Genomic DNA, 72,089 nt, shown 5'->3' on the forward strand with positions numbered 1-72,089 from the left:
ATAATTATGAAGGTCTAGGTACATTCTCTCCAGCATATAAATGTATTACCGCCACTGGAGAACTTCACCGCAGGCAGTGTTTTATACTGTTTGTAAAACGCTGTTCCTGAGGAAAAAAATGAAATGCGTAAATCACGTGCGGAGTCCCATAATCGACCGGATTTCTGAGGTGAGCGGTAGACTGAGACATTAAAGTCGAACTGAACGGGGAGACGGGGAAAGTAATTGAAATTGACGAGATAATCGCTTACAGATAACAGCAACTTTTCATTACCTGTGAGAACGTCGAGGGGTTTGAGCAATGATGAATGAACGTGATCATCCAGGCTTAGAAAAGGCGCAATATTATCAGGTAAATGCGTGATTGGTCAGTTTCCCTGTCAGTCAAACTGCTTCTTTTCTAAATGGTCAGTTCTACTAGTGGTTTGTGTTGTTGACCAAAAATGATATCTCGATGTTTTCTTGGATTTTATCCACAACCATAATTCTCCTTCAACTTCAAAATCGTTTTACGTTTTTTTAATAAAGGGTATTTGATCTTCTTGGCACGTTCACTTTGTAAACACTGGGTTGCTACTTCTGCAGTGATGTAGGAAGATTTTGAAGTTGGACGAGAAAATGAGATAGACATACCCTAACTCCCTGCTAAAAACCAGGCTAGTTTTAGCTGGTCATAGCTGGTCAGCAGGCTGGTTTTAGGGGTTTTAGCCACTTTCCCAGGCTGGGAGACCAGCTAAAACGAGCCAACCAGCCCAGGAATTTTCTCTATATAGTGGACTTCTATGGGGCCCGCTAGTTTGAACTTCCACAATGCTGAAATGCTGAGACCAAGGCTGGTCTTAGCTGGTTTAAGCTGGAAGTAGCTGGCCAAAACCCCTCTAAAACCATGACCAGTTAAAACCAGGCTGGTTGACCAGTTAAAACTAGCCAACCAGCCTAGGCTGGTTTTAGATGTTTTTTTCAGTAGGGCTGTCTTGAACCGGAGTGCACAGAGTATGCATGTGCATCACAGAGCTAGAGAAGACAATCATTTGTGGTTAAAAAGTGTACAAATATTAATTTAAGAAAATTACAGATTGTTTTGCGAGATAAGACCCTTCTTCCTCAGCTGGGATCATTTAGAGTCCTTTGAAGCTGCATTTAAACTGCATTTTGGAAGTTCAAACTCGCGGGCACCATAGAAGTCCACTATATGGAGAAAATTCCTGAAATATTTTTCTCAAAAAACATAATTTCTGTACAACTACACTGCTGAAAAAAAAAACAGCTAAAACCATCCTAAGCTGGTTGGCTGGTCTTAGCTGGTTTAAGCTGGAAGTAGCTGGTTTTAGCTGGTCTCCCAGCCTGGTCTTAGCTAGTCAGGCTGGGAGACCACCAGCTACACCAGAAAGTGGCCAAAACCCCTCTAAAACCAGCCTGCTGACCAGCTAATACCAGGCTGGTTGACCTGTTTTGAACAGTTTTTTTCAGCAGGGTAAAGAAAGAAAGACATGAACATCTTGGATGACAACGGGGTGAGTAAATTATCTGTAATTTTTTGTTCTGGAAGAGATCTTCTAAGGACTACAGTGGACAGCTGACTCTGTGTGGTTCACAGAGGTGAAAGAAAATTATCTTTTCTTTAATAGGTTTTAATTGATTTTTACCTTTTATGGGCATTTTTACCTTTATTAAGCCAAGTGTGCCTCATCCTTTGGGTCAAATTCTTACATTTAGCCAGTCAATTAAAATAGTAAGACATTTGGGCTGTTACCAAGTAATGACATCAGTATCAACAAAATTCATATTTGCTTAAAACGTGGAATACTGATATTAGAAATCATTTTAAAATCAAAAGATACTTTAATTGTGAAATAAAAACGCCAGTAGGTGGCAGGAAGTTACTGTTACGTGAGTCATTGCGAATGAACCAAATCATTTAAACGGTTGATTTATTCAAGAGTGAAACACCATCATGTTGCTCAGAGATGCACATTTTTTTTGTTGGCAAAACAGAGCAGAAACAGGAAATATGTGACCCTGGACCACAAAACCAGTCTTGTAGCATGGGTGTATTTGTAGCAATAGACAAAAATACATTGCATGGGTCAAAATTATAGATTTTTCCATGCCAAAAATCATTAGGATATTATAAGATCATGTTCCATGAACATATTTTGTAAATTTCCTATGGTAAACATATCAAAACCAAACTTTTGATTAGTAATATGCATTGCTAAGAACTTCATTTGGACAACTTTAAAGGCGATTTTCTCAATGTTTTGATTTTTTTGCACTAGTCGGCACTAACAGACACTAGTCTGTAGGTGTTTTTTTTTTTTTTTTGCTTTTCAGGATATGTTTGATAATGTCAAATTGCACTTCATTAAAACAACAATTACAATATTATCGCAGACGATATACACTATATTGCCAAAAGTATTGGTACACCCCCTTCTAATAAACAGGTTTGACTATACTTTAGATATTCCTATGAGTACAAATCTTAATGTTTAAGCATATAATGATATTCCAGGAAATTGTGTGCTTCTAATTTTATAGCAACAGTTTGGACAGGACCCTTTTCTATTCTAACATAACAGTGCCTCTGTATATAAGGCAAGGTTCAAAAAGAAATGATTGATTCAGTCAGAATTCAAACCTTGAGCCAAAAACTCATCACCAAACACCAATGACTTGTACATATGGGAATAGTATTTTTAGACACTTCCAAAATTGTTGCAACAGAGATTTTAAGTACATGAATTATGTTTCCATCTTTATTGCCACAGTTTTGGAAGTGACTTTTCCTGTTCTAAAGAAGGGGGTGTCCCAGTACTTTTGTCCGTATAGTGTATGTACAAGTTATTGGTGTTTGGTGATGGGTTTTTGGCTCAAGGTCTGCATTTAAAGTCACACCAGAGGTGTTCAGTTGGGATTAGGACTTTGCTTTCTGCAGACCAGTCAAGTTCTTCAACACTGACTGAATCAATTTTTTTTTTAACCTTGCCTTATACACAAAGGCATTGTTATGTATATCATTATATGATTAAACATTAAAATTTGTACTCATGGACATTTCTAAAGTAGTTAAACCTGTTTATTTGAAGGGGGTGTCCCAATACTTTTGGCAATATAGTGTATATCGCACAACCCTAGAGTCTAGAGTCAGGGAACTGTCTACATTAAATTGCTTAGTTTTGAGGTTATACTTTCAAAAACTTAGTCAGAACATTGTTTCCATTGCTGTAAACACATTTTCTTTTGCTTCTGTGAAGACATTTTCAACTCTTTCAGAGTCTGATCCCATAAGTGAAGCTTTGCTTTTCATAAGAAAAATTCTCCAGCTGCCTTTCCACAATGATAACAGACAAAAAAGGCTCTGCACTTTTTATTTTTCGAATGTTTTCTCTCTTTGTGTGTGCAAACACAATTTTTTTTCAGACCTCGATGGTTAAACACGTTGAGAGCACAACCAGAAAACAGCCAATATATCGAAATGAGTCATACATCATGATTAGGTTTTTCAGATATGGCAATAACGCACAGTGACGGGTAGTTTGTAGACGTCATTCAAGACCTTTGTTTTCAGCCATTTTAACAATTGGACTGGACACTCACTCCATCTCTTTACAACTGGATACCTCGGGGGGAAAAGACTGCACGGCTAGAGGCCTGACCTCACCTTGACCTGGAGAAACTCTGTTGTCAGTCATTCGATATCTTGCTGAATATTCAGCTCTCTTTTGTTGTGCATTTCTACAAATTCGCCAGCAAAACCAGCTGTTTGACACACGGTTTGTAAGTATCCCTCATGTTGTGGTACTACAGATCCATCCATGATATCTATAATGACAGATATGAACTACATCAGAAGCGGGAGAAATTTGTTGTGACACTGGCCTGTCAGGTTCCAGTCGGACAAGCTCAACATCTTGTTGCTTAATGGTCCACAGGGATAAAAAGACAATTAGTCCACCGAACAATATCAACACCTTCACAATTAATTACACAATATGTCAGGGAAATAAGAACACGTCGACATGCAGCGTAGTTTGACGTTTGAAGGCCAAGCTTGTAGTCCTTTGGCACATTGCAAATTGTTTTTCACATTTTGAACAACATCCAGCGTGGTTTGTGATGCATTGTCTTCGAATATGTCCCTCCACGTTGGCAGATGATAAAACACCAGAGTTACGAAACGACACCACTCACTCTATATCAAGAACGACACAACAATACACTTCAGAAGTGGACGAATCTGCATTGTGCTGTAATTGCATAACCATGCATTGTTGCATTTGTACAAAGCATGTAAGAGTCTTTTTTTCCCACTCTGGACTTGTTGTATAATGACACACGACGTGTTGGCTTACTGTACACAAGTACAGTACTTCCCATAAACGCCAGGTGATATATTACACTGGATGGAGGAGAGGAAAAAAACAGCAGCTCATTCACACCACTCTCCTGTTATCTCTCCGGCAGAGGATCTTTTTGAAGGACCTTCGGAAGTCATTATTGAAGATGGTGTATATAATGGGATTGAGGGAGCTGTTGCAGTAGCCGAACCAGAAGAAGAATTTGAAGAGAGTTTCGTTCACACAGCATTCGCAAAACGCTGTGAACGTGTAGGTGAAGAAAAACGGGAACCAGCAGATGACGAACACACCTATGACCACCGCCAGGACGAATGTGAATCGCTTCTCCCGGTTTTGGCGGCCTTTCCACCTGCTGGTCTTGGTGGTCTGGAGGACCTCGTGCTTTTCGCCATCCCCCGGTTTGATTTGGCTCAGCTTGGTCTTTCCCTTTGAGCTCTTCTTCTTTAGGGAACAAGGGTTGGAGACCTTGTGGTCTGAGGAGGATGATTCCTCCATGTCCATGCCATTGATCTCGCCTTTGTCCTCCGGCTCAGGGTTTGGATTTCCGTTGAGCTTCTCGTGGGGATCTTTCTCCAAGTCATTCTCCTTCTTGCTTGAATCCTTTATCCTCCGGTCCCCAGGTGGCGCTCTGGTTCTCTTCTTGGCGATCTGGTAGATTCGGATGTAGACGAGGACCATGATAATGCAAGGCAGGAAAAACGAGCCGATGGACGAGGAAACAATGTACCATTTTTCTTCATTGATTTTGCAGAACTTCCCCTCACCCTTCTCCATTGTAATTAGAGGTGGGAAGGAGATTACAGCGGCGATTATCCAAACTATAAAAATTATGCGCTTGATTCTCTGTGGCGTGCGCTTGAGGTTGTACTCAATGGCTTGCGTGATTGACCAGTATCTGTCCAAGCTGATGGCGCACAGGTGGGTGATCGAGGCTGTGCAGAAGAGAACGTCCAAGGCCAGGTAGATTTCGCACCAAACCTGACCGAAGGTCCAGTAGCCCATCAGCTCATTTGCCAACGAGAACGGCATCACCAGAGTGGCCACCAATATGTCAGCGGAGGCCAGCGACACCAGAAAGAGGTTCTGGGGAGCCCGGAGAGCTCGGCTTGTGAACACAGAGATTATCACTAGCACATTGCCGGAGATGATGAGGAGGATGAGGAGCCCCACCAGGACGCTCAAAGGAAGGGCCAACAACAGGGTGTACGGCTGAGGATCCGTCCCATTGATTGAATCATTACACCCCATTATTGAGAATCACAGTTTTTTCCTCTCACAACTGAAATTATGTTTTGGGTTGATGACACTTCATTTTTTCCATGTTATTGAAGGCAAAAGTGACATTTCTGGACATTTTGGCATCTAAACAAAAAAACAGAGGGAAAATTATTATTTAAAGAAGCAAGTAAAAAATAGGGATGTCCCGAACCGATCTCAAGAGTCGGGAATAGACATATCTGTTGAGTGAATAAACAATGGCCAGTCAGCTGTGTTTAAGAATCCGCTCAACAGCGCTCAAATGTTAGCAAAAAATAAGTCTTAGCCTCAGATGTCACACCCATGGAACGTTGGGTAAACATCTGATGCATATTGTACACTTAACTGGAAACACTTCAGGAATTTCAAAGTCGGTTGAATTTGATCGGATGGGGAGACGCGAGTGTCGCGTTTATTTTTCGGTCCGCCAGGAAACAAAGCGTAGACGACTGATTTACTCAGTGTTTTGCTAAGAGATGCTAATGTAGACGCCATTGTTGTTATACTCTTTTGCAATGTTTGCGAACAAATTTCAGACTTACTGCTTGTTCTCTGTCTTCTTCTTTGACTTTAAACGCTTGTTATATCTCATCTGACTTGTTGCATGCTGGCCTGTTGTTGTGGGGACATTTCCATGTCCCGAAACGTGATGCTGAACAAAACGAACTGTGATTGGTTGTTTGACACTTCGGCCAAACAGCCTTATGTGCGTGCCTTGGCCAATGAAAGCTGCCATGGATTTCAGACCTTCACCCGTTAGTCTGAAGGTCTGGCTACGCAAGACTAGCGGAAAATAGATGTTTTTAAACTTTCAGTACCGACTGGTACCGAAGTCTATACTTTTGACATCTAATTTGATGCGCATTTGTATCAAGCATTTTTTCTCCTTCGCCTGATATTTATTTTACGTCAGCTTTCATGCCAGTGTCAGTAGGTGGCGGTATGCGCCTTTAAGTGGGTTTGCCAGCCAGCATTAAACCCAAAATAAGTTGAAATGTGCATGCATGGCACACATGAACCAGTGAGGTTTGTTCTAGCATGTCAAACACGTTTGAGCTTCCATGTTCAGTGCATTTGATGTAGTGTTATCAAAAGTACTGATCAGTACCAGTCATTATTTTAAAAATGTCCAATTCCCCTTAACATTCAAGCACTAATATATCTGCACATAGACAGATCTGCTGACAGACACCTGCTTTCAGATGCTCCTATTTACTTATGTATAAAACCATGAAGCATTGATCATTGCAGCCAATCACAGTCATATCTGTGAATCTGCTCAACAGTGCTCAAATGTTAGCTGGAAATGGACATTTTTAAAATCTCAGTACGAACTGGTACCAAAATCTGTATTTTTAATAACGCTAATTTGATGCACACTTTTTTAACAATCTTTCATTTAATTATTGCTTACTTTTATCTGCCGTCAGATTATCCGAGATGTCGTTGCTATAACACCCTGATAGCACACATACATCACGGAGACGTCTATTTGACGTCTGCATTTAAATTGGCAAGATACTGTATTATTTAGTGTTTGCTCTTCTGCCATACGTCTATAGGACGTTTCCTATCATATGTCAAATAGACGTCTATTAAATGTCTTAGAGGTGTTTATGATTTAGAATGTATGAAAAACAGACATCTTAAAGACATATGTCAGATGTTTGTACACAGCAGATGCTTTCCAGATCAAGTTATCATTGACAGACATCTTGCAGACATGCATGTGCTATCTGGGTGCGTTTAAACTTCATGCTTTCTAACCACATGTTGTAATTATTCTGCTTATTGTACATATAAAATACAAGGAGTTTACATCAGCAGTGTCATATTCATAATTAGGATGACAGTCTGTTCACATTGGTTAATGTTGTAACATTTTTACATGTACCAAAGTACTTAGTACTTAGTATAGTGTGTGCATTGAGAGAGTGTATCTTATAATTTTATATTATATTATATTATATTATATTATATATACACATACATACATATGTGACCCTGGACCACAATACCAGTCTTAAGTAGCATGGGTATATTTGTAGAAATAGCCAACAATACATTGCAAGGGTCAAAATTATAGATTTTTCTATTATGCCAAAAATCATTAGGATATTAAGTAAAGATCATGTTTCATGAAGGTAGTTTGTAAATTTCCAACCGTAAATATATCAAAACTTAATTCTTGATTAGTAATATGTATTGCTAAGAACTCCATTTTGGACCTGATTTTCTCAATATTTAGATTTTTTTGCACCCTCAGATTCCAGATTTTCAAATAGTTGTATCTCCGTATGTATGGGAACAGGATTCAATGAAACGGCCTACAAATATTGTCCTATCCTAACAAACCATACATCAATGGATTTAATCAGCTTTCAGATGTTGTGTAAATCTCAATTTTAAAAAAGGATCCTTATGACTGGTTTTGTGGTCCAGGGTCACATATATTAGGCCTACTTATACAACTCTGTATACATTGGATTGATTTGAAAATTTTTAAATGTGCTTAAATTGTGCACCAAAAACTAGGAATACATAAGTATCGGATTAGGACTCGGTATCGGCAGATAGTCAATATTCAATAAATCGAATTGGGGCCACAAAAAACTGATCGGGACATCCCTAATACAAAATGTATTACAAAAAAACAAAAATACAATAATATTTTTTAAAAGCCAAACTAAGTTATAATATCAAAAAACAGAATCAATTTCTTTCTCGTACATATTGTTCAAAAACACCACAACACTACACTAACAGCAAAAAAGTAAGGCAGGAATGGAGCTTACCTCAGTGAAAGAAAAGCCTGATACGAGCCACAAACTTATTTAACCAGTCAATAAATCTTCCTCAGAGTGTTACTTCTGTTTTTAAAGTCGCTCAGCGTGAGAAAAACGGCATGATTAATTCCTCGCATGTCCTCGGTGGAGCATCTGAAGACAGCGCTCCATCGCCAGCGCTCAAGTCAGCTGTGCGCGCGCGGGATCTGGCTCGTCGCACAAAGCTAATAGAGGCGTAATCATATTAGCCCGCCGTGTGCGCGCTGAGGAGAGTGAGAGTGCGCGCACCCACTCGCCCGCGTTCTAAATGACTTCCCTCATCTGCCTTACGCGAGCCACGCCCTCTTTCTCGAAACACCAACCTACGAATTGACGTTGCTTAGCAGTGAGGGTGAGGGAAACGCCAAAAGCAAGTTTAGAAACCACTTTTATACGTGCCTGAATGGTTTGAATCAATTAAACTACTTGTTTTAGTTCAACTAAATGATTGTTTATCGGTTATAATAAATGATCAACTTGAGGAACAACATACTAGCCTAAATACTGAACAATCCTGAGGTGATTAATTCACTGAGGTGAATTTCAAACACATTCGAGGAACTTTAATGTATTTTAGAGCTGTCTAAAAATATTTGCACTCACTGACTGAGCTCTCGTTTCCATGACGTCTCCAAGGCTGAAAATCAACCATTTTGAAACACCCTCACACTTCCTGGCTTTCCGTGACCGTGGGGAGCCTAATAATATCTGAAAACATTACTTCAAAATAGTACCAGGCAAAGTGATTGATGAATAAGAAAGAGGTAAACAATACAGTAAGAGCAGCACAAGAGCGAGGAGCGATGAAACAGCGACACCTACCGGAAATGTAAGTCAACGGTGTTTACACCGACACCAAGGCAGGGAAAATGAAGATCTCCAGCAGATTTGAGCTCCAAACTCGGCTGTGTGTAGCTTTATTGTAATCTTGAAGACCTTGGGTAGCTTGTTCAGGTGTGTTGGAGCTAAACTCTGGAGGAAAATGTATATCCAGGGTCAGAGTTGCCAACCCCTGACTTTTACTTTATGCAGATAATATATGGGAATTATGTATTGAACAAAAATGTGAAACAAACTCCTATCTACCTCATTTTTTTCCAGTCAGAACGGGCGCGAACATTTGTAAATTTTATGGGTGTGGCTTCCCGTGTACAGCCATTCTTTTAAAACAGTTTTTTTTCAAAAAAAGTTCTTTTCAAAACAGTTATTGCAAATTGGTGTGTCTTACCATATTATTTTAATGTATTATCTTAATTATAAACACAGTGGTTTGTAGTGCATTTAACTTTCACATGGTTATTATCCCTGTCCACCTTATTTCCAGTCAGAATGGGGGCGAACATTTGTAAATTTTATGGGTGTGGCTTCAGGTCTTGTCTGCCTCCAGCTATTTTTTAGCTGCACAAAACAGCTTGTTTTGCCGCTTGATATTGCAAATTGATGTTTTACCATGTTATTTTAATGTATTATCTTAATTATGAACACACTGGTTTGTAGTGCAAACAGTTTTACCTTTCACATGGTTATCCCTGTCCACCTTATTTTTTTCCGTCAGAATGGGCGCGAACATTTGTAAATTTTATGGGTGTGGCTTCCCGCCTACAGCCATTCTTTTAGCTGCACAAAACAGTTTATATTACAAATTGGTGTGTCTTATCATGTTATTTTACTGTATTATCTTAATTATGAACACACTGGTTTTTAGTGCAAACAGTTTTACCTTTCACATGGTTATCCTTAGCCACCTTATTTTTCTCGTAAAAGTGGGCACGGCCATTGGTAAACATTATGGTTCAGGCTTCCGGTCGCATCTGTGTCCAGCTATTTTTAGTTGTAATAAAACAGCTCGTTTTGCTGTTTGAGACTGCAAATTGGTGTCTTACCATATTATTTTAATGTATTATCTTATGAGCAGACTGTTTAACAGTTTAACTGTTTACTGCACGTTGTTATTCTTCTTATTTCTACTTATTTCTTATTTTTTAATACTATGTTTCAGAATACAATTAATTAATTAAATATCCTTAAGAAACTGAACTGGCAAGCAATTCCAGCTGCAGCACTGAACCAATTCCCCACTGAGAGTCCCCGCATTATCCTGTCTTTTCACGCATTTGTCTCAGCCTTTTTGGGGAATTGAATGAATTAGTGTCATTGTAAACCTGCAATATTTAGGAAATCAGATTTGTAACGACCAACTTCTAGCTGAACGGGTCATTCCTTTGGCCTTTATCTGGGCAATCTCCTGTCCCAGGGTTTCAGTCACCCTAGAACAACCTGCCATTTTACAATCCCAATGAAAAGTTGAGGAATGCTGCCAATTAAATAGTTTGTCATGTAATTAAGGAAATTAGCACCAGGTGCCAGATTAACACAATTAACTTGGTATCTATAAGTGTTCTCCAATTTTGATCATTGTTCTGTCAAATATCTAATTTCAGTTTTTTTGTACTGTTTCTCAGAATACAGTTAATGAATGAAATATGCTTAAACTGCCCTTCAACCCGTTAGGATAACTTTAAACTTGAGTAAGCAGTGTTGAATTTTTTTTTTTCTGACATTTTTAATCTTTATTACTAAAAATGTGCCACTGTTCTAACATGTTTGACAAAATAACCAAGGCATTTCAACAAAAAACCTTTATTTTGTGGAAAACACACTGATTAAAATGAGAGAACCGTAACCACTGTAGCATCAAAGAAGATTACAACTAAATTTTAAAGGGTTACAGCTATCAGAAATTAGTATGAAGTGTAGAAACCCTTGCTCTTGAATGACTTGAATGATCTGCAGCCACAGGACATCACTAGTTTCTCAGAGCGCACAGGTGTGATCTTGGTCCACTCTGCTTCCAGTTTGGTAACTGTAGTAGATTTCTTAGCCATAATTTTGTCACCAAAATTTTTTAATCGGGTTTGAATCTGGAATATGGGTTGGTTATTTCATTATTTCAGTGTTCTTAGACCCTGTTCAGCACTGAACTGGCTAGCAATTCCAGCTGCAGTGCTGAACCCATTCCCCACTGAGAGTCTCTGCATTATCCGGTCTACTTGTGCATTTGTCTTAAGGGGCCAATCAGGCTTTTGGGTGAACTTGAATGAATTAGTGTCCATAGCTGCGTTTCCATTAAAGGATAACTATTGCCAAAATGCAACCTGGGCTGTTTTTTTTTTTTTACTGTAAACGAGACAAACTTATATCTAAAAGCATAATTACGACAAACGAGCCGTTTTTGAGATTGACCGTGATTTAGTTTTGTGGTCAATGGCCGGTGAATGGGAGTACTAGGGGCATACATTTGAGCCCATCAAAATCGATATTTTTACAACACTAAGAAGGCTCGACACACCATGAAACTTTGCTCGAAGTATCGCCTGGGTCTCTACACATGAACTCCAGAACATTGTTTGTGTACAAAGAGTTTACTAAAAAGAAAGGTTTTGAACTCTTTGGGTTTCCGCTCGCGGCCGTCTTGCCAGTCATGAGGTGTCAATCTCCGAATGCGAATGAATGGACTCCATAAGCCCAAATATTAGGCTTATATGAGGCTCTTTTACAACTAGAAGGTTAATATTGTTTTTCACTTGCGACAAAACAACAAATTAGCCGTGCATTTATATGGAAATATGCTTTAGGAGCTATCCATCTTTACTCTCCTCACATTCGGAGATCGACACTTCTTGACTGGCAAGACGGCTGCGAGCGGAAACCCAAACAGTGTAAGTGAGTTGTTCAAAAACTTTCTTTTTAGTAAACTCTGTGTACACAATGTTCTCAATGCTGGAGTTCATGTGTAGAGACCCAGGTGATACTTCGAGCAATGTTTCATGGTGTGTCGAGCCTTCTTAGTGTTGTAAAAATATAGATTTTGATGCGCTCAAAGTTATGCCCCTAGTACTCCCATTCACCGGCCATTGACCACAAAACTAAATCACGGTCAATCTCAAAAACGGCTCGTTTGTCGTAATTATGCTTTTAGATATAAGTTTGTCTCGTTTAAAGTAAAAAAAAAAAAAAAAAAAAAAAAAACAGCCCAGGTTGCATTTTGGCAACTGAAACAATTTTTTCCTCATGGCAACGGATTTTTGTTGGATTTTGGCTTTATGTAATCAAATATGAACTGTAAATGTGAAAAAAACAAAACAAAAAAAAAAACATTTCAATCGCTGTTTTGTGAAATATTCCTTTTTCGAATTGCCTGAAAAACCACCACATGCGAGCGTAAAAAATGTTCAGATATGTGGGAGTTTGACATGTTTCCATTAGGCGTATTTTCAATTCGCAATTTTAGTTTGCACAATTTAATGGGTAATGGAAACGCAGCTACTGTAAACCTGAAATATTTGAGAAATCAGATTCTTTTTAAGGGTTTCAGTCACCATAGAGCGGCCCACCATCTTGCAATCTCAGTGAAAATTGGAGGAATCCTGCCTGGTAAATAGGATTTGTCATATAATATAACACCAATAACTTGGTATCTGTAAGGCTAAGTGTTCTCTAATTTTGATCTTTGATTCTTTTTCAAATATCTAATTTAAGTTTTTTATACTGTGCTTCAGAATACAATTTATGAAATATGGATTAAAAAAACTGCCCTTCTACTCATGTTGGGATACCTCCAAATAGGACTAAGCAGTCACACTGAAATGTAGGAAATTGTAGGTGGGTTGTTCTGATCTCCAAGTTTACATACACTTGATTCTTAATACTGTATTGTTATCCGAATTATCCACAGCTTTTTTTTTTTTTAAGTAATAGTTGTTCATAAGTCTCTTGTTTGTCCTGAACAGTTAAACTGCCTGCTATTCTACAGAAAAACCCTTTAGATAGAAACAAAGAAACAAATTCTTTGTTTTTTCAGCATTTTGGTGTATTTGAACCCTTTCCAACAATGACTGTATGATTTTGAGATCCATCTTTTCACACTGAGGACAACTAAAGGGACTCATATGCAACTATTACACAAAGTTCAAACACTCAATGATGCTCCAGAAGGAAACACAATGCATTAAGAGCAGGGGGTGAAAACTTTTGGAATTTAACAATAATACTAAATTTAACTTACTTTGTCTTCTAGGAAACAAGTATTGTCTGTAGCTTCTGAAGGGCAGTACTAAATGAAAAAAAAATGTACACATCTCCATTCTGTTCAAAAGTTTTCACCCCCAGCTCTTAATGCATCGTTTTTCCTTCTAAAGCAGGGGTGCCCAACCCTGTTCCTGGAGATCTACTATCCTGCAAAGTTCAGCTCCAACCCTGAAGAGAAACACTTAAACCAGCAAATTAATCTCTTAAGTAGCACTTGATAATTACAGACAGCTGTGTTGGAGCAGGGCTGGAACAAAAATCTGCAGGTAGGTAGATCTCCAGGAGCAGGGTTGAGCAGCCCTGTTCTAAAGCATCAGAGAGTGTTTGAACCTTCTGTAATAGTTGCATTTAAGTCCCTCAGTTGCCCTCCTGTGAATAAAATTATCTCAAATTCATGCAGACATTGTTGGAAAGGGTTCAAATACACACAAATTCTGTCAGTGAGCGTTTGAACCTTCTGTAATAGTTGCATATGAGTCCCTCAGTTGTCCTCAGTGTGAAAAGATGGATCTCAAAATCATACAGTCACTGTTGGAAAGGGTTCAAATACACAAATTATGAAAATCCAAAGAATTTGTGGGACCTGAAGAATTTTTCTGAAGAACAGCGGGCAGTTTAACTGTTCAGGACAAACAAGGGACTCATGAACAACTGTCACTAAACAAAAAACAGCTGTGAAGCACCTGAATATCCTATTCAGGTCAGTACTAAATAAAAAATAACATGCATTTTGTATGATCAATCTCATTTTGCAAATTCTGCAAGGTGTATGTAAACTTTCGCCTTCAACCGTAGATAAATCTAGACTGATCATTTGTAAAGAGGAGCACATTTGACATTCGTAAGGCAGTCAAATGAACATTTATTTGAAGAATGCTTATCAAAGCAAAGACTTGATCTGATGGTAGAGGGTCCTGTTACTCGTTCGGGCTGAGTCAGAAAGAAAGAAAGAAAGAAACCAAGAAGTCACCATTAAGGCTGTTTCTCTAGAGAAAAGCACGTTAGACATGTCCGCACAACACTTGATACCCTATGAAGTGTCCAAAAACAAAAAAACAAAACATTTTGCAGTTACGAAAGAGCAACATTTTTTTATCGTGTGTACTTTTTATACATCCCTGTCCACCCAACCAGACAAATATGAATCTTTAAAAAAAACAAAAGAAAGAAAGAAACAGAAAGAAAATTAACATGCTTGTTTCCTATACATAGCAAGGCAAGAAAAGAAAAAGAGAAAACGCAGGAAACAACATTCCTATGTTCAAAAACACAAAAATAAAGAAAGCATGGAAAATGAATTTCATTTATACAATTTCCGACCTAAATGCACAGACGATATAAAAAATAAACCATACCCTTAAGCTCCAATCATAAGGATTCACCAGAACACCACAAGATTTCAAATTAAAATTTCCACCCCAGCTGATTATAACTGCGCTGTCAGTATTCACCATTGAAAAAAAAAAAAAAAGTACAATTATTGTTATTATTGTCTCTTTTGACTACATTCCTGATTTGCGACGCATTCTCATCCAAAACATACTGATCCGTTAACCTATGTAACTGTACGTAAAAACCAGCCCCACTCCCCTGCATAAATGGCACATAAATGCTGAAAAACAAAAATATTAAACTTAAATGGGACGCGTCCCAAGGTCGCGTCCCTAATGCACGTCTCACTTGAAGTACTCAAAGGCATTTATTGTCACATAATAATTCCATTTTGTTAACATCTAACTATTCCCTCACACACACACTCACGCGCACACACACACACACACACACACACACACACACACACACACGAAAGAAAACTCAAATGTACAGTTCTAAGCTTTTATACAAAACCAGGAATGCAATGCCTCTGGTGTATAGTTAAGCATGAACAGAGAAAGCCCTTTTTACAATGTTTGTATTTTTGTCGATTTTTTGTTTTTGTTTTTATTCAGCGATTCAGGTCCAGAGGGATTTCATCTGTAGCAGAACGTCTGTGCTGGTCGAACCGGCCCGGGGAAGCCAGTCCGCAACGTCTCGCTCGTGGCCGGTTCGTTTACAGCATTACGTTTCTAGAGGTCCATAAGCAGCAACAGGTTCTGCTGGTTGATAAAAAAGCAGCGATTTGTGTCCTTTTCATGGCCCCACGAATGCGAAGTGCCTCTCCGAAGCCTTTACACTTAGCCTTTGATCTTGCTGCCAACCGACGTACAATGTCCGAAAGAATCAAAGCGAGAGAAGAAACGTAAAAAGAAGAAACAGTGTGGACGCAACACAAACGAAATACATTTGGCTTGATGAACTAAAGTGGACGTGGAAATTTACAGTCACTTGATATAATACTAAACCAAAACAAAATTCAGTTTTTAAAAAAAGTATGTATGTATGTAATTGAAACATTTGGGTTTTTAAAGTAGTTCACTTTCAGAACAAACATTTAGAGATCATGTACTCACCTCCTTGTCATCCAAGATGTTCATGTCTTTCTTTCTTCAGTCGTAAGGAAATTATGTTTTTTGAGGATTTCTCTCCATATAATGGACTTCTATGGTGCCCCCGAGTTTGAACTTCCAAAATGCAGCTTCAAAGGGCTCCAAATGATCACAGCCGAGAAAAGAAAGTTCACTAGATAAGGTTCACTAGATAAGACCCTTCTTCCTCAGCTGAGATCGCTTAGAGCCCTTTGAAACTGCATTTTGGAAGTTCAAACTCGGGGGCACCATAGAACTCCATTATAATGGAGAGAAATCCTGAAATGTTGTCCTCAAAAAAAACATCATTTCTTTATGACTGAAGAAAGAAAGACATGGAGGTGAGTACGTTATCTCTAAGTTTTTGTTCTGAAAGTGAACTACTCATTTAATTGCAATACTTTGATGAGCCGCACCATTCGAAACTGATATGAAGTTTTAAATATATAGAAACACAAACTAGTCAGAAGTTTAAAATCAAAACATTTAATAGCGTAGAATGTTATCGTTCGAATTTGCTGAGGCAAATTTGATAAAATATACATGATAGAGAATTAAAATAAAGATAAAATACTTCAGAAATAATAATAATAATAGTAATAAATGCCCCCTTCCATATGTTTAACCGGTAACATGAATTATCGCGACCCTTTTACTTGAGGATGCCAAATATCAATACAAAGTGCATTAAAAGCAGCAGCATAAGAGGGGCGGGATGTGGTGCAAAAATAATTGTAACCAGAGGATAAATAAATCCGGTTTGATGGCACCGATTCAGGATATCCTTCAAAATGCAGAATGAAACAAAAAAGGATGGAAGTGATGTTGAATGGGCGTTTGGCATTCCTCACAGTAAACTTGGGCCTTTAACTGCTAGCACTGTTCAGCACCTGATATGTAGATGCGACTCTCACCAATAGACACAAGCAGAGCGCAACACTGTGGATATGGCAAACAAGTAAACAATCACAAACCCCAGAGACTAGACTCGACGCGCCAAACCCGTGCTATCGGAGAAAAACAAAACAAAAAAGATTGCGGATTCATCGAGCGTCCTGATAGCGAAGAGGAATGAGTGTTTAAAAAAAGAGGGAGCAACAAAATAAAGAATTACGGAATAAATTATACTTTTGTACGTCATTTTTTGTATTAAAAACGTCTTGGATAATTATGTTCAGACACAAACCACCCAACTGCACTGGATAGGCACAATTCTAGAATAATAACAATTAATAATAATAATAGTAATAATAATAAAAAAAAGAACTCAAATTTGTTCACTGCTTCCAAAACAGGTCCTCTGTACAATAAAATCTTTTGGTTGTGGGATACGAAAAAAAAATCTGGATAAATGTAAATTAAAACAAGAAGAAAAAAAAAAAAACTCACATACAGTATGGCGGCAGCAGCAGCAAAAATGAACGTTTTGTAAAAATGTTTTGTTTTTGCATACAACTGTTTTCCTGGCGTCGAACACCCCTATAATGACTGTCAATAAATTGGCAAAAAACGATTGAAAGATTTGAAAGAGTGCCTCTTTGAGAATCACTAATGTACATTAATTTTGGCAACTGAAGTCTAGACGTTTTTCTACGGGAGGGTAAAGGGGGACCCTAACTGGCTATGATTCCTCCAACCCAGTTACGCAGTTCCTAGATATAATGACGATTCGCTTTCCTCTTTGTACAGTGTGTGTGAGCCGCCTCAGACCATGGCGCGGTAGGGACCCTGCATCTTGAGGAACTGGATGATGAAGGAAGGGCCTCCGGCGACGATCTGCGGCGGGAGGTGGCTGAGGGGGCAGTTCTCTATGCTCATGATGGACAGCTTGCTGCAGAGCGCCAGCTCGAACGGCAGACTGTGCAGGTTGGGGTTGTCGTTCAGGTACAGGTCCTCTAGGTTCTCCAGTGTACCTGTGGGATGGAGAGAGAAAGGTTGTTAAAGTAGGTGCGTATGGATTTGTGTGGGGCCGTGTGCGTTTGAGGGCGGCTGGGAGGGCGTACCGATTTCCTCGGGTAGGTGCTGCAGCAGGTTCTCTCCCAAGCCTAGGTACGTCAGGTTGGTCAGGTGACCGATTCCTCTCGGCAAAGTGGTCAGCTGATTATTGGTCAACACGAGTTTCTGCGAATAGAAGTGAGTTTTTACACTAAACAGCATCTACACAGTTTGTGTTAGCTCTTAAAGACTTTACATTCCCCTAAGAAAGTTTACATTCACTCTTAAAACTTTTCCATTTTTTAGTTTAAGCTTTTGCGTTCACCCAAGAAATTTAGCATTCACTCTGAAAACATTTCCATTCTCAACATAAAACTTTTGCATTCCCCTAAAAAAGTTTGATCAAAACTTAACATTCTGACATGAAACATTTGCGTTTCCCCAAGAAACCCTGCCATCACTCTGATAATCCCAAAAACATTAATGCCCGTGTTCACCCTCAAAACTTGTTTCCCCTCAAAACTTTTGCGTTTCCCCAAGAAACTTTGCATCTCTTGCAAAACTTTTACATTCTCTAAAGCAAATTTGCTTTCACACTTAAAACTTTTCAGTTCTCACTTTAAACCTTTGCGTTCCCCAAGAAATGTTGTGTTCTCTCTTAAAACGTGTGTTCTTACATAAAACGTTTGTTCTCCCAAAAAACTTCTAAGTTCGCTCATGAGTTCGCTCATGAAACGTGTGTTCGCTCTTAAAACCTGTTTCCACAAGAAACTGAGTCCACTCTTAAAACTTTAGCTTTTTCTCAAGAAACTTTGCATTTGCTCTTAATACCTCTGCGTTCCCCCAAGAAACTTTGCGTTCGCCCCTAAAACTTCTGTTCTTACATTTAACTTTTGCGCACCCCCAAGAAACTTTGCGTTCGCCCCTAAAACTTCTGTTCTTACATTTAACTTTTAATGTGAACTTTAATGTGAACCCCCCAAGAAACTTTGTGCTTGCCCTTAAAACCTCTGTTCCCCCAAGAAACTTTGCGTTCGCTCCTAAAACTTCTGTTATTACATTTAACTTTTGCGCACCCCCAAGAAACTTTGCGTTCGCCCTTAAAACTTCTGTTCTTACATTTAACTTTTGCGCACCCCCAAGAAACTTTGCGTTCGCCCCTAAAACTTCTGTTCTTACCTTTAACTTTTGCGCACCCCCAAGAAACTTTGCGTTCGCCCCTAAAACTTCTGTTCTTACATTTAACTTTTGCGCACCCCCAAGAAACTTTGCGTTCGCCCCTAAAACTTCTGTTCTTACATTTAACTTTTGCGTTCCCCCAAGAAACTTTGCGTTCGCTCCTAAAACTTCTGTTCTTACATTTAACTTTTGCGTTACCCCAAGAAACTTTGTGTTCGCTTCTAAAACTTCTGTTCTTACATTTAACTTTTAATGTGAACTTTAATGTGAACCCCCCAAGAAACTTTGTGCTTGCCCTTAAAACCTCTGTTCCCCCAAGAAACTTTGCGTTCGCTCCTAAAACTTCTGTTATTACATTTAACTTTTGCGTTCCCCCAAGAAACTTTGCGTTCGCCCCTAAAACTTCTGTTATTACATTTAACTTTTGCGTTCCCCCAAGAAACTTTGCGTTCGCCCCTAAAACTTCTGTTATTACATTTAACTTTTGCGTTCCCCCAAGAAACTTTGCGTTCGCCCCTAAAACTTCTGTTATTACATTTAACTTTTGCGTTCCCCCAAGAAACTTTGCGTTCGCCCCTAAAACTTCTGTTATTACATTTAACTTTTGCGTTCCCCCAAGAAACTTTGCGTTCGCCCCTAAAACTTCTGTTATTACATTTAACTTTTGCGTTCCCCCAAGAAACTTTGCGTTCGCCCCTAAAACTTCTGTTATTACATTTAACTTTTGCGTTCCCCCAAGAAACTTTGCGTTCGCCCCTAAAACTTCTGTTATTACATTTAACTTTTGCGTTCCCCCAAGAAACTTTGCGTTCGCCCCTAAAACTTCTGTTATTACATTTAACTTTTGCGTTCCCCCAAGAAACTTTGCGTTCGCCCCTAAAACTTCTGTTATTACATTTAACTTTTGCGTTCCCCCAAGAAACTTTGCGTTCGCCCCTAAAACTTCTGTTATTACATTTAACTTTTGCGTTCCCCCAAGAAACTTTGCGTTCGCCCCTAAAACTTGTGTTATTACATTTAACTTTTGCGCACCCCCAAGAAACTTTGCGTTCGCCCTTAAAACTTCTGTTCTTACATTTAACTTTTGCGCACCCCCAAGAAACTTTGCGTTCGCCCCTAAAACTTCTGTTCTTACATTTAACTTTTGCGCACCCCCAAGAAACTTTGCGTTCGCCCCTAAAACTTCTGTTCTTACATTTAACTTTTGCGCACCCCCAAGAAACTTTGCGTTCGCCCCTAAAACTTCTGTTCTTACATTTAACTTTTGCGTTCCCCCAAGAAACTTTGCGTTCGCTCCTAAAACTTCTGTTCTTACATTTAACTTTTGCGTTCCCCCAAGAAACTTTGCGTTCGCCCCTAAAACTTGTGTTATTACATTTAACTTTTGCGCACCCCCAAGAAACTTTGCGTTCGCCCTTAAAACTTCTGTTCTTACATTTAACTTTTGCGCACCCCCAAGAAACTTTGCGTTCGCCCCTAAAACTTCTGTTCTTACATTTAACTTTTGCGCACCCCCAAGAAACTTTGCGTTCGCCCCTAAAACTTCTGTTCTTACATTTAACTTTTGCGTTCCCCCAAGAAACTTTGCGTTCGCTCCTAAAACTTCTGTTCTTACATTTAACTTTTAATGTGAACTTTAATGTGAACCCCCCAAGAAACTTTGTGCTTGCCCTTAAAACCTCTGTTCCCCCAAGAAACTTTGCGTTCGCCCCTAAAACTTGTGTTATTACATTTAACTTTTGCGTTCCCCCAAGAAACTTTGCGTTCGCCCCTAAAACTTCTGTTCTTACATTTAACTTTTGCGTTCCCCCAAGAAACTTTGCGTTCGCCCCTAAAACTTGTGTTATTACATTTAACTTTTGCGTTACCCCAAGAAACTTTGCGTTCGCCCTTAAAACTTCTGTTCTTACATTTAACTTTTGCGCACCCCCAAGAAACTTTGCGTTCGCCCCTAAAACTTCTGTTCTTACATTTAACTTTTGCGCACCCCCAAGAAACTTTGCGTTCGCCCCTAAAACTTCTGTTCTTACATTTAACTTTTGCGTTCCCCCAAGAAACTTTGCGTTCGCTCCTAAAACTTCTGTTCTTACATTTAACTTTTAATGTGAACTTTAATGTGAACCCCCCAAGAAACTTTGTGCTTGCCCTTAAAACCTCTGTTCCCCCAAGAAACTTTGCGTTCGCTCCTAAAACTTCTGTTATTACATTTAACTTTTGCGTTCCCCCAAGAAACTTTGCGTTCGCCCCTAAAACTTGTGTTATTACATTTAACTTTTGCGTTCCCCCAAGAAACTTTGCGTTCGCCCCTAAAACTTGTGTTATTACATTTAACTTTTGCGTTCCCCCAAGAAACTTTGCGTTCGCCCCTAAAACTTGTGTTATTACATTTAACTTTTGCGTTCCCCCAAGAAACTTTGCGTTCGCCCCTAAAACTTGTGTTATTACATTTAACTTTTGCGCACCCCCAAGAAACTTTGCGTTCGCCCTTAAAACTTCTGTTCTTACATTTAACTTTTGCGCACCCCCAAGAAACTTTGCGTTCGCCCCTAAAACTTCTGTTCTTACATTTAACTTTTGCGCACCCCCAAGAAACTTTGCGTTCGCCCCTAAAACTTCTGTTCTTACATTTAACTTTTGCGTTCCCCCAAGAAACTTTGCGTTCGCTCCTAAAACTTCTGTTCTTACATTTAACTTTTGCGTTACCCCAAGAAACTTTGTGTTCGCTTCTAAAACTTCTGTTCTTACATTTAACTTTTAATGTGAACTTTAATGTGAACCCCCCAAGAAACTTTGTGCTTGCCCTTAAAACCTCTGTTCCCCCAAGAAACTTTGCGTTCGCTCCTAAAACTTCTGTTATTACATTTAACTTTTGCGTTCCCCCAAGAAACTTTGCGTTCGCCCCTAAAACTTCTATTACATTTAACTTTTGCGTTCCCCCAAGAAACTTTGCGTTCGCTCCTAAAACTTCTGTTATCACATTTAACTTTTGCGTTCCCCCAAGAAACTTTGCGTTCGCTCCTAAAACTTCTGTTATCACATTTAACTTTTGCGTTCCCCCAAGAAACTTTGCGTTCGCTCCTAAAACTTCTGTTATCACATTTAACTTTTGCGTTCCCCCAAGAAACTTTGCGTTCGCTCCTAAAACTTCTGTTATCACATTTAACTTTTGCGTTCCCCCAAGAAACTTTGCGTTCGCTCCTAAAACTTCTGTTCTTACATTTAACTTTTGCGTTACCCCAAGAAACTTTGCGTTCGCCCCTAAAACTTCTGTTCTTACATTTAACTTTTGCGTTCCCCCAAGAAACTATGAAGTAAAACTGCGTTCTCTTGCAAAACTTTTGCACCCCCCTAAGAAACATTGCGTTCTCTCTTAAAACTTTTCCATTCTCACCTAAAACTTTTGCGTTCTCTTGCAAAACGGTTGCATTCCCCCCAAGAAATTTTGCATTCGCTCTTAAAACTTTCTTATTCTCTCACAAAACGTTTGCATTCCCAAGAAACTTTGAGTTCGCTCATGAAACGTTTGTGTTCGCTCTTAAGACCTGTGTTTCCACAATACATTTTGAGTCCACTCTTAAAACTTTTGCTTTCTCTCAAGAAACTTTGCGTTCGCTCCTAAAACTTCTGTTATCACATTTAACTTTTGCGTTCCCCCAAGAAACTTTGCGTTCGCCCCTAAAACTTCTGTTATCACATTTAACTTTTGCGTTCCCCCAAGAAACTTTGCGTTCGCCCCTAAAACTTCTGTTATTACATTTAACTTTTGCGTTCCCCCAAGAAACTTTGCGTTCGCTCCTAAAACTTCTGTTCTTACATTTAACTTTTGCGTTACCCCAAGAAACTTTGCGTTCGCTTTTAAAACTTCTGTTATTACATTTAACTTTAGCGTTCCCCCAAGAAACTATGAAGTAAAACTGCGTTCTCTTGCAAAACTTTTGAACCCCCCCCCAAGAAACATTGCGTTCTCTCTTAAAACTTTTCCATTCTCACCTAAAACTTTTGCGTTCTCCTTCAAAACGGTTGCATTCCCCCCAAGAAATTTTGCATTCGCTCTTAAAACTTTCTTATTCTCTCACAAAACGTTTGCATTCCCAAGAAACTTTGAGTTCGCTCATGAAACGTTTGTGTTCGCTCTTAAAACCTGTGTTTCCACAATACATTTTGAGTCCACTCTTAAAACTTTTGCTTTCTCTCAAGAAACTTTGCATTTGCTCTCAATACCTCTGCGTTCCCCCAAGAAACTTTGCATTCGCTTCTAAAACTTCTGTTCTTACATTTAACTTTTAATTTGAACTTTAATGTGAACCCCCCAAGAAACTTTGTGCTTGCCCTTAAAACCTGTGTTCCCCCAAGAAACTTTCCGTCCACTCTTAAAACTTTTGTTCCCCCCAAAAAATGTTCACTTTTAAAACTCTAGCATTTTCTCAAGAAACTTTGCATTTGCTCTTAATGCCTCTGCGTTCACTTCAAGAAACTTAGCTTTCGTTCCTAAAACTATTGCGTTCTCCCAAGAAACTTTGCGTTCACCCTTATCACTTCTCACGCCCTTCTCATTTTGTTCACTTTTACCCCCAAGAAAGTTTGCGTTCGCTGTTAAAACTTTTCCATTCTCTCAATAATCTTTTTCTTAATTTTAGCTCTCAAATGTTTTGTGTTCCCCCAAGAAACTTTCTATTCACTCTTTAAATTTTTCCATTCTCACTTTAAACTTTTGCATTACCTCAACAAACTTTGCATTCCCCCTTTAAAACTTTTGCATTCTCTTGCAAAACATTTGCGTTCCTCCAAGAAACTTTGCGTTCGCTCATAAAACTTTGCCGTTCTCACATAAAACGTAAGCGTTCCCCCAAGAAACATTGCATTCACTCTTAAAACCTCTACGTTCCCCCAAGAAAGTTTGCGTTATCCCAAGAATCATTGCATTCGGTCTTAAAACTTTTGCATTTTCTCAAGAAGCTTTGCATTTGCTTTTAATAAACATTCCCCATTCCCCAAAAAACACCCGTTCTCTTGCAAATCTTTTGCGGTTTCCCAAGAAATATTGCATTTGCTCTTAAAATTTTTCCATTCTCACAAAAAACATATGCGTTTCCAAGAAACTTTGCATTCACTTATAAAACTTGCATTCTCAAAAAAAAAACTGTTCACTTTTGCATTTTCTCAAGAAACTTTTCTGTTCCCCTAAGAAACCTTGGGTTCATTCTTGAAACCTTTGCATTCCTCAAGAAATTTCACATTCACACTTAAAACTTTTATGTTCTCACAAACTCATGCGTTCCTCCAAGAAACTTTGCATTCAGTCTTAAAACTTTTACATTGTCTTGCAAAACTTTTCTTTCCCTAATAAACTTGGAATTCACTTTCAAACTTTTGCATGTGCTCAAGAAACTCTGTGTTTGCCTGTAAAACCTTAGTGTTCACTTACAAAATGTGATGAAAATAATACAAGGTTGGAAGCAGCACTATATTTCCAATCTTTTGTGAGAAGTTGTTTCTCAAGGGAATGCAATACTTTTGTGAGAGCAATATAATTTCTTCTTCCATCTCATTCCCCCTCATCACTATGTCCCCTTTAGGGGCTTCATACAGTACTGCAAAGTATCAATTCACTTTTACATGCAGAACATTTTTTATGACTCTATCACTTTATCTAAACAACATGTTCACTGCCTATGCAGACTAATGTCCTACCTGCAGATCCTTAAGGTAGGCAATCTCATTTGGAAGGGACTCCAGTTTGTTCTCCTCCAGGTCAAGCTCTCGAATTTTCCGTAAGTTCCCAATCCCATGAGGCAACTTCTTCAAGAGATTGTTGGACAATATGAGGACCTAAAGGAACCAAAAAAAAAAAAACAATGAGCCAAAACACAGACTCAACATGACAGAAATGAGTTTGCCATCTTAAAACTGAGTGATGGTAAAATACAGAAGAGTATGTCACCTCTAAAGACACAAGTCCACAGATATCCTCTGGAATCTTGGTAAGCTGGTTTGTTGCCAAGTTCAGCTCCACCATACTGGTCCACGTCCCAAAATCCAGCGGAAGAGACGTTAACTGGTTGTCCTGGAAACAGTTTCAAAAAGGATAGATTGGTATTAAAATTTTGTGCTTAGTCATGCAAAACTAGCAGCAAATATTGCTTATCGGTCAGGTCAAAAAAGTCCACCAGCAACCAGTGCAAGATCTACAGTCAAGCCCTAAATTGTTCATACCCCTGGTATATTCTGACTTAAAGGTACTTTTATTCAACCAGCAAGTTTTTTTTGACCAGAAATGACACAGGCTTCTCCCAAAAGATAATAAGACTATGTACAATTGGCATCATTGTGGAAAAAATATTTCTCAGCTTTTATTTACATTTGAACAAAAAGTGGCATGTCCAAAATTATTCATACCCTTTGCAAACTGTCACAGTCTATGGGAAAATCTAAAGTTCTGTACCATTCCAAATAGTCCAAGCTGTTCTAAAGCATCCTAATTACCCTGATTCATTGGGAACAGCTGTTTTAATCAACTCAACAGGTGAAAAACAGAAGCTCTCTGCTGTTGGTTTGTGGACAGCCATGGCTAAGACAAAGGGGCTCACTGAGGACCTGCGGTTGTGCTTTGTGGCTGCTCACAAGTCAGGAAAGGGCTATAAGACCATATCTGAATGTCACAATGATGCCTCTTGTACATCGTCTTATTATCTTTTGGGAGAATCCTGTGCCATTTCCAGTCAAAAAAAAAAAACTTGCTGGTTAAATAAAAGTTACTTAAAGTCAGAATTTGCCAGAGGTATGAATAATTTCAGGCTTACCTGTATATATCTTTAACAGTGAATAAGCAGATGTGCTCACCTTCATATTGAGCTTGCTGAGCACTTTGGCTCGGGAGAAGATGCCAAAAGGGATCTTGTTGATACGGTTGTGCTCCATGTTGAGTGAGTAAATAGTGGAGAACTGGGACGGGCCGCCCACTGGGTAAGACTGGAAACAGTTTCGTGCCAGCGTCAGACTCGTCAGGTTCACCAGACTGGAGAGAAGACCCTGAGGAGAAATAGACGGGGACCGATATAATATTTATAAAAGGCGACAATGATATAATGATATATGATGTAAAACTGCCAATTGTTAACAAGCTAAACTAAGGCTCACCTCTGGTAACACTGAGATGTTGTTGTTTTCAAGGTTGAGCTCTTCCAGATCTCGGCACTTCGATAAAGATCGAGGGATCGCTGATAATCGGTTGTACCTCAGACCCAGACGGTTTATACATGACAAGTTACCTACAGCAGTAAATGTACATAGTACAATTGAACTCTCACCAAATTAACAACTGACCAAAAGCAGAGCTGTATAGGAAATGTTTTGTAAAGACTGCACCTTGAGTAGATTCTTACCTATAGTCTCAGGTAGGTCAAGAAGTTCATTGTGCTGCAGGTCAAGGTTGGTGATCTGAGTGCAATTGCCGATCTCTTTAGGAAGGTGCTCCAGCTGGTTGTGGGCTACATCCAGAGTAATCAAGTTACAGAGCTCACCTATAACACAAGCCGACAGAATCATTGCAAATGAACACTGAACTTTCATATGTAAAATGATGATTTAAAGGGATTTTGTGTAATGATACAAATTTATACATGAGACATGATCCAGGGTACCCCCAGCATCCTCCAAATGAAATTCAAGGCTTTTTAAGACCTTTTTAATACCATTTCAAATGAAATTCAATGCCAACTTCATACCCATTCCGACAGAAGTATGAGGGGAAAATGTCAAATCTGTATAAATTTTGAACCCTAGAAAATAATTATGTACAAGTGGGCTACTTGAATTAAATTAAACATTTTATTTAAATTATCAGTTATATTTAATACATACGCAACAGCGTAACACACATTTGATTTGTAATAAACAAATAAATTTGAACTTCGCAGCTCTGCTGCCTTGGCTGCAATTTTTTCAATACACAAATATCAAGCAAGTAATTTTATTTCACTATTTGGTGTATCTGCAGAATTTTTAAATATCAATTTAAGGCAATTTATGACCCTTTTTGAGAGCTGCACAAGTAAAATGAACAGTATGAGTAGGATTGGACAGTGTAATGTAGAATATTCAGCAATAAAATGGCATGATTTATAATTCAGATACAGGTACACACAAAAACAAAATAGCTTATACAATGCCATTTCAGCCTTTATACCATTAAAAGGGATAAATTGAGTATATAGTTTATTTCTATATTTAAAACATAAATATTACTGTCTTAATTGTTTAGATATTGAGAAGGCACATTAACTTCTTTCACATTTACAACTCTTTGTGGTTGCTGCATAAAAACAGGTCGATAATTGCAATCATTTGACAAACAGCTGAAAAAATGTGGAAATAAAATGTCATTCTCCGTCACGGGGGGGCGCTTTAGGAGCGCCAGAGCCATATAAAAAGAGAGTTGCGACACTCCCATAGGCTTCCATAGGAACTGAGGAATGCGGAAGTAAAGCGTGTCATGGAGCTGTCAATAGTTCCAAACAACCAATAGCTCCTCCATTGAAGCCCATTCATTTCAGCGCTTCTCAAGCACAGTCGCAAGTATATTGAAGAAATTACTGCATTTCTTTACATTTTAACGCATCAGTTGACCTCTCGAAAAACTGGCCAATAGTGGTGTTTTATGAAGCGTGTTATAGTTAATGTTTATCGTTAAAAAATAAACAGTTAAACTGTAAATGCAGCTGGATAACGTGAGAAACACCGTAATAGCGACCATAACCAGATACTAGTTGTCATATTTTTATGTTTTTAGTCTTTCTGCAATCTTTCTCTCACTGTAGGAGGTTGAATGAGTTTCAGTAAAGACTGCATTCAAGAAACACGATAAAAATGTATGCTGAATGCAATTCGTTGCCTTGTGTTTTTTAAACATTATTTTCATCTTTTCTATTATGTTAAATGCCATTTTTGCTTGCCTTTTATAATATTCACTTATGTTGTATATTTGAATATCATAAAACAAGAGTAAATTACTTTTTTTTTTATTTAACATTAAATCGTTAAATCGAAACATACTGTATAAAAAAAAGTGTTTGATCATGTCCAAATACACATGCAGATGTATTTAACCTTAAATATTACACTAACTGTAATCTAAATACTATATTAGAAAATGTTATCTTTTAAATGGTCAGGATCATTATTGCACATATTAAGTACAAAAAACCTCCTCAAAATATTTACTAAATAGAACTTAACTATATATATTACAGTTATTTAATTGAATAAAAGTTACACTTAAGGTGTTTGGTCACATTTGACTGCCAAAGAGTATGAGAACATATTAATTATGTCTCTTTATCACTCCCCAGAATAAAATGCGATTGTAAAGCGTATTCAGAGAAGTTATCAATACACAATCAATGCACATTATGTGTTAATAATTACTCGAAATTGCTGCAAATATAGTAAAACTGCTGTCTATCCTATTTAACTCCATTCAAACACATTGACAGCGCGGAGTTGTTTGGAACTATTGAGAGCTCCATGAACCACGTGACCGTACGGCGGCGAGATCAAAGCGTGTCGCAACTCTCTTTTTATATGGCTCTGAGGAGCGCTGAAATATTACGGTTTCCCTAGTAACGGCTGTATACAAAACAGCATTGACGCAGTTTTATCAGACATGAAATGAAAATGCCAACGACATGTTTCTGAGGACAGTCGGTTCCCTTCAGATACATTCATATAAAGACATCCGTGTGGCGTTTTGACCTTAAAACGTGCAGTACCTATGTTTTTATTCAATGACATCATTGCCTTTTGAAGTATAATCCAGCCCTATCGCGATTCTCGTCTTTCCCTCCCCAAATGTTAGACCTCCTAAATTATAATTGACATTTCTTATGCTATTTAACATATTTAAAACGTTTAATGGCCTTAAATTTGATACAACTAAATTGAGGAGTTTTTGGACCTGGCAGGAGCCCTCTAACTTACTTTACGATAGCCCGTCTGGCTGGCAGTTCACTTTATTGTAAAACTGTAACGTTAAATGGTGGAAGAGATTTGCCGTGCTTCCACAGTTTGATACAGCTGATTTATAACATTCCCTGCAGATGGGCTGTTTTTGCTGCTCATAGGAAATTTTAAATCTGAACCATCTCCAGATAAGTGAACCATTGTTTTTCATTTTACTGACCAGTATGTTTTCTGTGTTGACCGGCGTTGCGTGTTCCTGTTTCCTTCTGTTTCGCGCAGAACCCGCACGCGCATGTGTGGCCTCAAACCATATCGATATGAAAGATATTGGATAATCCCGCATCGCGTTGGGGAATCATATACATATATCCCCAGAACTCGATTTTCCGCCCAGCCCTACCTAGTAACCATAGTAACGGGTGCGCACGCTTTCGCGCTTTCTGCTATGACGTGGAGCGCGAGGTGCACTCAGCTTTACGCTGCATGAATTTTTAATTAACCTACATTAGTAACAGTTAATTTTGTTACGGTATGATCTTAATCCTAGGAAAGGCAAAAATAAATAAAATAAGACCTTTGTAATGAAATCCAAGACTTTGCATACCAAATTCAAGGCTTTTAAGGCCTTAATTTGAGATTATCAAATTTAAGACTTTTTCAATGCTTTTAAGACCCCGCGGGTACCCTGTGATCAGATTTGTTAGCCAATGAGAAGACTGAGGCTTGTTTGGCCTGTGAATCATTTTGTGCAATTCCAAACCAGCTATATATGGAAAGCAGAAAGCTGATAAGATATTGACAAGTCAATAATTATTTTTATGTTACGGCCTATAAGACTGAAATCAATGAAACCATATAAATAAACAGATAGACAGAACGATAGACTGAACGATAGACAGAACATTAGATAGAATGATAGATAGATCGATAGATAGACAGATAGACAGATAGACAGATATATAGATAGATAGATAGATAGATAGAACAATAGACAGAATGATAGACAGAACGATAGATAGAACGATAGATAGATAAAACGATAGATAGATAGATAGATAGATAGATAGATAGATAGATAGATAGATAGATAAATAGATAGATAGATAAAACAATAAATAGAAAGATAGACAGAATGATAGATAGAACGATAGATAGAATGATAGATAGAACGATAAATAGAACGCTACATCGACAGATAGAACGATAGACAACAATAGACGGAACAATAGACAGAACGATAGAACGTTAGATAGAATGATAGATAGACAGAACAATAAATAGAACGATAGATATATAGACAGATAGAACGATAAATAGAACGATAGATAGAACGATAGAACGATAGAACGATAGAACGATAGATAGATAGATAGATAGATAGATAGATAGATAGATAGATAGAACAATAAATAGAACGATAGACAGAACGATAGATAGACAGATAGACAACAATAAATAGAACGATAGACAGAACGATAGATAGATAGACAATAAATAGAACGATAGACAGAATGATAGATAGAATGATAGATAGAATGATAGATAGAACGATAAATAGAACGCTACATCGACAGATAGAACGATAGACAACAATAGACGGAACAATAGACAGAACGATAGAACGTTAGATAGAATGATAGATAGATAGACAGAACAATAAATAGAACGATAGATAGATATAGATAGACAGATAGAACGATAAATAGAACGATAGATAGAACGATAGATAGATAGAACGATAGATAGAATGACAGACAGACAGACAGACAGACAGACAGACAGACAGATAGATAGATAGATAGATAGATAGATAGATAGATAGATAGACAAAATAATAAATAGAACGATAGACAGAATGATAGATAGAACGCTAGATAGAGATAGAACGATAGATAGAACGACAGACAGATAGGTAGACAGAACGCTAGATAGAACGATAGATAGATAGGTAGAACGCTAGACAGATAGAACGATATATAGACAGATAGATAGACAGAACGATAGATGGAACACTAGACATAGATAGAACGATAGGTAGACAGATAGATAGACAGAACGCTAGATAGATAGAACAATAGATAGAACGCTAGTTAGAACGCTAGTTAGATATAGAATGATAGATAGAACAATAAATAGAACGAGACAGAATGATAGAATGCTAGATAGATATAGATAGAACGATAGATATAGACACATAGATATAGACACACAGACAGATAGACGGATAGAACAATAACACGATAGAACGATAGATGATAGATGGATTCGATAGTTTTCAGCATGATCTCACTCACCGATCTCGGCGGGCAGCTGTTTAATCTTGTTCTCCCGGATGCTGAGCATGGTGAGCTTGGACAGATTCTTGATGTCCTTCTCGACGGTGGTGATCCGATTGAAGCGCAGGTAGAGCGTGGTGAGGGAGGCGACGCGGTAGACCACGGCCGGGATCTCCCGCAGCTTGTTGTGCCGCAGGTCGAGCATACGCAGCTTCTTCAGGTTGTCCAGCGATTCGGGCAGACTGGTGAGGGAGTTCTCGCTGAGCGCCAGCGTCACCAGCCCCGACAGGCATCCCACCTCGGCCGGCAGGCTTTGCAGCTTGTTGCTGTACAGGTAGAGCTCGGTCAGCTGGGTCAGCTCCTTGATGGAAGAGGGCAACAGATGGATGGACCTCTTGGACAGGTCCAGGCGCATAGAGTTCTCCTCACGGCACTTGTTCAGCTCCTTGACCACCTCCGCGTTGCTGGATTTTTTGCGCGTGCTCGGCGGCGGGTTGGGCCGCTTTATCGTGCTGTCCAAGGTGAAGGCCACCGCGGGCGACGCGCCGCTCGTGTCTTTCTTCCCGTCTTTGGCATCTTTCCCTTTGGTTTTGGATTTCCCTTCGGCTTTGGGTTCCCTCTCCTTAGAGTCTTTATCTTTGCCCAGAGTACTGCTCATGGCGAAAGCCCCGCTGCCCAATGGCACATGGGACCCCTCAGTCTCTCGCTCTCTTGCTCTCACTCTAGTATTTTGTTCGCTATTCAAGGGCGTCGAACCAAAGGGAGGGCCTCTTATATCTGCGTGTGCTCATACATACCTGTGTTTCTTCACCAGCCTTGGTGGACCAAGCAGTCTGTACTCCCTCAGGGGTTAAATCTCCATCGGGACGACCCGTGTTTGCTGTAGTCGGTGGGGCGAGGAGGCCAGCAGCCTCATGCTTGTTTGATCCACACTCTTTCCCTCGGCTCGGCTAGAGCTGTTGCGCACAGACGGCTCGCCGGGATTCACATCCTTTGGCTGTTGAAACAAAACAAATGTTTTGAGTTAAAAAAACAAAAACTTACAGACAACGTACTCACCCCCTTGTCATCCATGTCTTTCTTTCTTCAGCTGTACAGAAATTATATTTTTGGGGGAAAATATTTCAGGATTTCTCTCCATATAGTGGACTTCTATGGTGTCCACGAGTTTGAACTTCCAAAATGTAGCTTTAAATGTGGCTTCAAAAGGCTCTAAACGATCCCAGCCAAGGAAGAAGGGCCTTATCTACTTGGTTATTTTAAAAATAAATAAATAAATTTATATACTTTTTTAACCTTAAATGATCATGTTGTCTAGCTCTGTGTGAACTGTGTTTTTCGGTTCAAGACAGTTTATTACAATTACTATTGATTATCAAATTTTTTTTATTTATTTTTTTCACTATCAAAAACAATTATTTAATAATTATCTAATAAAAAAATAATCAAAAACTATTAATTATCTAATAAAAAATAAAAAAAATGTTCTATCAAAAACTTTTAATTGTCTACTATGTAGAGCTTTTTTTACTATCAAAATATATTATCTAATTTAAAAAAAAAAAATTTACTATCAAAAACTATTATATAATAATTATCTTTTTTTTCCATTTTTTCCACTATTAAATACTATTAATTACCTTCTAATAATAAATCATTTTATCACTATCAAAATATGAATTATCCAATAATTCTCTCTAATAAAACATATTTTTTCACTCTCAAAAACTATTATCTAAAAAAAACATCAAAAACTATAGTTTTAATAAACTATCAAAAAAATGTTTTAATAACAAAAAAATAATATTTTCACTATCGAAACCTATTACTTAATTATCTACTAAAAAAATATTTTTTTCACTATTAAACACTATTAAATTACCTAATAAGAAAATAACATTTTTTACTATTAAAAACTATTAATTATCTAATAAAAATCCTTTTCAATCAAAAAATTATCATCTAATAAATATCTAATTTTTTTTAAACTATTACCTAATAATTTTATTAAAAAAGTCTTTCACCATTAAAAAAAACTGTTCTATTATAAATGTTCTATTAAATCTACTGATGTTCTAATAATTATTTAATTAAAGAATATATTTTTTACTATTAAAAATGATTAATTATCTAATAATTATCTTCTTCAAATCTTCTAAAAAACATCATCTAATAATGTTTTAATAATACAAAAAATATTTTCACTATCAAAACTTATTATTTAATAATTATCTAATAAAAACTCAAATTTTTACTCAATTTTCAAAACCTATTAATTATTCTCATAAAAATTCTAATTTTATTTTACTTAAACAATGAATTATCTAATGGTTTTTTTATTCACTATCAAAAACTATTATCTAATAAAACATATTGTTTTACTATCGAAAACTTTTATCTAATAAAAATCTTTATCAAAAACTATTAATCAATAATTATCTAATTTCAAATAATAAAAAATAATAATAATATATATATATTACTAATATATATATTATATAATAATATATATAATAATATATACAAATTATTATCTAATATCTAATCATTTTTTTCACTATAAAAAACTGAATTATTCAATAATCTCTAATAAAGTTTTTTTTTACTTTCCAAAACTATTATTTTATTACTATCAAAAACTTTTATCCAATGTTTTTTTTTAATTCCACTATCAAAACCTATCAATTATTTAATAATTATCTAATAAAGAATCTAATTATTGACTATGAATTACCTAATAATTACCTTTTTTTTAAATCAAAAACTCTCATCTAATAACATAAAAAAATCTTTTCACTATCAAAAACTGTACTGTATATTTATTATGTATAATAAATATACAGTATGGTTGTTTGTGTTTGCTGTTTGTATTTTGTGGAATGTATTTAAATTGTTCTTGTATTACATTTTACTGTGAAGCACTTTGTGATGTCTATCTGTGAAAAGTGCTTTATAAATAAATTTTTACTTACTATATATATATAAACACACACACACACACACACATCTATATATTAAAGAAAAAAATATATATTTATATATTATATAAATGATATACAAGTGTTTACATACAAACGCATATAACTATTTTTAAATATATACTTGTGTGTATTTATAACACAAAATACACAGTACATACACAGTATGAAATGAAATGTTTTCCTCAAAAAACAATTTCTTTATGACTGAAGAAATCTGTACATTTTTGTGCTGGAAGAACTACTCCTTTAAGACGCACAATGCTGGGAATGACTTGCAGACAAAAGTTGCATTTAGTTTTCAGATGTGAGAAAGGTAAGAGCTTCCATCAGTGACGCAAATGTGTGAGCCGCTAACTAATAAACACACAGTTCCTTCCTGTATGCCCCGCACCGCAAGCGCTTTCAGGAAGGAGCGGCATCGGGCCGTCAACGGTCAGCCACTTCAGGCAATTAAGTGCAATTAAATCTCCAATCTCTTTCGGCGATGCATCAGATGATCTTCTGCTGGAGGATTTGCGGGAACTTATTAACCACCCTGGAACAAAAATTACACAGGCCACTTTTACGCCAGGAGAAGCTTGGGAGCGTTTGACTGATAGAAAAGAGTGTGTGTTAGAGCCATTTTGAGGATGTGGAAAAAGCCAAGCTAGTTTTTTTTTCTTTTAAATCAAAAGCATAACTGGTTTTGTTTGATTGGAAAGTAATACAGTTGGCTTTTATATTGTCATCTTGCTTAAGCTAATACGAGTTCACCTAAAAATGAAGGCAGCTTTGGCTCTCAGGCTTGCTGAAAAGCAGCATGATATATGGGTTGACCAAGTATTAAGCAAATAATTGGGAAAGTAATCTCTAGATTACTGGTAAAAAAAAAAAAAAAAAAAGAATCAACAGATAAATCAAAATAATCGTTAGTTGCAGCCTTGGTTAATAGCGTATCCGAGACACAATTTTTTTTTTTCTATATGTTAGATCTTTTTTTCTTTTCTTTTTTTTTTTAAGAGTTATCTAATAATTAATTATCTAATAAAAAATTTTTTTTTTTACTATTATCTAATAATTATGATGATTATGATAATAATTATAACAATTACTATTAAAAAATGTATTGTCTAATAATTATCTCATTAAAATCTAATTTGTTGCTATCAAAACTATTAATTATCTAATACTTACCTACTAAAAAAATCTGATTTTATACCATCAAAAAAACTTTAATAATTATCAGTAAAAATAAATTAGATAATTAATAGTTTTTGAAAAACACTGTATTATTCAAAAACTATTAATTATCTAATAATAATAATTTTGTTTAATTATTATTACTATTATCTAATAATTACGTAATAAAAAAATCCCTTTTTTACTATTAAAAACTATTAATTATCAAAACATTATCTAATAAAAAAAAAAAAAATTCAAATCAAATACAGAAAAACATATTTTTTACTATCAAATCTATATTATCTAATAATTATCTAATTAATAGTTTTTGAGAGTTAAAGTCAATTTATTAAATAATTATTAGTACATAATAGATTTTGTTAGTAAAAAAATATTTTTTTTAAATAAAAAAGCTTTTACTATGAAAAACTATTCATTATAATGTATAATAATAAAAAAGTAAGAATTATCAAATAATTTTTTTACTATGAAAAACTATTACCCAATTATTATTTAATTAAAAAACTTTTTTCACAATCAAAACCTAATTATTTAATAACATCTAATTAAATATATATTTTTTACAATCAAAACTATTATCTAATAAAAAGCCAGATTTTGCACAATCAAAAACGAAAAAAACTTTTATAATTATCTAATAAAATATATTTTTTACTCTCAAAAACTATTATATAATTATTATTTAGTAAAAAAATCTATTTTACTACCGAAACCTATTATTTAATAAGTATCTAATAAAATATTTTTTCTTTACTATCAGAAAATATTAATTGTCTAATATTATCTAATAAAAATATATATTTTTACTATGAAAAACTATTAATTATCTAATAATTATCTAATAAAAATTTATTTTAACTATTGTAAACTAATACAATGCCTAATAATTTAAAAATTATCTAATAAAAAATCTTTTTTTACTATCACAAAATGATTATCTAATAATTATCTCATTCAAATATTTTATCATCAAAAACTATTATTTAATATCTAATTAAAAAAACACTTTTTTACAATTAAAAATCTGTTTTTCTCACTATTAAAACCAATTAATTATTTAATAATTATCTAATAAAAGATCTAATTTATTACTATCAAAAACTAGTAATTATCTAATAATTATCTAACAAAAAAATTAACAAAAATAAAATATAAAACAAAATAAATTGCATTGATCATATTTGTGACCCTTGACCACAAAACCAGTCACAAGGGTCAATTTTTTGAAATTGAGATTTATACGTTATACGAATAAATAAGCCATTGACGTATGGTTTGCTAGGATAGGACAATATTTGGCCTAGATACAACTCTTTGAAAACCTAACGGGTGCAAAAAAAATTTAAATATTGAGAAAATCACCTGAAGTTCTTAGCAATGCATATTTCGACCCATACAATGTATTTTTGGCTGTTGCTATAAATATACCCGTGCTACTTATGACTAGTTTTGTGGTCAATGGTCACATTTCATTTATACCTAGGTGCACATGTACAATGACAACCCTATTTTCTAAAAAAAAAAAAGGACAAAAAAAAAAAATCCACAATTAGCGTTTGAAAAGCCCTTGCACGACTGTTTACTTGCTCACAAAAAAACAAAAGGCAGTTTTGCATTGGCTTTCCATCAATCCCAGGAACAGAAGCGGTGTACCTTTACCTGTTAGACGCCTCAAAACGTTCATTAAATCACAAATGATATTCAACACCCAGTAATCCAATCAAAACCACAACCAGCTCCGAATCGGTAGCGCCTCAGCACTCTGCGAGATGCTATCTTTGCATTAGCATGTGTTTCTCCGTCCTGTATTGTGAAATTCAAAAGTGTGTGCAGCTGAAGGGCTCGGCGTGTGCGTGTGCCTAGTCCAAGCCCAGATCAGAGCTGGAGAAAGGTTAATGCCACAGGGAATAATCTTTGGGAGTGCTCTTCAAAGCTCAGGCCTCCCGCAGGTCAGAAGACCTTTATGGCCAAAGCGTCCAGCTCGTCTGCAATAGTAATAATAAAGCTATACTCAATGTGTACATGAAGACTTGCATGTCAAGTGCACCAACCTCCTTAACCCTTGTGCATTGTTCACATTCACTACCCTCTCATTTTGTTCGTGGATGAAAACATACACTAAATTAAACTGCTGTAAAAATGTATCAGATAAATATTTTTTTGAATTTTTTTGCATAAATCTGTTAATCAACCTCAGTCCTGATCAAAACTACCGAATCTTTTGAAAAAAAAAAAAAAATCAGGATTTTGACCCTTTAATTGCCAAGTTCATAAATGATGTCACTGATTTTGAAAAAAAAAAACAAAATTGAAAATTATATTTTCAATATAAAAGGTAATTGTGGACTGGATTTTTTTAACCTTTTTAACAGTCTTGGACATGTGAAAGATTAGTAAGAAGTAGGGGTGGGCGGTACACCGGTGTCATAGTCAGCACCGGTGTGACATTGCGCCACGACATGGATTTTCTAATACCGTCAATACCGTAATAAATCAATTATGTGCCTCGAACGGCTGCATTTACATCAATAATAGCTAATTCTAAATAATAAGGCATTAAATTTTCTTCAAACGTTCAGTTGTGGTCTGAATACCTGTCCTTATACTATATATTTTGTTGTAAATAAAAAAATTAAACATATTCGTATCAGCTTTGCAGGTGGTAGGTAAAAGGGGAGTGGCCATTAAACGACTGGTGAAACATCGTGAAGAAAGGTCGGGCCTGTAGCCTATACTGTTTCCACCTGAGCCTGGTACGGCACGGCACGATTACAAACCGTTCTCGGCCCGGAATTCTCGGCACGGTTAGACAACCGTACTATAATATGCCATTATACTCCATAGAACTCTATGTAAAACTAAGCTTTTTTTTTTGCAAAGGCCTATCTAAAGGGTTAATGGGGCCAACTGATAATCAACAGTAAAATTTACTAATTTTACCTCTTCCCAACAGGGAAAACCACAAACTAGGGTTGTCACGATACCATAAAAATGACTTACGATACTATACCAGCTGAAGTATCACGATACCAAGCAGTATTCTGTTAATTTAAAATTCAAATCTACAAAATGAATAAAAAAAAAATCATAAATAAAAAGATGTAAATGAAAACAGGCAAGATTTTTCTCTGAATACTTCACTAATGTGAATAAATGACTGGCTATTGTTATCCATGAAATCATGTCAACAAAAGTCATCTGAGCACTGCACAGAAGCTTCATAGAGTGACATTTAGATGTGGTATTTATGCATTTAGACTGTACTTATAATTGCATAAATAATGTTATAAGATAAATGTTTTAAATACAAAACTCTGAATATAGAAATATGTTGGAAAAGAATGGAACATGACGGGAAACTTAAAACCGCCAGCAGATGGCAGCAGTGTTCCTGATTGAATCACTGAGTTGTTCAAACGATTCTTTCAAAACGGCTGAATCATTCAGGGGTGAATCAAATGACTCGTTTTTATGAATGGCTTAGTGAATCAGTGATTCGCCCAAACTAACGCGAATTCAGATTCGAACACAGAAACGAAACTAAAACATCTTGCTCGTGTCTTATTGCTGAACTGTCACGAGCATTTTTGCTGCCATATCTTAAAATTTCCAAGTTAGCAGCTTGTGTATTAAAACGTATTAATTTATAATTTTAAAAATACATATATATAATGATTGATAAGAACCAAGTGCAAAACCACTATGTTAATGAATGGAATTGCATTCGTGATCGCAAAGATGCTTCCAGAAACGAATTATTACACATGTTCTAAAAGTGGGCAAAGCGAAAATTCTGTCTAAATTTTGATGTTTAATAATTGATTCTTGGGCTGATATTTTTCTAAATAACATTAGACAGTCGTCTGAATTAGTGATGCTCCGATCGATCGGCAACCGATCATGATCGGCCGATTTTGGCTAAAAATAGCTTGATCGGCAAACCCAAAAAGCGCCGATCAAAAAAGCCGATCACTTGACGTAAATTACTCGCGCAACTTTTTCCACACGTGCATGCACGGCGCCTAGGTAAACAACAGCAGAACGGAGCTTACCAGTGGCAACATGCAACATGAGTACTACATTCTTTATTAGTTTTGTAAGGGTAGTTTTGTTATTGGGCATGTGACGTGTACAGAGCGCTGACTGTAGTCTTGCCGGAGAAGTTAATGTATAGGTTACTTTCGGTTTCATTCTGAGTGGTGAATGTGCGTGCTTGAATGTAAATGAATGTATCTTTCTATACCCGTCATATTGCAATAATGTTACCGCTGTATGTCTGATTGTTGTCATCAGTTCATGTTGTAGTTCAGTCCATATAGAATGAAGAGAAACGGTGCGCGTGTAATTCGCATGCGTATGTTTAGCGCCATTTCATCGCTTCGTAATTCTAATAGACGCATATAGATGTTACTGAGGTGAATGTTTATGTTTCCTATATACAGACAGATTCTGATATATAATATGATAATATGATATAATATGATATATAATGTCACGACAAGTTTCTGAAGCATCCTAGAACGGATAATAATAATAACCGTCTTGCTATCGTCAAACCCTGGTGAAAAAAACAGCATATGCTGCTTGGTTATGTTTTGGTGCTGGGATGCTGGTTTTAGCTGGTCCTTTGCTGGTTCATGCTGGTTCTTTGGCTGGTTAATGCTGGTCCTTCACCAGCAACATGAACAGCATAAACCAGCAAAGGACCAGCATAAGCCACCATAAACCAGCATCCCAGTACCAAAACATAGCTAAGCAGCATATGCTGTTTTTTTTTTTTTTCAGCAGAGAAGGCATCAGCAACTGGCGATTGTCGATACACAATACTATCGTCTCTAACCCTAACTTGGTGGTTCTTCAAGATCTTGACTGTAGCCTTTTTCTAGATTTTTTTTTTCAACATAGTTAATTTAGAGTCAGTTTCATTTCTACAAATGGTGCAAACTCTGCTAGATTATAGATCAAAGATTCCCATTCTCCTGCCATTCTGTGATCGGCAGTGATCGGCAATCGGCAGATCATGATCTTGGTGATCGGTAATCGGTGATCGGCCCCAAAAATGCTGATCGGAGCATCTCTAGTCTGAATCAGACCCTCTCTTCTGAAACTGCAGCGTGAACAAGGACATGCGCGTGCAGCTTCTCATTTCAAACTGAACTGAAGCATGGTGAAACACTGAATAGCATATAAAGCCTATACACCGCTTGTACTACACAAAGCACAGCAGAAAGACATTTTGGCAGTCAACTTGTAATGTTTCTGCTGGCGTGCATGAACGTTTTAAACAGTGTTCCTGCCGTGCATACAACATATCTTATGGTGCTACCGTTTGGACGATACTACCGTTTCAAAAATGCAATGGCACCGCGGGTATTTGTAAGCTTTAGTATCGCGATATACCGTTGTACCGGTATACCGTGCAACCCTACCGCAAACAATCAAGAATTCATCATTATATGGTGTCATGGCTTTGCAATCAAAAAATGTCATTATAATGGAAGTCAATGGGGCAAAAACAGCCACAAACAATAAATGAGGGAGAAAAAAATGAAAATCTGATGCTGCGCCAAAACTAACAATGCATGAAAGCCAATGTTCTTACTAATCTTTCACATGTCCAAGACTGTTAAAAAGGTAAAAATAAGGAAAATAAGTCATTTTATGTTTTTTTTTTTCCCAAAAAAAAAACATATTTATGAAATTGGCAATTAAAGAGTCAAAATCCTGAATTTTTTCAAAAGATTTGGTAGTTTTGATCAGGACTGAGGTTGATTAAGAGATTTATGCAACATAAATAAATAAATAAATAAATAAATTTATCTGATAAATTTTTACAGCAGTTTAATTTAGTGGATGTTTTCATCCACGAACATAACGAGAGGGTAGTAAATTTGCCCAGAGCATACGGTTGAGTTTTTGAAAAAGTTCAAAGCATTTTCTTAAAATATGTGTCAAAATAAGATTTCTCACAAAAAAATAATGTAATTCTCTGTAACAGAGAAAAAGTTGTGGCCAAATTAAGACTCAACAGCACCCCTCAGTGGACGAAAACGTCCCCAACAACACATAAGGGTTAAATTAAAGAGTAGGGCTGTTAAACGATTATTCGTGATTAATCGCATTCAAAATATGTTTGGTGTTTACATAATATGTCTGTGTGTGCTGTGTATATTTGTTATGTATATGAGAACACACACAATTATAATTGTATTTTTACTTTTATAATCGATTTTTATTTCGGATGCGATTAATCGCGATTAATCGTTAGATTAATTCCTATCCAAGATGCAGATGAGTTCCTTCACAGGAACAGATTTGGAGAAATGTAGCATTACATCATTTGCTTACCAATGGATGTTCTGGAGTGAATGGGTGCCGTCAGAATTAGAGTCTAAACAACTGATAACAACACCACAGTAATCCACAGCACTCAAGTTCATCGGTTAACATCTTGTGAAGCCAAAAGCTGCATGTTTGTAACATAAATCCATCGTTAAGATTTTTTTTAATGTTTTTAACTTTAAACCATTGCTTCCAGCTAAAATAGTCCACCATATTCGCAAGTGAAACAAGTTGAAAAAAGTTGTCTTGTCAGAATCAGGAGGGAAATATGCAAAACTATTCATTATCTAATAAAAACATCTATTTGTTTCCTATCTAAAACTATTACTTATCTGTTAATTGTAAATAATATTTTTATTATCAAAAACTTTTATCTAATAAAAAAATTCCACCATCAAAAACTAATACTTATCAAATAATTATCTGATAGAAAATAGATTTTTATTATTATCAAAAACTATTATTTATAAAAACTTTTCACTATAAAAAACTTATCTAATTTTCACAATTATTAGTTATATTATCTAATCAAATGAAATCAATTTTTTACTATACTTTTTTTTAAATAAAACAATGTTTACTATCAAAAACTATTATCTAAAAAAATCACTATTAAAAACTATAATCTAATTTTTCACAAACATTATTGATTTGATTACATGATATAATTAATTTATCTACTATCAAGAAATGATTATCTAATAATTTAATAAAAATATTTTTACTATCAAAAACTATTATCTATTTTCACAAACAAATTATATTATATTAATATTTTACTATCAAAACCAATTCATTATCTATTAATTACCTAATCAAAAAGCTATTCATCATCTAATAATTAATCTAATTTAAAAACTAGATTTTTTTACTATAAAAAACAAATAATTATCTAATACAAAATCTAAATTTTACCATCAAAAACTAATAATTTTTAAAAAAAATTCGCAAAAACTATTAATTATCTAATAGAAAAAAATCTATTTTTTACTATAAAAGACCAATTATCGAATAATTATCTAATAAAAAATACATTTTATTACTATCAAAAACTATTATCTAAGAATTATCTAATAAAACATTACGATCAAAAACTATTACCTAATAATTATCTACCATCAAAAACAAATTATCTAATAAAAAATATATTTTTTTACTATCAAAAATTGTTATCCAATAATTATCTAATAAAATATTTTTTTCATTATCAAAAACTATTAATTATCTAACAAACTTATTTTTACTATCAAAATAATATCAATTATCTAAAAACTACAGATATTCACTTTCTCCACTGAAAAAGTCTGAATATTGTCTAAATCAGCAAATGTACAGAGACCAAGGACTGTACAGTCTAATACATCTTTAAACAAATATGTTAGTGGATTTTGATGTGAGAAGACAAGAGGATGAACTTTTGATTATGGACTTGTATTTTGGCTAGTTTTTTAACAAACACACAGCTTTTAACTTCACAAGACATTAACTGATGGACTGGAGTGGTGTGGATTATTGGGATGTTTTTATCAGTTTGGACTCTCATTCTGACGGCACCCATTCACATCCATAGGTGAGAAAGTAATGCTACATTTCTCCAAATCTGATGAAGAAACAAACTCATCTACATCTCGGCTGGCCTGAGGGCGAGTGCATTTTCAGCAAGTTTTCATTTTTGGGTGACCTACTCCTTCAGCGTGTCAAACATTTACTGACCTCCACTACCACTGAAAGTGTAACTGTTTTCCTGAAGCTCAGACAAAACAACTTTCAGATTCGTGACCTTCCACCGACTAATCTTGGTTACATCTTGAGGTGAGCAGAGTGCAAGAGTGAACTGCAGCAGTTTCTGCTGACCCGTCTCTTCACACGCAGTCAAAAAAAACGCTTTGTTTGCATTGTAAACGGGTCACTTTGTCAGCCACTCTGATGTCTTTGATTCATTGTGGGATTTGTGTTTCTTCTGTCAACTTTAGATGCTGACACTGTTACACAGTGACAACTCTTTTAAATGAGATGCAGGTAAGCCCGCACGACTTCAGATAAGCTCCCTATAAATCCCAAAGCTGCGATATTTCACGGAAAGCCACTTGATACCACTTCTGCATGAGCCACTGGTTTCGCAGAACAAGTCTGCCATGAGGGAAGAGCACAACAATACAAACATTGCAGATCAATATTAAAACAAACACCGAACCTTCATCTAACTGAACACAGAAAGAAGACCAAAATCACTTTACTGGTGTTTAAAACATGGGCTATGGTAAATGGTAGCCATCAAATGGTAGCCCTTTCTAACAGGGATGCGCACAAGCGTTCACCAGTGACAGTAATGATTGATCAGGAAAGTACATTAAGCGTGGGACTTTTTCAGCTTATCAAAATAGCTCGTATCATTTGAAGATCTGTAACAAGCTTGCACAGCTAATTTTGTTCCACATGTGGTGCAAGACCATAAAAGCATCAAAATGTGATGTGGGAGCCAAACACATCCATCTGACAGTTAAATGTATGTATACAGTTGAAGTCAAAAGTTTGCATACACCTTGTAGAATCTGCAAAATGTTAATTGTTTTATCAAAATAAGAGGGATCATAAAAAATGTTTTTTTTTTTTAGTACTGGCCTGAATGGGACATTTCACATAAAAGAGGTTTACATAGTCCACAGGAGAAAATAATAGTTGAATTTATAAAAATGACCTTGTTCAAAAGTTTACATCCCCCTTGATTCTTAAGGCCCTTTCACACGGGACGCGGCAGTCGCGAGTGTCTAGTTCATTTTCAATGGGAGACATGCGGCAAGCGGCAATCCAAAAGATCCATCTTTTCACACGGAGGACAACTGAGGGACTCATATGCAACTATTACAGAAGGTTCAAATGCTCACTGATGCTTCAGAAGGAAACACAATGCATTAAGAGCCAGGGAGTGTCAACTTTTTACATTTGAAGATCAGGGTAAATTTAACCTATTTTGTCTTCTGGGAAACATGCAAGTATCTTCTGTAGCTTCTGAAAGCCAGTACTAAAACTTTGCTCGAAAAACATCGGCAATCAGAATCGGCCATGAAGAAGCAAGATCGGGGTGCATTACTAAAAAGAAATGCCAGGATGAGTGCTGATGTTCTGCTCAATTGGCAGTTGTGATGCTCTTTAATATTCATTTGGAGCTCCTAACTTTTTGAAGTTGGGAGCACCAGTGCTACACCAAGTAAAAAAAGTTCATTTTGAGCCCTGTAAATTAAAAAAAAGATGATATATAGGCAAAATAAGAAAAATGTACACATCTTCATTCTGCTCAAAAATTTTCACCCCCGGCTCTTAATGCATCGTTGTTCCTTCTGCAGCATCAGTGAGAGTTTGAACCTTCTGTAATAGTTGCATATGAGTCCCTCACTTGTCCTCAGTGTGAAAAGATGGATCTCAAAATCATACAGTCATTGTTGGAAAGAGTTCAAATACACAAAAATGCTAAAACCAAAGAATTTGTGGGACCTGAAGGATTTCACTGTTCAGGACAAACAAGAGACTTATGAACAACTATCACTAAACAACAACAACAACAACAACAACAACAAAAAAACAGCTGAAGATAATTCAGGTAATAACACCATATTAAGAAACAAGTGTATGTAAACTTTTTATAAATTCAACTATTATTTTCTCTTGTGGACTACACGTAAACTTCTTTTTTTATGTGAAATATCTTATTCAGGTCAGTACTAAATAAAAATATCATGCATTTTGTATGATCCCTTTTATTTTGGTAAAGTAATTAACATTTTGCAGATTCTGCAAGGTGTATGTAAACTTTTGACTTCAACCGTATACAGATGCAAACAAAGACAATGTAAAACACAGAGACTAGCTACTCAGCAGGTTTACACATGGAGTACAGGAGTATTCATAACCAAAATGGCCATGCATGCTTTCTACTCTTTGCTTCATCTACTTTATTTATTATAGTGTTCTTTTTCTCTAAATATGTTTGTTTTAGCAGCTTTTCGAAGCTGATCTCTGTTCTTTTTTCAGTTTAATTAAACTTAAAATATAAACATATTTTTGATAATCTCTTACTCTGAGTTCTTTATGCATGAGTTTGCAGTCTAAATTGTAATGCTGCAAGTACAGATTATTTAGATGTTGACTGATTAATCGGTTGATTATTTCTTCAAATTATTGGTTAGCTGAAAGTTTAAACTAGTGCTGTCAAAATTAGCACGTTAGCACAGGTGAATATTTTTTTCCAGTTTAACGGCGTTAAAAATATTCTATGACGTTAACACAGGGGCAGGACTAGGGTTGGCCACCCTGTTTCTTTTTTCTTGACAAAATTGTGTTTATGTAGTTGCAGGACGTCTTTACGCCCACATCAATTGGTAGACTTTTCAGACGCACGCTCCAACTTCACTTCGCTAGTCAAACAAGCATGGGAAATCTACAGGTGACAAGGAGCTTCAGTAAAACAACAGTGAACTGTGTTCAGAAGAGATGTTGTCTGCCCATATGTCATAAAAACAAATTTAGCTGTCCTGTCAGCCTTTATACTTTGCTTGTAGCATGCGCGCTTCAATTGGACGCACAAATGTTCCTGCGGCATGCGCTGTAGCCTGTATCATTTCATATTAAATGCGGAAGAAACTACAAGTTTGCGTATCAGATCCGTTTCACGTTCAACAGTGGGTCTTAAAGTAATAGCAGCCAAATAACCTAATTAAACAGTTACTTTGATGTCCGTTAATCAAGAGTAGCAGGGAAAAAAAGGAGGAAAATCAATAACTTTTGTATCGTTAAGGATCTACGTTTGATTTGTGACCCTGGACCACAAAACCAGTCATACGGGTCAATGTTTTGAAATTGAGATTTATACATATTTGGCTGAGATACAACTATTTGCAAATCTGGAATCTAAATGTTGAGAAAATCGCCTTTAAAGTTGTTCAATTTAAGTTCTTAGCAATGCATATTACTAATCAAAAAATAAGTTTTGATATATTTATGGTAGGAAATTTACTAAATATCTTTATGGAACATGATCTTTACTTACTATCCTAATGATTTTTGACATGAAAGAAAATCAATAATTTCGTCCCATACAATGTATTAAACAAATATTTAAAATATACTGTCTTTATGTAGTTACTAAATTAATTTAAAAACTAAATGCAAAATTATTGCAATATAAAAGTATATTTAAAAACTTTAATATTAGGTGGGATTAATCTTGATTACTTTCAGAAAAAAATGTTTGTTTATTTAGGTTAATTGACAGCACTAGTTTAAACATTTTCATTTGAGTATTTTCTTAATAAATAAGAAAATGTGTTATTCCACATCATACCTAATGTTGTTCTCCAAACAATGTGCAAATTGAAGGCTTCACAGTACCTTCATAGTAGGGATAAAACAGTAAAATTTTGCAGTTTTTAGTATTTAAAATAAGTTTTCCATTTAAATGTATTAAATGTAATTTATTCCTGTGATTTCAAAGCTACGTTTTCAGAATCATTCCTCCATTTTAGACATGCCACTTTTTGTTCAAACGTAAATAAAAGATGAGTAATAATTTTTTTCCACAATGACGGCTCTTGTACATCGTCTTATTATCTTCTTCATTTCTAATCCAAAGAAGAAACTTGCTGGTTGAATAAAAGTAACTTTAAGTCAGAATATGCCAGGGGTATGAATAATTTCGGGCTTGACTGTACATAATGTTAAACCTATAAATAAAATGTTAAGGTTATCACAGGATCTGTCTGAGAAAAAAAAATGCAGTGATTAATTTATACTTGATATTTATTTATTTCAATGGCTTTCAATGTACTCTCATTATAAATGAACTTCATTATTGCTTATTTAAACCTAACAAGCAAGTTGTTCAAAACTAACCAAAATTAAAAATAATTAGCTTATAATCTCTAAACAGAAGAGACTTGGTGTAGTTTCCAAACAAAAGGAAATATATCGGTATTGGCATCGGCTATCGGCCATAATTAATCGGAAAATATCAGCATTTCAGATATCGGCAAAATCCAATATCATTCACAGGCTATTTTATATGTTATGTGCGAAAAGGGTTAAAAATCAACCCGATCCATTGAGGGAAAAATATATATATATATTAGTTCAAAAATATTTGCCCACTAAAACCTGCATAAGCAGATTGAACTAAAACGTACAAATTCATACGAATATGCCAAAAAGTAAAATAGTTACATATTACAACACATTTTCTTTTGCTACGTGACAAATCTGCATGTAACAAATGATCACAATCGGAAAAAATTAGGGCGGGGATTTTGATCAATGCATCAGCTGTTGATTGGATGCTGAGATTTGGGGCGTGGCACTAAAAATAAAGGCAGACGAATGTGAGCTTGCGGAGGCAGAGTTTAAACAGACTCAATGATTGACGTTTTCACCAGATATTATGAATAAACATTACGAGTTCAAAAACAAAACATATGCACACATGAATTGAGGCTATGACTCATTATAATTAATTTCTGAAATATTACAGCTTTAAATCTGCGTCCTAAAATCATCTCATCATTTGACAACTGACTAAGAAGACAGGAAACACTAGATTTCCCCCAAAAAACTTCTATATAAAAAGTGTTACAATCAAGTGCACTTGCCTACACAAAAGACAAACCAAGCCTGCAATATTGATCATCAGCCATAATGTAATTATCAGCCATTAGGCAGTGCATCTCAAATGAAACATCCAAAGTACAGGAAACAAACCAGGATGGTTAATATGCAGAAAACCGAAGCGATTCTGGATGTGTGTGGTGGGCGAAGACTGTTGAACAGCACTGTAAGGCAGGGGTCATCCTGCACAACTTTCTCCTAATCTTAAATTCCGACTGCAGGAAAAAATACATCTTTCTTACCACGCTTCGAACACACTTACATCGGCTCGCAGAGATGAGGCATCTGATATTGATGAAACGCATCCCCTAATGCACATCAATCAGCAAATTGCTTGTTTTTTAACATTGCACGGATGTGATTTTGCTACATATGACAATATCACTTGCTCAGCAGTAGCTCTACTATAGGATGCTGGCACTAAAACAAGGCCAAGAAAGCCACAGAATACTTTCTAAATAGGTTACAGATGCACTTGTACACACGAGCATTAAGCAAAGAGTTCAACACAATTTTACTGACATTTCAGCAAATGCTTTTCAAATCAAAGACTATTTTCGACTCTGAAGCAGATTTGACTTCATTTAAGTGCCATGCTATGCAAAGTTAACGTTAGTCCTAAGCGCTGACAGCATGCGATTACACCATCAGTAAAACCACAAAAAAAATATCAAGAATGCGTTTTATAAATGTTTTGGATGCAAGTTAGATCCAAGGCCTAAATATGTAACCACACACATTAACAGATCTGCAAAACCAGCAAATGTATTATTGCGTTTACAAACAGACCAGATTAGTAACCTGAAGGACATTTGCAAGCATAATAAAACGTTTAAATACGATAGTTTAAGAAACAAAATCTGATGTGTGAGGGGGCTCAGAGAGTGCAAAGCGTCTGTTTTGCTAACAAGCTAACCATCCCTTGCTGTTAAACCACATAAACCCACACAGCTGTCATTGTGATCGACTTGCGTTATATTGCTGACTGAATAAAAAAATAACGGAAGTACCTAAAGCCCATTCGCCGTGTCGTGATATATAACGACACATACGGGCAGCTCGAAAGCTGGCTAAGGAAATCTCTCAGCTAGCGTTAGCCACCCTTCAGCTGCGGCTAACAGGCTAGCAGCATCAGCCCTGAGCGAGCTCACACAAGAAAACAGCACAAAACACAAATGTCACCTCACGCTTCTCACCAAACGCGTACATTTGCCAACGAGCGGTCTCATCTTGACGAAAAGCGAGTCGGTTCCCGTAGCTGAGGACGCAAACGGCTCGTTGTTCTTTTCAGACAGGCCCTCTGTGAAAACAAACTGTCATCCGCCAAACGCTACTCGGAGCAGCCCGAGCTCAAAGCGGGAAGAGCTCAATCCGCAGCGAGTGCGTGCGTGTGCGTGCGTGTGCGCGTGCGTTGGTGATGGAAAGCCCGAGTCGCGTCTGCGAATCGGTTCTTTCGAACGAATCGTTTGGAAGAATCCATTCAAAGACACAGAATCAGCAGTCAGCCTGTTTATTTTCTAAACGCATGTTATTCATCTTTTTCTTTCTGTACGAGTGGGCGCTGACATTTTTAGCTGTTTTGCTTCTTGATATCTTACCATATTATTTTAATGTATTATCCTAATTGTGAACAGACTGGTTTGTTGTGGTTTTACCGTTTACTGCACGTTGTTATTCTTCTGGATATTTATCATGATTTGGTCAGTTATCTGGATGCCTGGCTATATTGGAGATACTCGGATGTAAACAACAGCATTGACTGCGCGGTTAATGCACTACGAATATGATGTTCTGCTAATTTATACTGTCTAAACCATTGAAAAACTGTGGAAACTGCTAAATCATATACTGAAGGACTTAGTAAGCAGGAAAGGGCACAATATTTTTACTTAATGGGTGGTAAAGATAAGTATGAACAGTATTAATTAAGATATTAGCTTAATATTTCACCTAGCTGACTGGAAATGATAAGAATGAATACAAATGTTGTCAAGATTCTTGCCCTGGTTCAGTTTGGCCAACGACAAACGTCTTTCGTTCCTCAACACACTTTTTAGCACTCTTCTCATTGGTTTGTTATAACGGTTAGCAATCTATAGTACTCCAAATGTTTTATATTTACAGATTAATACAGGCCAAAACATGACAACAATTGATCATTTTCAGCAGCAATAATCAGCAAAATGTGCAAGTTCCATTCGGCTTAGTTTACATTCAAAGCCGCCAAAATAGCCGATTGATGACGCGTTGTGAAAACACTCTTTCACGTTAAAGAAAAAGATGGATAGATATTACTATGAACAATTCTAGGGCTGCAACAACGAATCGATAAAATCGATAAAAATCGATTACTAAAAGCGTTGGCAACGAATTTCATAATCGATTCGTTGTGTCGCGCGACGCAGAGACATTTGGTTGTTATTATATATATTTAAAAAAAATTGAGCGCAGAGCGGAGTGGACACATTCGGTCTCTCTCCCGCACTGATGCCAGCAGAGTTCGGCACCTCATAAACTGTGTTTCCATCCAAAAATGCGAATTTAACTTATGCACAAAACTGGAACATTTGAGCATAAAGCACCGTTTCTACATTATATATATATGCTGCCCCGATTTATATCAAACATGTTTGATGTTTAAGCCTACTTTGGCTAGCGTACTTTCACAGCAGCCAATGCTCGATCGCAAAACAGCTGCTGTACGGGTCGTCGGATAGTGGAGATGGAGAAAACTACTTCTATAGTTTTTGTAACACTGTCTGTCTGTATAATGTGTCGAAAACATACCACAACCGTAAGGAGAAAGAGGAGCTCTGCTGAGGTGAAATCGTCTCAGTTTTGAATAGGGCTGTGACGGTGGCACCTTGTTTTTTTATATATAGCCTACACTTCAGTCAGCGAACAAGCAGCCTAAAAACGCTAAAATAAATCAAAGAAATAATATATTTAATTAAGAAAGTAGCCTAAGAATATTATATAGGTTATTAAACAAACATTCCTTGTAAAAATGTCTGACAGCTCATCAATTTTTGGCCGACTGACTTTCCAGTCCGACTGTCTTTTTTTCTCTTTCTCTTCCTCATTACACAGCTGCTGTTTTTAATAGCAAAGTGATTACATTTATTTTCGTTCCTTAAGTTTATAAAGTTAATTTAGAGATATATTTGGAACACTTTTTGTTTGTTAAATTCAAGTTTTTGTTTTTTAAAGTTATACTAGCAAACAGCGGCATACAGATCAAAAGCCTGCTTAATTCATCGCGATTTAAATTAGAATCCATTGATATAAAAAACTTAAAACATATCACAATATTAGTTTAATCATTCAATCAATATAAATCCAAAGTTTGTGCGGAGAGAAGCGCGCTTTGCAGGACATGGAGACGCCAGTGCAATGTGGAATTTCTTTTTTGCTCATAAGAGTAATTTACCACCGGGCCGGAACTGTAAAGGGTCTACCTTAGTTTGTGTGTACTAACAGTATCAACAACATGTGCTCTTAAAGAAAACAAACAGAATACGCTTGATATCTTTGTTTAAACAGGAGCGCTTCACAATAATTAACCGAAACCCAGGTAATTGCCTCACAAACACAATATCTATAGAAAGCTTTAAATTATTATTTTACTATAAAACGAAATAATTAAAATCGAAAAAAAACCCTCTTTCATTAGCTAATCCATAAAGATGCATTAGGCATTAATGAGCAGATGGCAGGATCGTCAATTTCATCTTTGCAACACTGAATCAGAAAATACTAGTTTATTAATAAGTAATTTGAATATTTTCTTAATTTTTGCCCTGACACATTCATGGTAATTACTTTTGCTGGGGCTTTGAGGCCAGTTTTGCGTGCATTTGAATGCGGAACTCTTCCAGCTGGTCGCTGCTGATGGCAGGACACTAAACACCGCCATGGCAGAATGAATGTTAGTCAAGTTATCCCGTTCCAGCGTGCAAAGTCACATTACTTTTTTAATGCGCACTGAGGAATTTAATTTGAGAGGCTTCTTGATGGGAAATGCAGCATGTACACCACAGCAAGCCGCTGTCCTGACGGATAGTAATTTTAGTTTATTTAGTCTATATAATTGGCAGATGTAAAGCATACATGTGTATGTTTTTTGTGTTAGTCCATTTTTATTTTATTATTATTATTATAACAGTTCAAGGAGCAACATGTTCGTGCACTTTCTAAAGATTTTAGTTCTGTTTTTGAATAAAGGGTTGTAAATCCCTTGTTTTTTTAATCCGATTCATCGATTAATCGAAAAAATAATCGACAGATTAATCGATTATTAAAATAATCGTTAGTTGCAGCCCTAAACAATTCCTAGTATTATTTGATCAAAATGCCATAACTAGCTCTTCCAGTAACAGACTACTCTTTGGTAACATCAGGGTTGCCAGGTTTGGTTTTGTTGCCAGAAACACAATCAAAACAGCTGATGATCAAAACTAGCCCAATTTTTTCCGCATTTCCGTAATAGTCGTAATAGCATTCCAGGAAGATCAATCATTTAGTCTGCTTAAAGGTAGGGCAGGTGATTTGGTTCAAAAACATTTTTTTGTTATGCAAGTTGGAAGTCTCTTCACATCCCAAAAGCAATCACTAAGTTAAGTGGTCTAAATGTATTTATTATGGCTGGACGATATGACTTAAAATCAAATCTAATAAATCAAAAATCAATAAAAACTTGATTAATTGAACGTTTGACCTTAATGAACGATTATTTTTATTTTAGTTAATAATTTAATAATATAACTTTTTCCCTTTGTCAAAATAGCATCACTTAAGGTCCTTGCACACTGAGTCCACCAAGTAACTCTATAGCCACCAAGTAAATGCCAAATCCAGAATGGCGTCTGACAAGTTGTTCCACTTTGTCTCAGAGCACAAACAGTGCAGAATACAAAGAGACGGAATCTAAAGACAGATTGCTAGCAAAGCATCAAACCGAGCCACTTATGTCCTTGATAAAGAGGTGGAACTCTTCTTCTTCTCTACGCAATCTCAGGATTGGATGAGGATGAACTCAATATTTCCTCTTTCTTTTTCTCTTTTTTTTTTCAGAAATGCTGCAGACCCCGTTTTAGCTTGAAAACTCCAGAGTTGCATTTCAGGCTACATTTACACTAGTGTGCTTTTATTTTGAAACACATTACTTTTGCTACGCTTAAGCCTGTCATTTACACTACTCTGGCACTTTCGACCATCGAAAACAGAAACTTTTGGACATGTTGCAGACCCCGTTTTAGTTTGAAAACTCTGGGGCTGAAATGCAGTGAAAATGCCAGTGTAGACGTGTGTTCATTTTAAAAAGCCATTTTGAAACAAAAATGCACTTGTGTAAACCCCCTTTTAGTTTGAAAACTCTTGCATTTCAGGCCACATTTACACTAGTGTGTTTTCATTCTCATACACATAACTTTTGCTATGGTTACATCTGTTGTTTACACTAGTCCTGCGTTTTTGACCCTCGAAAACAGAGACTTTAGAAAACATTGCAGAGCTTGTTTTAGTTTGAAAACTTTGGGGTTGCTTTTCAATGTAAATGGACCAAAACAGAGACTTCTGGAAATGTTGCAGATTCCCAATTAGTTTGAAAACTCAGATTTAGTTTGAAAACTCTCAGCATTTTAGGCTACATTTACACTAGTGTGTTTTCATTTTAAAATGCATAACTTTTGCTACAGTTACATCCGTCATTTACACTACTCCTGCGTTTTCGACCCTCGGAAATGGAAACTTTCGGTAATGCTGCAGACCCCGTTTTAGTTTGAAAACTCCGGGGTTGCTTTTCAGTGGACCAAAACGGAGACTTTTAAAAACGCTGCAGATCCCGTTTTAGTTTCAGGCTACGTTTACACTAGTGCATTTTCATTTTAAAATGCATAACTTTTGCTACAGTTACGCCTGTTATTTACACTACTCTGGCGTTTTTGACCCTCGAAAACCGCAGACTACGTTTTAGTTTGAAAACTCAGGGGTTGCATTTCAGGCTACATTTAGACTACTTAATTTTTGTTTTAAAATGTATAACCTTTGCTACGGTTACGGCTGTCATTTACACTACTCTGGCATTTTCGACCCTTGAAAACAGAGACTTTCGAAAACGCTGCAGACCCCATTTTAGTTTGAAAACTCTGGGGTTGCTTTCCAGTGTAAACAGACCTAAAAACTTTTGCTTCGGTTATAACTGTCGTTTACACTACTCCAGCATTTTAGAACCTTGAAAACTGATTTTTGAAAACACTGCAGACCCCGTTGCTCATTATGAATGGTCATGTGACGTGTTTTTGGTTGTCTAGTGTGGACAGAGATCGTTTCTGAAACGCAGTGAAAACACCAGTGTAGACAAGGATCGTTTTCATTTTAAAAAGCTGGGGTTACGTTTCAGGCTATGTTTACACTAGTGTGTTTTCATTTTAAAACACATAACTTTTGATAAGGTTACGCTTGTTGTTTACACTAAAACCGAGACTTTTGAAAACGCTGCAGACTTTAGTTCGAAAAATCTGGGGTTGCTTTCCAGTGTAAATAGACCTAAACTGAGAAAAAACGCTGCAGACCCCATTTTAGTTTGAAAACTCCGGAGTTGCGTTTCAGGCTGTTTACACTAGTGCATTTTCATTTTAAAATGTGTAACTTTTGCTACGGTTACTCCTGTCGTTTACACTTCTCCGGCATTTTCGACCCTCAAAAACTGAGACTTTTGAAAATGCTGAAGTTTGAGAAGTGCAGGGTTGCATTTTAGGCTACGTTTACACTAGTGCGTTTTCATTTTAAAACATATAACTACTTCTGCATTTTTGAGTGTAGATGAGGATCGTACATATCTATGGTTGTACCTGCATGAATGGTCATGTGACATGCGTTTTTGGTTGTGTAATGTGGACGGAGATCATTTCTAAAACGCAGTAAAAAATGCCAGCATAGACAAGGATCGTTTTCATTTTAAAACACCATATTAAAACGAAAACGCACTAGTGTAAACAGTGCCTTAGTCAATGAAAAATTGCATTCCTGATATCCCAGCGCACCATATAATATCTGTCCAGTGACTGTCCGTGGGCATTTTTTGCTTTTTATTATTTATTTATTTATTTATGTATTCAATTAATTAATTCATTCCAAATTTTTCAGGCTTACATGAAGTACTGTTGCAAGTTAAATGAATTAGATACATTATGTGAAAGATTGCGAAATGTGTTGCACGTTTTATTAGTGCAGTGATGAGTAGCATGTATTTTGTAAAATTGTCTAATTAGAAGCACAATTGCTGAACTGTGTCGTATTTTGCATACAGACAACTAATTGAACAGATATGTGACCCTGGACCACAAAACCAGTCTAAAGTAGCACGGTTATACAGTAGTCAACATTTGAAGTGGATCAAAAAAGTTAAAAAGTTGTTCTAAGACAAAAATGGGTATTGTTTTGGTTTTAGGACAACTTTGATGAAAGGTATGGATCCACTTCAAATGCTGACTAACAATACACTGTATGGATCAAAATGATCTCTTTTATGCCAAAAATTATTTGCATATTAAGGCCCAATCCCAATTCTATTTTCTACCCCTTCGCCTACCCCTCGCCCCTTCCCCTTGTCCCTTGAAACAAAGTGTAAAGGGGAAGGGCTAAAATATTTCCCCTAAGAAATGGGACACCACTACAACACTGTTATACGTCATCATAGGTTGTCGCTAGTTCCTAATGTTACGTCAGAGGACATGCGCAGATGTTTATCACTCATTCCAAGATGTCAAAATGTTGTCATGTTTCAAAAAGTACAAATGTACGGTGTACGTACCTTTCATTCACATGTGGCCATAAGCAAAACAAACAACGCATTATCACATGCGCGGCAAATTGCTAATCAGTGTAGTTGTGCCTGGAGAAGTATATATGCTTCATTTGTGAATTTTGTTTTCAACTTTCTATTTGAACGCGTTCGTTTTCTGGATCCTTGGATTAAAATGTTTACAGGGGTTCACTGGTTTAAGAAATTTCTGATCGTAAAAATCTGCTTCTTTTTATTTGTAAGGTATTGTTTTTATTATTATGAACTAATTTAAATTACTGGTGCGGTAGACTAGGTGCATTAGGCGCAATCATCAAATACATTTCAAAGCAAGCCGGCTCCACGGTCCTGACTGCATCATCACTGCCTTTATTGGGTGTTTTTAGCGAATATTTACATTTATTCACATGACTGGATGAGGTGGACTGCCATGATTTTGGCGAATGCAGGACACTACTGAATAATGCGCATCAGAGGGGATTTAAAAAGTGGAAGTGTGTATACACCGTATAGCCTACTTGCGTACACCCTCCACTACACCACCGTTGCAAATTGCCGTGCCACTGGTCTTTCATGTTTCTAACATGCAGTCAAGTGTATATGACACAAAAATATATTTTGTAATATGTGCAATAAGTGCTATCTGCTAGCAAACTTTAGCGATTTTTTTGCAAACGTTTATTTACAAAACAACACCATAAACGCAAACACAAGATTGAAGGTAATACACATATAATGAAACATTGTCATCAAAATCCTTATTAAAGTCAAAAATTACTTATATTTACGAGTCTGCTTGCTCGAGTGAGCAGCCATGTTGGAAATTTCTCTTAGCCCTTCGTTTGAAGTGAGGTCCTGAAAAATCTTCGTTTGGAGGGCTATCTGGCCCTTCCCCTTACCCCTACCCCTCCAACCAAAAGAGAAATGGGACACCCCTACCCCTTCACGTGAACGCGCCAAACGGAGGGGTAGGGCTAAGTGTAGGGGTAAGGGGTAGAATTGGGATTGAGCCTAAGTAAAATCGTGCTCCATGAAGATATTTTGTAAATTTCCAACCGTAAATATAGCAAAACTTTTTTTGATGAGTAATATGCATTGCTAAGAACTTCATTTGGACAACTTTTAAGGCGATTTTCTTAATAATTCGATTTTTTCCAGTACCTCTGCCAAATATTGTCCTATCCTAACCGTGCATCAATGGAAAGCTTATTTATTCAACTTTCTGCTGATGTATAAAGCTCATATTTAGAAGTGTAAGATATTAAGATATTAAAAATAAAAAAAGTTGTAGTATTTGGACTCAAGTTTTCAACCGGTTCAATCAATTCACCGAAAAGATCCGATTCAAAAGAACGACTCGTTCTCGAATCGCATCTCGCTAGTGTGTGAGCGTGAGCGCGCAGCAGCGGTCGTGCTCTGCTGTCTGTTGAACTGACACTTATAAAGATATATTTATTTTCGTTTTATTTTTATTTCTCTGTTGCCATGCCTCTTTCTTCCCCGTCATTTCTGCATTCGCTTCAACGTATTTGTTTTTCTTTCAAAAAAAATATGCGAGTGCTGTAAGTATTATACGATTTCGCAATATTGCAAACGCTAACAATCATGCCAATACAGCTTTGTTGACTCTGACTCTATGACCATTTTGGGACAAATCACTCTTTTGTTTACTGTCGGGTGGCTCAGACGCATTCCGCACGCATACTTGGCTTTCGCGGCACCTTTCTTTTTATTCCCCCACACACACTCTCTCTCTCTCTCTCTCTCTCTCTCTTTCTTTTTATTCCCCCACACTCTCTCTCTCTCTCTCTCTCTCTCTCTCTCTCTGTCACATACTCTCTCTCTTTCTTTTCGCAAGCCTACGGAATATGTAAAAAAAAAAAAGAAAACACATTCTGCACGCACGCACACACACACATACACACACACACACACACACACACATAAAGCGGCGGCCATTCCGGGACTGAACAAAAGAGTGCATTGAAACCCACCGAACGCGGACAGCGCCGCGTCGATCGCGCTCGGGCTGCCGAACGCGGACGTTTATCGGGCCGAACATGAACCTCGCGCCGCGGAGGGTGCGATTCGGAGCCGCGTAGAGCCGTGAAAGTGCTTTACCTTCAGAGGTGTGACTCCGCCATCCTTGTTTCCTCCTCCTTTCCAGCAGTGCTGCAGCTCGCGCTCCCCTCCCCAGCGAGCGTCACACGCACGCATTACAGACGCGTCACGAGACTTCTGGAGCTCCGGTTTATTTTTGTTTTGGAAATATCGCAGCGGTGACAGACGCAATAAAATGCCATGGGAGTGATCAGGAGGAGAAAAAGTGGCGTTTTGGGGGAACAGGAATGCCACGAAACAGAAACACTGAAATATGGAGGATGGAGGAACTGATTGAAGGCGTGTGATTTATTTTCTGTAATAAAGCCCTTACGAAAATTAACCATGGTTTCACTTCAAATAAAACCAAAAAGCATGGTTACTATAGTTAAGTCATTGTAACTACAAATTAGCCATGGTTTTGCTGCACTAACCATAGTTTAACCATATTATTTGTATTAAAACCTTGGTTAGCCTAGACAAATGGTAGCCAATACGCCCAAAAAAAAAAAAAAAGGTTACAACAATTTTAATATAATAATTAACCATGGTTACTTTTCGTAAGGGGTGTGCAAATATAAATATTTGCACTTTAATGTCGGAAAACTACTGGCACACTTCCAAAAAAGACAAAAATACACGTGTATTATTATTGTTGTTGTTGTTAACAATGGTCTTACAATAATAATGGCAAGTAGGCGTATTTTATGTAATTAAATTATTAAATAATTACATGGTATTAAGTATCAACAATACCCATAACAACAATAATAAAATAATAACAATAATAATAATAATTATTATTATTAAAATAGATAAATAATTAAGTAGTCATGTTTTATGTAAAATAACGTTTCTAATTATTATTGTCTTTTGATTTTGGGATGAAAAATGGCCTATATGTGGTCAAAACCAACAATAAGATAATAAAAAATAATTATTATATTATAATAGGCCTATAATAATAAACAGCAATAATAACTACAACAAATTACAAATCAGCCATGGTTTTGCTACACTAACCATAGTTTAACCATAGTATTTCTAGTAAAACCGTGATTAGCTTAGACATATGGTAGTCAATACGCTAAAAAAAAAAAAACAATTTTAATATAATAATTAACCATGGTTACTTTTCGTAAGATGTGCAAATATAAATATTCAGATGTAATTGAATACGAGTGAAGCAATGAAATCGAGCAGTGTACTTTAATGTCTTAAAATACTTGCACACTTGCAAAAAAGACATAAATACACGTGTATTATTATTGTTGTTGTTGTCAATAATGGTCTTACCATAATAATGGCAAGGAGGCATATTTTATGTAATTAAATTATTAATTAATTACATGGTATTTATTTATTTATTTATAGGGAAATGAACAAAATTACCAATATGGTTTATAAACTAACAACAAAATAAGAATAATAACCTTATTAATTATTATTATTTTTGGAGTGAAATATAACCTAGATGTGCTTGGACCCAACAGTAAAATAATAACAATAACCATACCAACATAAATAAATAAATAAATAAATAAATAAATAAATAAATAAATAAATGTAAATTTTGGAGTGAAAAATGACCAATATGTGTGAAAAATAAAATAATATTAATAAACATAATAATAATAGTACAATTATATATTATAATAGGCAAAAAAATTATATTTTGTAGTGAAATATAACCCAGATGTGTTCAAAACCAAAAATAAAGTATCAACAATTCCCTACAACAATAACAAAATAATAACAATAATAATAATTATTATTATTAGTATTATTAAAATAAATAATTAAGTAGTCGTTTATGTACAATAACGTTTCTAATTATTATTGTCTTTTGATTTTGGGATGAAAAATGACCTATATGTGGTCAAAACCAACAATAAGATAATAAAAATTATATTATAATAGGCCTATAATAATAAACAGCAATAATAACAATATCAACGGTCTTAGCATAATAATGGTAAATAGGTGAATTTTATGTAGAATTACATTTTAATTTATTTATTTGGAGTGAAATGACCAATTTTTCCCAACAATACATTATTATTATTATTATTATTATTATTATTATTATTATTATTATTATTATTATTATTATGTAGTGAAACATAACCCAGATGCGTACAAAACCAACAATAAAATATCAACAATACCCATAATTATAAAATAATAATAATAATAATAATAATAATAATAATAATGTTTCTAATTATGACTGATAATGATTGTCTTGATTGATTTTAAGGTCATGAAAAATTACCTATATGTGGTCAAAAACAACAATAAAAAAATTATTATAGTATAATAGGCTTATAATAATAAACAGCAATAATAACAATATCAATGGTCTTACCATAATAATGGTAAATAGGTGAATTTTATATAGAAAAATCTTTTTATTTGTTTATTTATTTGTATTAATTTTTTAAGTGAAATGACCAATATTACCTAAAAACGAACAATAAATTATTATTATTATTATTATTATTATTATTATTATTATTATTATTTTGTATTGAAATATAACCCAGATGCGTACAAATCCGACAATAAAATATTAACCCATAATAACAACAACAATAATAATAATTATTATTTAAATAAATAAATGAATAAATAAGTAAATAAATAAATAAGTATTCGTGTTTTATGTAAAATAACATTTCTAATTATTATTGTCTTTTGATTTGGGGATGAAAAATGACCAATATGTGTTCAAAGCCAACAATAATACATTTATTATTACTATTACTATTATTATCATTATAATTATTATTATTTTGTAGTGAAATATAACCCAGATACGTTCAAAACCATCAATAAAATACCAACAATAACCATAACAACAATAATAATAATTATTATTATTTTTATTAAAATAAATAAATAAGAGTTGTCTTTTATGTAAAATAACGTTTCTACTTATTATTGTCTTTTAGTTTTCGGGTAAAAATGACCAATATGTGTTCAAACCAACAACAACAACAACAACAACAATAATAATAATAATAATAATAATAACGTTTCTAATTATGATTGATAATGATTGCCTTTTGATTTTGAGGTCATGAAAAATTACCTATATGTGGTCAAAACCAACAATAAAAAAATATATTATAGTATAATAGGTTTATAATAATAAACAGCAATAATAACAATATCAATGGTCTTACCATAATAATGGTAAATAGGTGTATTTTATGTAGAAAAATCTTTTTATTTATTTATTTATTTGTATTAATTTAAGTGAAATGACCAATATTACCTAAAAACGAACAATAAATTATTATTATTATTATTTTTTTTTTTTTTTTATTGAAATATAACCCAGATGCGTACAAATCCGACAATAAAATATTAACAATAGCCATAATAACAACAACAATAATAATTATTATTATTTAAATAAATAAATGAATAAGTAAGTAAATAAATAAACAAGTATTCGTGTTTTATGTAAAATAACATTTCTAATTATTATTGTCTTTTGATTTGGGGATGAAAAATGACCAATGTGTGTTCAAAGCCAACAATAATACATTTATTATTACTATTACTATTATTATCATTATAATTATTATTATTTTGTAGTGAAATATAACCCAGATACGTTCAAAACCATCAATAAAATACCAACAATAACAATAATAATAATTATTTTTATTTTTATTAAAATAAATAAATAAGTAGTTGTCTTTTATGTAAAATAACGTTTCTACTTATTATTGTCTTTTAGTTTTCGGGTAAAAATGACCAATATGTGTTCAAACCAACAACAACAACAACAACAACAACAACAACAACAATAATAATAATAATAATAATAATAACGTTTCTAATTATGATTGATAATGATTGCCTTTTGATTTTGAGGTCATGAAAAATTACCTATATGTGGTCAAAACCAACAATAAAAAAATATATTATAGTATAATAGGCTTATAATAATAAACAGCAATAATAACAATATCAATAGTCTTACCATAATGATGGTAAATAGGTGTATTTTATGTAGAAAAATCTTTTTATTTATTTATTTGTATTAATTTAAGTGAAATGACCAATATTACCTAAAAACCAACAACAAACCAACAACAACAACAACAATAATAATAATAATAATTAATAAATAAATAAAAATTTGAATAAAATTGTACCAGAGTAGATTTTGTAAACTTTGGGAAACTATAGAAAAACAAAGGCCATAATTTACTACAAACGTTTTCGTGGCAAATTCAAACAGCCATACAGGTTTGACTTTCAGACAGCTCGCTTTATGAACGCAATATTTATTTAATACAAAATTAATAAACCATACAAAAGTGATTATACTACCAGCTTCGTAAGTCAAAACACGAAACGTTCACGGTTGTCTGCTAAGTGCAAGTCAGAGTCGCTAGGCGGCAGCAGCGGAAGAGCAGAACCGGAAGTGCGTCGAACAACAGCTGACGATATAAACGGTAAACCCACGAACCGAAGCATATCTAATGCTTTTTATGTATATTTACAGTTAACTATCTTTATAAATGTATAATCGGTTATCAACAATAACGTTTGTCCATTTACTGCGTTGTCGTTAGCCGAGAAGCAAATAGAAATACGAACACTTGATGTTTATATACTATAAAGTTAAGACATTTCTAGCATATTTCACCTCAGAATTTAATGAAAGAAAGAAATTTCAGTGTGAAGTATGATTAATGTTTTGTTATATGTAATTAATGACACAAAAATATTCTTATATTCTCACGTGAATGCTTAATAATATATATTCTTTGCTTTACATGAACAGGTTCCTCGCTGAAACACAATGCCTGAAGTGAAGTCAATGTTCAGAGAGGTTCTGCCCAAACAAGGTGAGTTTTTTTCCCACTGCTGTTGTTGTGTTTTGCTCAACAGACTTGCATTTTTTCTGGTGCGCAGCTTTCGACATCTCACCCTTATACAGACTGAGTTGAAAGACGTCCCACATGACAACCAAAACAGCCGCCACACTGGAATCCACTGAACTTTAGTCCGTATCTTGCTGCTGCAAACATCCAGCGCATGTGGGTTTGTGTGTGTCTATCGGTCAGCCTTGTCGTGTTTCGTCCCTGCAGGTCAACTTTCCATGGAGGACGTTCCCACCATGGTCCTGTGCAAACCCAAACTCCTCCCTCTGAAGTCAGTGACGCTGGAGAAACTGGAGAAGATGCAGCAGGAAGCTCAGGAGCTCATCAAACAACAAGAACTGGCTTTGAAGGAGCAGCAGCAGCCTGAGAAAGCAGAGTAGGGTACACTTATGAGGGATGAAGTACACACTTCCATCACAACCTAATATCAGCACATATCACTTTTAGTGTAGGCAGTCGTAGGTCAGCTTTCAGATGAAGGATTTTCATTTATGCATGAGTTTAGGTATGCTTTAGTTCATAAGTGGAAGTTCATTCATGACAGTTGCATGGTTTCAATTGCTATATTTTCAAAATCATATTTTTAAAATATAGGCCTACAGAAAACTTAAGAAGTCACTAATATGAGCTTTTGTTGAATAAAAATGGCAGCTAGTTTGTGCACGAAAGTGGGATTATGCACAGGTCTTGACATTCCTCTGTCTAGTTTTTTAGTACTTTTCACTTTGTGTCATATTTAAATATATATTTATCTTCAAAATTACTGTGTTGTTTGTTTTTTGAAAGAAGTGTGTACTTTTATTTAGTGAGAATGTGTTTAATAGATCACAAGTGACAGTTAAGACATGTAATGTGATCAAAAAACTAATTCATTAATTAAATTCATATGCAAAGAATTATGAAACAAGTGTCACTGTTTCCACAAAAATACAGCTGCTAAAAAATTAACTTTGCCATAAAAATAAATTATATCCATTACATACATTCATACATAAATAAAGGTCAAATTAAGTGTTTATTTAAAAAAAAAAACATTTCTAGTTATTGTTCTCTTGATTTTAGAGTGATAAATGACCAATATGTGTTCAAAATCAACAACAAAACCGTAATAACCAAGTGAAATATAACCAAGATGTGCTCAAAAACAAAAAAATACAATAACTGTAACCATAATACTAAAATTATACCATAAAATTAATTAAATATATAAATATTTAGTAAATTATTAATAAATATTAATTTAAAATAAGTGAAATATAATCAAGATGTGTTCAAAACCAACACTAAAATAACTATAACCATAATAATTTATATAAAATTATATAATAAATTATCAGCCATAAAAATACATTACATATATAAATAATACATTTATTAAATTGATAATATATATAAATAAAAATTAAAATGTAATTAAAAGTGAAATATAATCAAGATGTGTTCAAAACCAAAAATACAATAACTGTAACCATGAAAATAAATCATATAAAATTATATAAAACATAAAAGTATACCATAAAATTAAATATATAAATAATAAATATTTTTAATAAATAAATAAATGTTAAATGTATTTAAAAGTGAAATATAATCAAGATGTGTTCAAAAGCAAAAATAAATAACTAACCATAATAATAAATTATATAAAAATAAATTAAAATAAAAGTTTATGATACTTTAACTATACCAATAAAAATGAAATTACATAACATTTTATAAAATAAAATATGACACAAAAAGAAATTAAATATAAATATTTTATCATAATTATTGATAAATATAAATAAAAAGTAAATTTAAAAGTTATTAAAAGTGAAATATAATAAAGATGTTCGCAGCCAACAATAAAATAACTATAACCATAAAAATAAATTATATACAAATGAATTATGTCATAAAAATTAAATATTCAAAACCAACAATGAAGTAATTATAACCATAAAAATAATTTATATTAAAATTAATTATGCCATAAAATAAATTAAATGTATAAATTATTAAATTAATGATAAATAAATATAAATTAAAAAATAAATGTAAGTGTAATTAAATGTTAAATATAATCAAGATGTATTCAAAACCAACAATAAAATATCTATAGCCATAAAAATAAAATATTTAAAATGATATTAAATCATATAAAAATAATTTATGCCATAAAATAAATGTATAAATTAATTTATTAAATTAATGATAAATATAAATAAAAAATAAATGTAATTAAAAGTGAAATATAATCAAGATTTGTTCAAAACCAACAATAAAATAACTATAACCATAAAATAAAATATTTAAAATGATATTAAATCATATAAAAATAAATTATGACAAGAAATAAATTAAATATCTAAATAATAAATGAATGTATTAATGATAAATATAAATAAAAAATAAAAATGTAATTCAAAGTGTAATCAAGAAGTGTTCAAAACCAACAAAATATTAACTATAAAATTATATAGAGTTAAATTATGCCATAAAAATAAATTAAATACATAAATCTAAATTAAAAAATGACAATATAATGAAAAATTAAATATAATCAAAATATGTTATTTAAAGATAAAAAAAATAAAAGTAAATTAAAAGGTAATAGTGAAATATAATCAAGATGTGTTCAAAACCAACAATAAATAACTGTACCCATAAAAAAAAATAAATGTTATGAAATTACATAAAAATAAATTGTATTTTAAAATGTATTCAAATAGAAAATAATTTAAATTGTAATATTTCACAATTTTACTGGTTTTACTGTTTTTAAATAAATGCGCTGTTAGTGAAGACTTTCAAATACATTAAAAAACCTTATTATATAATTAGGCTGATATTCAGATATTTTTAGATTATGGATTATAAATATCTACAGATTTCAATGTATGCAGTGAATAAGTAAATACTGATAAAAAAAATGTTAATTTCAATTATTTTGTTTTTTTAGTATTTGTCGTTGCATTATGTATATCATCTATCGACTTTAGTGTAATAATAATATATAAAATATTTTATTAAATTACATTTTTGTTGTAATTTTTGGTTTTAATAGCAATTTCCCCTAATAACTCCAGATTCAGCATTAGTTTACTCCACAATGAATATTTCCTTATAATTTACTCACCTCCATGTCATCCAAGATCTTCATGTCTTTCTTTTTTTTTTTGTGGAAAATAAATTGTTTTTTGATGAAAACATTCCAGGATTTTTCTCCATATAGTGGACTTCAAAGGGGATCAAACGGGTTGAAGGTACAAATTGCAGTTTCAATGCAGCTTCAAAGGGCTCTACACGATCCCAGCCAAGGAGCACGTGTCTTATCTAGAGAAACAATTGGTTATTTTCTGAGGAAAAAAAATATACATAGATATATATATATATATATATATATATATATACTCTTTAACTACAAATGCTTATCAATTTGGTCCTTTAACTCATTGATACCCATTTAAGTCCACTATATGGAGAAAAATCCTGGAATGTTTTCCTCAAAAACCTTCATTTAAGAAAAACATCCTCCCAAATCACTACCAGTGATCAGTGATGACAACAACTTTTTATTATTTATTCATCAAACCATTTGAAACAAAGAGCAAGTAAGTTAGGTACATTTCACTTCCACCAGTCTACTGCAATATAAAAATAAATGTTCTGGACACCCTCTTGTGAAATGATCCCAGCTGCTGTGCATTGCTCAGTTCTGTCCTTTCGAAACGACATCTTTGAAAAGTCAAATAAAGGGGAAATAAACCGGAGCACAGTATACAAAAGCAGCCCAGGAGGAGAAAGAGCTCTGAACTTAGAAAGCTATGTACACAAATCTGCAAGTCTCTACAAACACTGCTGACTGGAGAACAGGAGTGGCAGTGAACTCAGGGATACAAAACGTGGAATGACTAAGTCATAAGTGTGGCACTTTCAGGATTAGCTTATATAGGTCATATCAGAAGGGTCAGGTGGGGGATTTATGTCTCCTTCAGATTTGAAAGTGCCTGGCCCTGCGGTCCCATTGTGTTCTGACAGGAGGAAAAGTTTTAGTACTTAAACCTTCATGACAAATACAAGCAACTTAAAAGAAATACGAAGCCCCAGTGAACGTCACGACTGGAGCAGCTGCCACGGAAATGGCTCGCGGGACGCCTGAAATCAGTAGCCCTCCAGTTTCAAGCGGCCCCCGTCTCCTTCGCTGATGAACCTCTTACGGCCCCTGACAAAAGAGAAAAAAAAATAAATAAAATTAAGTTCTTTTGGGTAACAATATTATCACACATTAAATAATAATAATATACTAATTTTACATAATAAATATATAAAAATGTGTTTATACATTTCTGCTATTCACAAGACAAAAAACAATTAGTTCGTATGCTAAATAAATTGTTTTTAAATAACCAATTTATGCACTATTATATCTCTAGTACTAATAATAAACTATGTAATAACACTATTAAATATATAAATAATATTATAAACAGTGGTAACGTGTAAACTATGAAAAGAATTAAAACAATTAGTAAGTGCATTTGGGTACATAAATCAAATTTCATAATATAATGAAACAAATAATAAATAAATCATAAAACAAATTATAAAAAAAAAAGTTCATATGAGACTACTTTTCATAAATATGACAATGAGTACAATTAGTATGTTAATTTGGGTAATCAAAAAGAATTTATATAATAATTTTATACACACTACTACTATTATTATTATTATTATTATTATTATTATATCAAAACAACTGAATAAAAGTTCACGTGACTACTTTTTTATAATAAATGACAACAATGAAAAAAGTTTATGTACATGGAAATAATTGTAGTAATAATCATTTTTATACATTACTACTTTCACTAAAATATTTCTATACAATAATAAATATCATTATTATTGTATATAGCAATAAAAGTAAATAGTTTATATGACTACTTTTTCTTAAGAAATATGATAAACAATGTTTATTTGGGTAATGATCAAAAGTGTTAATGTATAACAATTGATTATGTAATAATAATAATAATAATAATAATAATAATATTAACAATAACAGAATATATATATATATAAATGTTATACATGACTACCATTCATAAAAAGACATAAAAAAACACTTTTGATGTAATAACAATAATAATAATAATAATAATAATAATAATAATAATAATAATAATAAATACCAAATTTACAAATTACTACTTTTCCTAAATACATAATAAAATACATGTAAATAATAATAATTCTTATGACTACTATTTATAATAAATGACAATAAAATAAAAATAAAAAAAGTCATTATAAAGAAACAATTTATTATACAATAACAATTTATTATAGTATTTAAATAATAAATATTTGAATTGTTTAGCATTTTTTTCCCAAATTATTAGTTTTATTTCATGTAAAATATTTTTTTACAGAGAAATAATTTTGACGTATAATTTATATTACTACAAATACTACTACTACCTCATTTTCTACATTATTATTTTTCCTTAATATTTCTATATAATAATAATATTATTATTATTATTATTATTATTATTATTATTATTATCATTATTATAGCAAACAATAATGGTAATAATAAGCAAAAAAAAATAGTTCATATGACTACTTTTAATAATGTGGCAATGAAAACAACTGGTTAATTTGGGTAATGACAATAAATGTTAATGTATAATAATAATAATAATAATAATAGCATAAAATGTTATACATGACTACTATTCATAAATATGACAACAATATAAATAGTTACTTAAAATACATGGAAATTCTGATGTATAATAATTTTGTTATAATACATTTGTATATTATGACATAATAAAAAACAACATTTATACATTATAATTAATAATTATTATTATTATAACAATAATAATATTTATAGTTTTTTACTTTTATGAATATAGATTTATGTAGTAATAAAGTAATAATAAAAAAAGTTTTACAAATGACTACTTTTCATTATAAATATGACAAAGAATCAATATTAATGTGACAAACAATCACTTAATTTGGACAATAACAAAATGTGAATGTATAAAAATCCATTATGTAATAATAAATAAATAAATACATAATTATTATTATTAATAATAATAATAAAAACTAAGTTTATTTAGGTACATAAAAACAATTTTGATAAATTATTCATTACTACTTCTCCTAAATATATATTTTTGTATAAAAACAAATGTAATAATTATTATTAATATAAAATAATGCAGTAAAAAAAAAAAAACAGCTTACTCACCGACAAGGACAGAGGTCTCTGAGTTTTTTATCGATGATCCCGGCATTAAAGCCCTGCTCCACGAACTGCTCCAGGAGCGAATACGCACACGGCACGTCAATACTGAGATCCGCCATGTCCAGATACACCCGCTCAAACCCCTGCAAGAGGACAGCATTCACTTCAGATGTGCTTTTAAAGCTGCAGTTATCCACAATGACCAGCAGGTGGAGCAGCATACCCGTCTCAATTGGTCCACAGTGATGATGGTGGAGGCGCACAGAGACTTCAGCAACTGGAGGATCATTTGAAGCGTTCGCTCCCCTGTAGACTCCAGTACCATGATAACAGCCTGAAAAACACAGTACGAGCAAAAGATTAATAATCAGGCACAAGCTTTTCACTTAAATGCCTGTTTTGTTGACATTATTACCTCGTAAACAAACTCATGATGAAAATGTGGGACTTCCAGTTCTCTCAAGCAGCGTTCGGCCTCCACCGTGTCACCTGATAACAGATACTCCTTCAACAGGAGGTTCACCTGCAACAACAACAAGCAGCATTATGCAATGTTACTATTGATGCTTAATATACCGTACAATCTTGCAGCTCATAAACAAAGGGTGTTATGTAACGTCGTAGGCGATGAACGGGTGTGTCCTTGCCTCTTTGATGAGTTGATTGACGGGTCTCTGGCCACCGCCTGAACCCCAGAGACTGTCGATGCGGAGGCCGGTCCATCGGCTCATTCTCAGCAGCACGGCCGCACGATCCAGAGCCGCTCTGATCCAATCACACAAGCTCACGTCAAAGTCGTGGTCAAAACACAGAGGAGGAAAGAAGAGGAAAACATTCAGTACCTGGTGTATTCACAGTCTACTCGTCCTTTGTAGCCGTCGATGAAGCTTTTTGGGAGGATGTTGTCTGCGACGGCTCGAGCGATGAACTGGCCCAGCATCTGTAAGACAGAAGTCAATATTTCCAGCTCAAGATCAGTCATTCGGAGGGATTTCCACTGAAAACATTCCCCAAGATACACACGTTCACAGGATACAAACAAAAAACAAGCGAAACCCTGAAAAGTGACTGAGATTTATAATATAATATTAGCATATGAGTTTCCTATAAGGCTCTTAAAAACACTGACTAATAATAAAGATAATAAATATTTGAATTACTCAACATTTTATATAAACTTATTCATTCTGTTTAAATAAAACCCTAAATAAAACTGTTCAATTTTTTAATTAATTATAAAATTAAAAAATAGGCCTGTGAATTTTTCTTAAACACTTCCAAATATTAAAACAAGTATTTGCATTGTTTAGCATTTTATATTAAATTATTAAAACACACATACATATATGTGTGTGTGTGTTTCATAATTGAATAAAAACAACAAGCGAAAATATCTCGTAAAAGGACAAATGTTAAAGATAATAAATATTTGAATGATTTAACATTTTATTATATATAACAAATTATATTAAATTATTTTTATTGTGTGTATATAAATAGTAAAATTTTGATTTCATAATATTAAAGTTGTTCAACATTTTATATAAAATGTGAATACACATTTTATTAAATTTAAAAGTTAAAAAAGTTAATTTAGCACTTTATTAATTATCTTTACTTAATAAATGCATAATTTTACACATTTAATGATAATTTCATAATATATATATATATACAAATATTTGTCAGTTTATGTTTTACATTCAATTACTTAATATAAAAATGTACAAATAATAAATGTAATACTTTTAAAATGTTATATATAATATTAATGTTACATGTTTTAAAATATATACAGATTTTAATATTACTTTTTTACATTTATTTGGCAACTTTGTCTATTTTCAAATCACACTGTCCTCAAAATAAAAATTTAATTAATATTACTAAAAATATATATTTCTTATAAATAGATATAGATACTATATTAAGTTATCATTTCATAATACGAAAATATTAACCAATGTTTGATTAACTTTAATCTTGCTTCATTTTCCAATCACACTGTCATAATAATATATTTTGTTATTATATATAATTAAATTTAGTAATTTTGGTCCATATACTATTAAGTGTATTCTTAAATTTAAAAAAAAAAAAAAATCAGGTAATGATCATTAATTCTGAAATCATGTGTAATATATGAATTAATTTCATAAACTTAAATTTATTAAGTTATATTTTTTTCTCAAATAAATATTATTTCCATTTTGTATTTGCACAGTCATTTAAAAAAAAAAAAAAGAAAAAAGGGAGAAAGAAACATGAAATATTTCCAGCTAAATATCAGTCATTCCAAGAACTTTCCACTGAAAGCATGTCTATATTTTTTGTTTACTCTTACCAAAACCCCTTATGGGATACAAAAAAAGGAACAGAGTCATTTAACACAGCAGAATTGAACTTGAACAGTATAAAAAAAGCCCCTTCAGTTCCTTATCGTGACATTGTTTAAATGCCATTGGATCTGTGTGTGTCCCACTGAAAACAGTGCAGCTGTGCGGAGGAAACGCAGTCAAATAATGC

General features: G+C 34.5%; 3 protein-coding genes across 5 annotated transcripts in view; all 3 read right to left on the minus strand.

The window, feature by feature from the left end:
* Positions 1-3,355: 3,355 nt before the first annotated feature.
* Positions 3,356-8,564, minus strand: adra2a (adrenoceptor alpha 2A). The gene is made up of 2 exons (XM_073844539.1): positions 8,414-8,564; positions 3,356-5,723 (listed from the first exon to the last, which is right to left on the minus strand). The coding sequence occupies exon 2, from the start codon at positions 5,607-5,609 to the stop codon at positions 4,437-4,439; it is 1,173 nt and encodes a 390-aa protein (XP_073700640.1). The 5' UTR covers positions 5,610-5,723; positions 8,414-8,564; the 3' UTR covers positions 3,356-4,436.
* Positions 8,565-14,373: 5,809 nt separating this feature from the next.
* shoc2 (SHOC2 leucine rich repeat scaffold protein) lies at positions 14,374-58,929 on the minus strand. 3 transcript variants are annotated; one of them, XM_073844152.1, is made up of 9 exons: positions 58,425-58,929; positions 31,362-32,340; positions 26,493-26,630; positions 26,248-26,378; positions 25,951-26,139; positions 25,052-25,174; positions 24,802-24,939; positions 18,000-18,117; positions 14,374-17,909 (listed from the first exon to the last, which is right to left on the minus strand). In XM_073844152.1, exons 2-9 carry the CDS (start codon positions 31,999-32,001, stop codon positions 17,701-17,703), a joined length of 1,686 nt encoding a protein of 561 aa, XP_073700253.1. In that variant the 5' UTR covers positions 32,002-32,340; positions 58,425-58,929; the 3' UTR covers positions 14,374-17,700. The 3 variants fall into 3 exon arrangements, with proteins under 3 accessions (XP_073700253.1, XP_073700251.1, XP_073700254.1); XM_073844150.1 differs by lacking the exon at positions 58,425-58,929 and adding an exon at positions 49,707-49,861; XM_073844153.1 differs by lacking the exon at positions 58,425-58,929 and adding an exon at positions 49,696-49,856.
* A 7,915-nt stretch (positions 58,930-66,844) lies between these two features.
* The window catches only part of pdcd4b (programmed cell death 4b), a 17,334-nt gene continuing 12,089 nt past the window's right edge, over positions 66,845-72,089 (minus strand). Inside the window, exons 7-12 of the mRNA XM_073844226.1 lie at positions 70,406-70,503; positions 70,211-70,328; positions 69,979-70,086; positions 69,787-69,897; positions 69,567-69,706; positions 66,845-67,514 (exon numbers count right to left, since the gene is read on the minus strand). Coding sequence (XP_073700327.1) covers positions 67,454-67,514; positions 69,567-69,706; positions 69,787-69,897; positions 69,979-70,086; positions 70,211-70,328; positions 70,406-70,503 — 636 coding nt within the window. The 3' untranslated portion in view covers positions 66,845-67,453. The remainder of the gene's footprint in view (positions 67,515-69,566; positions 69,707-69,786; positions 69,898-69,978; positions 70,087-70,210; positions 70,329-70,405; positions 70,504-72,089) is intronic.

Source organism: Garra rufa, chromosome 7 (assembly GCF_049309525.1).
Source record: "Garra rufa chromosome 7, GarRuf1.0, whole genome shotgun sequence".
NCBI lineage: Eukaryota > Metazoa > Chordata > Actinopteri > Cypriniformes > Cyprinidae > Garra > Garra rufa.

Coding starts and splice junctions, on each gene's coding strand:
- adra2a (XM_073844539.1), bottom strand. CDS start 5,609: ATGGGGTGTAATGATTCAATCAATGGGACGGATCCTCAGCCGTACACC.
- shoc2 (XM_073844152.1), bottom strand. CDS start 32,001: ATGAGCAGTACTCTGGGCAAAGATAAAGACTCTAAGGAGAGGGAACCC. Junction 26,140..26,247: donor ACATCTCAGTGTTACCAGAG/GTGAGCCTTAGT, acceptor ATTTCTCCTCAG/GGTCTTCTCTCCAGTCTGGT. Junction 25,175..25,950: donor TCAGCAAGCTCAATATGAAG/GTGAGCACATCT, acceptor AACTGTTTCCAG/GACAACCAGTTAACGTCTCT.